The sequence below is a fragment of the Calonectris borealis genome, chromosome W (genome assembly GCF_964195595.1).
Source record: "Calonectris borealis chromosome W, bCalBor7.hap1.2, whole genome shotgun sequence".
Classification (NCBI taxonomy): domain Eukaryota; kingdom Metazoa; phylum Chordata; class Aves; order Procellariiformes; family Procellariidae; genus Calonectris; species Calonectris borealis.
This window is the reverse complement of record NC_134351.1, coordinates 40,505,349-40,577,437: the sequence shown is the minus strand read 5'-3', so window position 1 is coordinate 40,577,437 and position 72,089 is coordinate 40,505,349. Positions and strand designations below refer to the sequence as shown.

Below are 72,089 nucleotides of genomic sequence, written 5' to 3'. Positions count from 1 at the left end.
TTTTTGCCCTTTTTCCCTACCTGCCTACAAGGATACTCCTTGGTCTTCCATTTTAAAAAAACTTTTCCTCGGCAATAACTGGTTGTCCTGGTTCCGCCTGGGACAGAGTTAACTTTCTTCCCAGTAGCTTGCGGGGGGTGTGCTGTGTTTTGGGTTTAGTGTGAAAGGAGCATGATGGCCCATTGATGCTTTGGCTGTTGCTGGGTGGTGCTTGCACCGGGAGGGGGAGCACAGCCGGGGTGGTGGACCCAGCTGGCCAACGGGGTATTCTATACCATGTGACATCATGCTCAGTATAAAAACCAGGTGTGGGGGGGGCTCGCCCCCATTCGTGACACGCGGTCGGCGGTCGATGAGCAGTTGCATTGTGCATCGTCTGCTTTGTATATTCTGTTATTGTTGTTGTTCTCATTGTTATTATTACTGTTCCACTTTGTTTTATTTCAATTATTAAACTGTTTTTATCTCAGCCTGGGAGTTTTCCTACTTGTGCCCTCCCGATTCTCTCCCCCATCCCACCGGAGTTGGGGGGTGAGCGAGTGGCTGCGTGGGGTTTATTTGCTGGCTGTGGTTCAACCATGACACTGGTTTTCAAACTACTGCCTTCTTTCACCATCCTTCTCTCACCTCCAAGATTGAGGACTTTGCTGTTCTCTCTCTATACTTAATTTTCTTGTAATTAAATGGTGACCCCTTAAATCAGGTATCTGGCTTATGCTTTCTCTTTATTCCATCAAATTGTGCTTTTAAAGGCTGATGATGTTCTCTGTCTATCTGAATCCCCCATACCGCTGGAAGAGTAAATAGCGACAGTGACCATTCACTCACAGAGCAATTGGAATTGCTTGGTCGCCTGAGCACAACCAGAAGTATGATTCTACATACAGGAAAATGAAGATCAATTGAAAACAAGGAATGTACAAATACAACGAAGGGAGCAAAACTATCCCAAAGCAGTTCTGCCTCTTCCTATCTGTGACCATCATCGCATGCTCATCCTATCTCATGGCCAAGAGTAGCAGGATGATCAATCTGAAATTAATCTAACAGCATTCATATGATACTCCTGTCCATTGCAAGAAGGTCATCATCTACAGCTACCACTGCTCTTTCACTCACATGGCTCTGAAATGAGACCAATAGGAAATACTGAAGGCAGGTGGATTGCCTTCTTATCATCCTTTCTACAAGGAGTAGTTCAGCATCAGCTAGTAGTTAATAAAACCACCATTATACAGATATGTTTGCTTCAGCAGGTCAACAAAACCTCCCTGAAGAAATGTGATACCTTGTTCTACAGAGAGGCAACAATGATCTTCAGTGGAGAAAAGGATGTACAATCCAGCATCCAAGGGAGTGACTTCATTGAAACTCTAAGAAAACTCCTTGTCTTTGTCCCTGAAAGATTACATTCTTAGCCTGCGTAAGTAAAAACTATGGTTTACTCTGGAGCAATTTCATCCACAACATGCCTGCAGATCTGTATACAGCAAAGGCACTCAGTTCTGTATCCACAGGGTGGTCAGACATTTTTCCTGACCTCTTTCTTTACAGAGGCTTTATCTCCTTTTTCCCACCCATCTCTGAATGTTGCGAATGGCCTACAGTCACACATGCATTTGTTCTTGTCCATCTGGTGCTCTCTTTCCTTCCAATCCATTCATTCCAGGAATCCCCTAGAAGTTTGTTGTTTTTCTTTTCCCCAGCTATAATCTCTCAAACCTACCACTTAATTAAATAATTGTTCTTTACCATGTCTTGACCTATCTTGTAGACTGGAGCAGAAATGGAAAAATATAACGTTGTTTGGGTTTTGTTAGCACTGTGTAGGTATGTGGTATTCCACAGATTACTTATTACTGTTAAAGCCTAGTGCAGCTATGAGGCTGCTTGCTAGCTACTCAGCTTTCCTGATTACAGAAAATTTCCTCTCCTTGCCCCTGGAGGAGGCAAGTGCTGTGTATTTGCTTAGGCTTTTTAGTATGGGTGACAAAGTGAGTAATTTTAGGACATGGAATGTCTCCTTGCACGGGAAATGGAAGTTGGTAAGTCCAGAGAATACAAATATGCTTAGTTTTCGTAGGGGATGGAGGAGGCAGTGAGCCAAGTACGATAGGTTTGCTTACCCTGAAACAGTCCTGGATTCCCAGATTCCACCACATCTGTTTTAATCACTTGAAATCTGCTGTTTAATGCTGGTTTCACATTTGTGGTGTGGTAAGTCATGTTTGGCCGTGACGTGAGGAGTGACGCAGTGAGACTATTTGTGCTGTGCTGATGAATGCCATTAAAATAGCATCAAGATGATGAACTACTAACTCATTCAGCAAGAATCTCCCAGTTTGCAGAAGCTCTAAAGAGACAGAGGGAAAACAAACAAACAAACAAACAAAACAGCCAGAACAACTAGGAAGATGAGAATTACGGCCTGTCACAGGAGAAGAGTCAGAGATAGAATCATAGAATCATAGAATCATAGAATCATTAAGATTGGAAAAGACCTCTAAGATCATCGAGTCCAACCATCAACCCAACAGCACCATACCCACTACACCACGTTCCTAAGCGCCTCATCTACACGTCTTTTAAATACTTCCAGGGATGGTGACTCAACCACTTCCCTGGGCAGCCTGTTCCAAGGCCTGACCACTCTTTCAGTAAAGAAATTTCTCCTAATGTCCAGCCTAAACCTCCCTTGGCACAACTTGAGACCATTTCCTCTCGTCCTATCGCTAGTTACTTGGGAGAAGAGACCAACACCCACCTCGCTACAACCTCCTTTCAGGTAGTTGTAGAGCGCGATGAGGTCTCCCCTCAGCCTCCTCTTCTCCAGACTAAGCAACCCCAGTTCCCTCAGCCGCTCCTCATAGGACTTGTGCTCCAGGCCCTTCACCAGCATCATTGCCCTTCTCTGGACACGCTCCAACACCTCTGTCGTGGTTTAACCTGGCAGGCAGCCAAATACCACGCAGCCACTCACTCACTCCCCCCACCCCCAGCGGGACGGGGAGAGAATCGGAAGGGTGAGAGTGAGAAAAACTCATGGGTTGAGATAAAGACAGTTTAATAGAACAGAAAAAAAGGGAAAATAATAATGATAATGATAAAATATACAAAATGAGTGATGCACAATGCAATTGCTCACCACCCGCGCTGACCGATAACCAAGTAGCGATCCCTACTTCCTGGATCACGCCTACCATTCATATACTGAGCATGACGTCACATGGTATGGAATACCCCATTAGCCAGCTGGGCTGGCTGTCCTGATTATGTTCCCTCCCATCTTGTGTACCTAGCTCAGTCAGTAAGCATGGGAGCTCTCCTTGGACTAGGAGGACACTTAGCAACAACTGAAAACATCAGTGTGTTATCAACATTCTCCTCATACTAAATCCAAAACACAGCACTAGGAAGAAATTTAACCCTATCCCAGCCGAAAGCAGGACAACCTCCATGTCTTTCTTGTAGTGAGGGGCCCAAAACGGAACACAGTATTCGAGGTGCGACCTCACCAGTGCCGAGTACAGGGGAACGATCACCTCCCTGCTCCTTCTGGCCACACTATTTCTAATACAGGCCAGGATGCCATTGGCCTTGGCCACCTGGGCACACTGCCGGCTCATGTTCAGCCGGCTGTCAATCAGCACCCCCAGGTCCTTTTCCTCTGGGCAGCTTTCCAGCCACTCTTCCCCAAGCCTGTAGCATTGCATGGGGTTGTTGTGGCCCAAGTGCAGGACCCAGCACTTACCAACCCATCGATGCCTGGTGTCAGGTAAGGGATCTCTCAGCCTCGAGGGGTAACCTTGAGAGGCATCCTTACTCAAGGGGAGATCACAGACAGATCTGATCTAGTGGATAGTTTATTGAGTTCTAATCAGTAAATTTAGGTATGTAAAATATTTAATAAGTACAGATGGATTGGCAGTCAGTACTCTACTATTTACTACACTTAAAGTTAGCATGGGATACAAAGATTATCGCGTAAGCTTACTATACGTATCTTAAATGTTACGTGCATGCAAAAAATATCACTTACCAACCCATCGATGCCTGGTGTCAGGTAAGGGATCTCTCAGCCTCGAGGGGCAACCTTGAGAGGCATCCTTACTCAAGGGGAGATAGCCGCCACGCATCCAGCTGCTATGGAGGGAGAGCTCAACGGACCCTGATGGCTGCAGATATTTATAGCGTAAAGTGGTTGATTTGTAGTCAGATTTTCTGCTGTGTTAATGCAGTTTCAGCCACTTATCAGTCCAGTCTCCAGCCAAACCGGTGTTTTGGTTTTGGCGCTGGGTTCTCGCTGATAGCCTCACACAATAGGATTAACTTTGGTTAGGCCTACTTGCAGAGGATCTGCCTGGACCAAAGTTCAGTTAGTTCAAACAGGAGGAGTGCATCCATCACAAGGCCACAGCTAGCTGCATAAAAGCCAAAAATCCCAGAAACGATGATTTATAAATTCCCAGTAATACTGCTATCTGAGCTCCCCCTGGTGGTGCACGGTTGAGAATAAACAGCTCCAGAGATGAAAATGTGATCCCACAGGGAAAAAATAAGCAGATGATGTAGTGTCTCGTTGACATTTATCTTCTGGCATTGTGTCCCCAGCATTTCCTTAATTTTCATGTTGTCCGACTGGTTAAAGACTTCTGTTCATTTACAAGTATTCTGTCAATTTGTTTTAAACTCATTTTCTTCGGAATGGGAGATTAAGAGTCAAATGAAAAATAACAAGCCAGTATAACAATACAGAGGGAAGATACAGAGGGAACAGAAGTCAATCCAACTGATTTCCAATCCTCATGGCGCCAAGGTATGTTTTAACTTAACTGCAGATACATACCGAAGAACTTGTTTGGTTTGAAGACAAGGCTATTCACTATTTTGCACTTGTATTTAAAAGGAGTGGAGACTGGTGTAATCATGCAGTGATCACAGATCACAGCTGTATAGTTCAATATTTTTCAGGAAAATTTTAAAATTAATTTTATATATGCACAGAATATGCTTCATGTTTGCTCTTTCCCACAATTTTTTAATTTACTGTCTGTTATCAGTTGGGTTCGACATACAAGAAGTGTACACTACTAAGTCCATGGTGCTACAATTATGAATTGGTTTTACTTTTTTTTAAAGTATTATTCATCCCAGGTAGAGTGAGATTTCTTATTTCTCTATGGAAATGTCCTATACTTACAACATTTCTAGATCCACCAGACATTACTCCTGGTGACTTTGCCATAGTGAAGGCACCTGTCATCAGGAAGAGTTGAACTGGTGGTGCCAGACAAAACTTCAGCTCTTACGTTCTCCTACCCCAGGGACTGTGGGTGACCTCATCCATGGCAGCACTAGCCTGTGCAAAGAGAACAGCTTCAAGGAAGGGGGATATCTGTAACTATGGGGAGGCTTAACACATTGGAGCATCAAATCAATCCTACAGCAGGGCCTAGGCTCCTTGAAGAAAGATAGGACCATAGATAAGGCTCCCTGAAGTTGAGATGTCTATCTTCGGTACCTGTCTTGCCAAGTGACCAGATTTGGCCAGCAATAACAATAAAAGGTCACTTCAGAAGGTGAAAGGCAGCTCTGTCAGACTGCATCCCCAAGGGCTCCTGTCCTGTGTGAGGACATGTGAATGGAGGCATATCTCTAAATAATCACATAACTGAAGACATCCCTTACCCTCAACAGGCTGTGTCCTCAGTGCCAGGACTCTTGCCTCCTCCCCCTCTTTTTTTTTCTCCACGGGGAGTGTGGAAAACACAGTCCACCTCTACCACACCTTATGTAACTGAGTTTCCCACACCAGGGAAAAATTGTAGATGAGTATATTGTGGTGGTGCATTCATATCCCCCCTTTTCTTCCCTGGGCCACTTGTTGATCTGGGCCGCTTGTTGATCTCAGAAATTTCCATGAAACCTCGGCCTTGGTGTATTGAGTCTGGCAGTTGAGCACTCCTTGACTGTATCAGAAACTCTGCATAGCTGAGGATGGGAACATACTCCTACTGCCTGGCCCAGGTGTCCAGTAGAACAACACCGAAACCTTGAGAATTCTTTAGTAATTACCACCTGGGACTGTGGCCAGGATGGAAATTTACAGATGACTAAAGCCAACCATCTTGTGAACCTATAAACGGTGGTCCTAAGTGAGGCCCTTTGAGCTCTCCTGGACCGCAGCGGGCTGCACCCAGCATCTCCCTCTGAGTGGGACGCCTCTCAGAGCTTACGATCTTTCAGGCCTGCGATATTCGGAGGACCACTGGGTCCTGGGTGAGTCCCTTTCGAAGCTCAACCGTTTGCCCGTTGAGAGGGAATGCCTAGACATTCGATGTGAATATTTCTTCACTGAAATCGAGGGGAATTTTTAACAGGTATACCTTCTGTATATTTATATATATATATGCAGACGCGGAAGTCTCGGACACAACACAGCGACCAATGTGATCAAGTTAATGCCACTTTATTGCCCAAATAGCTCGGTTTATATACATTCTTCTACCCAGATACACACGCATCTAGTCCCCCCTATTGGTCTACAGTCAGCAAGCACACGAATCTTAATATACACAGATTGGTCAAAAGCAGGTGTCCACGCGAACACTTCCCCCGCCTGCATTCCGTTACCTAATCTGCTGATAGTTACATTCCTCAGGCTACCTCCCTATTCTGCTATCGCTTCAGAGACTCTAAAACTACAATTGCTCTTTAGCAACCCTTTGCCTTATACTGTTGTTAACAAATCCTCAGTGCTTGGAGTGTTCATAGGATGTCTGTTATTTAATAAAAATCCTTCCACAAATCCCCCTTTTTGTTTTTGAACAATCCAAGCACTAGAAAACATTTTTTCCATAGACTTCCCTAAAGATTGTTTAATACATGATATTATACATGGTACCGTTATGATCAATATAACAACTATTAACAAAATAAACAATCCTTGTTTTATTAAATCTCTTACCCATCCATTTACACCCCACGAATCAAATATCCCTTCCAACCAAGAATGATTTTTAGTTAATTTATACATGTTTTTCTGTAACTCCTGTAATTGAAGATGAATAGAATTAGAATGATCGGATAAATTCATACAACACATTCCTTCATCTGTAAGTACGTATAGCCTGTCTTATCGCCTGATATTGCTTGTGCAGACAATAATCACACCAAAGTCCTGTTAAAAGCGCCCTGCGATACCAAGTTTTTTCACAATCCGCGCAGGCACTCAGTACCCAAGGTTTGCATTCCTCGCATAAGTCACAAATGATCGCCGACCGATCCAGGCTGAACCACATCTTACTCCCGAGCAGTCACAGTCTGGTTTTGCTGGTCATATTCTTTCCACGGCTTGATCCACTTGCTCGGTACCCAACGAGGACCTTGATCTGTTAACACACAAGCATATCCTCTACCAGTCATTTTCAATTCTACTGGGCCTTTCCATTCCCCTGTACGCCAGTCTTTGTACTGCACTTGTACAGGCGGGGATGGCTGGATACTTGACTGTAAGGCTGTATGATGTATTACAATCGGTGGAGATTCTCTGTCCCCGGTTAACCTTAAATAATTTAACACATATAACGCTTTTGCAAGTCGTTCCGAAGGGGCATTCTTTCCCCCTTTTTGTTTTTGCAAAAGGGATTTTAGCGTAGCATGTGCACGTTCTACGATGGCCTGGCCAGTGGGAGAGTGTGAAATACCTGTCTTTCGGCGAATTCCCCAGGTCGTACAGAACTGCTCAAATTTGTAGGACACATAAGCAGGTCCATTATCCGTTTTTAATTCTTGGGGAACTCCAAGCGCAGAGATTGCCGCACACATGTGTTTTATCACATGTTTGGCCGATTCTCCCGTTTGCGCCGTTGCCCATAACGCATGAGAAAAGGTATCGATGCTAACGTGGACATATTTCAGTCGGCCAAATTCTGGTATATGAGTAACATCCATTTGCCATATTTGTAAGGCATGAAGGCCATGGGGATTGACCCCTAAGCCTAAGCCAAAGCCCTCCTTCCGGCAATCCGGACAAGACTGAACTATGCCTCGAGCATCGGTGACAGAAAGATTAAATTGCTTAGCCAATACTTTTGCCGATTGATATAAAAACTCATGTGAAATTCTTGTTTGTTTGAATAAGTTAACCCGGGGTTTTTTTTTTTTTTTTTTGTTTTGTTGTTTTTGGGGTTTTTTGGGGGGTTTTTTTGTTTTGTTTTTGTTTTTGTTTTTGTTTTTGTTTTTGTTTTTAGATTAAGGGTCATACCGCTGCTCCTACAGCAGCAGCCATAACTATAGCTTGTTCTTGAGCAAGCATGCACTCTGCAGCATCTAGCAGCTGAGCAGTACTACTTCCTCTTGGTAGCATGCTTAAAGCCTTCTTTGTTTTTTCATTAGCGTTGTCAAAAGCTAACAAATCCAAAAATTTCACTTTCATGTTATCATCTAAGTCAGGATGTGACGATAGAGCGGCATGCAAACGATCAATAAATTTAGAATACAATTCCGTGGTACCCTGCTGCACAGCAGTAAAAGCAGGTGAGGGGTTTTTTTTTGAAAGCAACATTTGGATTACTTGTTTAACATCGTAAGGCATAAGCAAATAGCCCGAAAAAATATGCTCTAATACCGCTTTCGCGTATGATGACTGCAACCCATATTGAGACACAGCTGTTTTAGCTTCTTTTAAGATCTTCCAATCTAACGGCCCCCAATCACGCCCTCCCTGTTGGTTAGTAAATACCGGATATGCATTAGGGAAAAATACTCCTTCTACTGCAGCATCCCTAATCACCCCTTTCCACCGAGAACCAACCCCGCAATCCCCCCCTTCCATTCCCCCCTGTTGTCCCAGAGGCGGGGCTGAGGGGAAAAACGGAGGTGGTGGAAGACTTCTTTCTTCTAGGCGCGCTTCCAGAGCTTCCAACCTCTTACACAACTCCTCAATCTGACGCTCCGGTGGGCTCACAGGATCACTCTTCTCCGGTCTGGAGGGCGGCGACGGTGGCAGCGGGGGATAGCGCTCCGTCTCTACGGTTGGATCCCTCTCATCGCTTCCCTCGTCTATGTCCAGCTGTGGTGGAGGTGGGGGTGGTGGCGGAAAGTCGCAGGGAGAACCCTCGGCCACCTTCTGGGGTTCCTTAGGATTTTTTAAGTTAAGTCCCTGAGTCAATTGCGGCCTCTGGGTCAAAGGTGGATTAATCGGTCGCATCCCAAAAGTAAAGCTCGTCGGGGACGGCCCCTCTGGATTAAGTGCCGCAAAAGCGGAGGCTGAAACAGCACGCTTGGCCTGCATAGTCTTTAAAGTTTCTGTTATCAACCTCCACAACGTGGAGAATTTTTGTGCCTCTTTGGAGCCTCTACTCACTTCATCCCACAATACCGTGCCTATGCGATCCCAGGTATCGGAAGCATAGAGCGCCGCAGTTGTGGGGATCAAACTCCTTTCCCGGGCCCACAGTAATAGGGCCTTCAAAACAGGCACATCATACTTCAGTTCTCTCATGGAGAGCATATGTTGGAGGAGCTTCACCGCTGCCTCTTCCTCTTTGGACAAAGCGGACCCCATGTCCTCCCCGGCCGCTCGCCTGATCAGGGCGAGATTCCCTTTATTTCAGCGCTAGCGTCTTTTCCGAGTGCCGGGGCAGCACTCACCTTTCGGCCGGCTTCCACACCCTCTCCTTGTCGGCTCGTCCCGTCGGTCCGGTATAAGGCCCAACGCCGATCTGAGGGTCCCTGTTCGGGCGCCACTTGCAGACGCGGAAGTCTCGGACACAACACAGCGATCAATGTGATCAAGTTAATGCCACTTTATTGCCCAAATAGCTCGGTTTATATACATTCTTCTACCCAGATACACACGCATCTAGTCCCCCCTATTGGTCTACAGTCAGCAAGCACACGAATCTTAATATACACAGATTGGTCAAAAGCAGGTGTCCACGCGAACGCTTCCTGCGCCTGCATTCCGTTACCTAATCTGCTGATAGTTACATTCCTCAGGCTACCTCCCTATTCTGCTATTGCTTCAGAGACTCTAAAACCATAATTGCTCTTTAGCAACCCTTTGCCTTATACTGTTGTTAACAAATCCTCAGTGCTTGGAGTGTTCATAGGATGTCTGTTATTTAATAAAAATCCTTCCACATATATATACATTTCTCTGTGTGTGTATACTAATAGTAAGCATAATCTGTAATTAAGTTGTGATTGTAGTAGACTTACTAACCTACTTTGCAAATATTGAATAGTTAATGATTAGGCGTTACTAAAGTTTGTTAATGATTAGTTAATACTCAAGTGTTGCTAAATTGTGAATGAAACCTAGACTGTCCCTGAAATATAAACCCTTAGATGATTTTCCTTTATATATATTTCACCCGTGTAATAAGTAATAGAGTGAACCTTGCCATCGAATTCTATTAGGTCGCACCTTTATAAATCTCTATTAAAATCACTTTCTGCTAATTTCTTTGACGGTGATTCTTTAAGCGGCCTCTAAACCACTCCTTCACGACAAATATTGCTGTTGATTCCTACGGAAAAGAAGTGTGTTCTCAGGGTTATGGCTTGAGAAGGGAAAATGGAAAAGATCTTATGTCCTGGATGAAAGGCATGGAGAACAATTACTGTCCTAAGTAATTAAAAAATCCAGGGTAAAATATCGCTCCAAAACTGTCTTCAACCTGGAAGGTGGAGATTTAAATTCTGGAATGTTTCAGACAGTCCACAAAGTCTTGTGACCTGACTATTGCTCAGAGTCCTGAATACAGCCATGATCCACTAAAAACGCATATTCCATTTTAACCAGTGATCTACTGAGGGAAAAATCAAAGTGAAGACCCCAGCAAATATGTCTAGTTTCCAATTATCTCTTACTTTTTCATTTTCTCCTTACATACGTGAGAGAAATAATTTTTACTTTGATCGTAAGATACGCAGCCAGAGGGGTCATTTAAAATCTTTGATGGAGCACGTATTTGAGAAATACAAGCAGAAAAAAAAATCTTCATTATAGTTAATTACAGTTAAAATGGATTTGGAAGAGAAACTGCTCATATTTTAAAGGCAGCCATGAAAAAAATGTAATGAGAATCAGACCCTGATTCACACTTTTACCCTGGTTTGCATTGATGTAACCTGCTGCCTTTGGAAGAGTTTCTCTCCCTTTATACTCCTCCGAGTGAGATGAGAATCAGGCCTGCAGCCTACCTGCCCACCCTTGCCATGATGATGATGATAACGATAATGAAAAAATTAATGGACCTGGAGTCAGTATTAAAAATTTCTTGTACCTAATACTAATTTTCCTCATGGCTGTGAAGCTCTCTTTTTGACAAGAAGGAAAACAAAACAGTTACCAGCTGTTCACATAATGACAAACACTAATAAGGGAAGATATGCATGTTAATGAACTGGGGGAGGGGAAGCAGAGGGGGCACTCATCAGTGTGCAGCTGTAAGTGCAAATCTTTCCTCAGAGTATTTTGGAAATCTGATGGCATGTCACGCTGGCAAATAGGCTTGAGACTGAAATCAGTACCAGATAAGGAAAACAGCACTTCCAGAGTCTGCTTCCAGCCCTGGCCAGGTGAAGATCTGCCTGTCTTTCACCATGCTGTTAACAGTATTAGGACAGGTATTTTCACCACATGTGACATCTTCTAAAAAATTATTATTGCAGTCACAAATGAACAGTCAAACTGAGATGACCTCATGGGTCCAGCAGAAAATAACAAGTGAAGAAAGAAAGAAACGTGTGGATCAGAGCTGGGGAGAGAACAACAATACCCTTTGTACTCTCTGGTCTGTACATCACAAAAACAAATTGAAGCTTAAAGGCTTGCCTGCATGCAGAGTTGTAGGGTCTTCTTTCGAAGTGTGATTTAAAACCTGATGTGGCTGTTTTAGTGCAAAAGCCAGTGAAAATCAGTCTTCCTTTAGTTTAAACCTAGCTTATTTTCATTAGGTTTAGGTCAGACAAGCACAGGCTTAAGCTGAAATATGCCATTCAGCCCAAAGTAAGGTCTGCATATAGGCTTACAGTGCTCTAACTAACCCACCTCAATTATGTGCAGACAGGACCTGCTCCCAGGTCTTGTAGAGGTGATGGACTTCAGGCTACCATATGCAAAACCACTTCTTGTAATTAACTTCTTCCCAATTTTCTGTAAACAGTCTGAAGGGGCGTTAGGTTCGTGGAGGACTTCAGCAACACGAGTCCTGGCAGCTTTATTAGAAGATAAATTTGTTCAATTTGTTCACCCTGAGCAATGTTAGGAGACTAATCATCAAAACTGAGCAATGTTAAAGGGTAGGTCTGGAGAAAGAGGCCTGCTTAAAAAGAAAATTTTGCTCCAGAGCTTTTGACCTGCTGGGGATTGCTTGGCCACATCCACAGGTGCCAATCCAGACATGGGCACCACAGATCTACAGATTATAGTTCTACATAGTCAGAGGTAAGATTGTCAATGTGAAGCAGAGTGGCTGGTGTAAAACAGAATAGGTGGTGTAAAACCGCATAGTTGGGGCTATGGTGATTTACATCAGTTAAAAATGCCTTCAGGGTTTTAGATGTGTAAATAGGTTTTTACAAAAGGGTTAACATTTCATGGAGGGATGCTCACTTACTAGGTTTTTATTTCTCAGTAACAGATGTGGCACTTAAATCAGTACTGCAAGTTGTTATATCAACCTCCGTGTCAGGCTCAGATTGAAGAGAGGCTGCTAGGGACACATTCTCTCCTGATTAATATGAAGATAGATATTTTTTTTTTAATGCAAAGAGAAGACTGAAGAGAAATGTTTACCATTCTAGCTCTGTTTCTGCAGGAAAAATGTATGCTGCACAGCAGTCAACACTACTCAGCAGGAAAAACTGAGACCAAGAACATGGAGAGATGTGAAATTGGAGAAGAAATGGAAAACATGATCAAGGGAGATAAACCAGAAAAATAATTTAGAAAAACTCAATTTCCTAGTAAGTTCTAGTTAGTCTCACAGAATGCACTGAAATGAAATGCAAAACAGGGAGTCTGACTCCATCAAGATGCAAAGGTTGCACAGTATGGAAGCCAGTGAAATCGTATGAATTCATTTAACTCTGAAAAGTCTTCAGAAAAGTAAAAACTTCTGTAGTTTTTGCAAACAGCTGTAATGGCAGAGCCTGAGCGAGGTACCAACAACAGGATGAAGTGGAGAGTTAAAAAAAAAAACCACAAGTGTTTTAAAATTTACAATAAAGGGTAGAGATGAATTGACCTTCAAGAGATGAATTGACCTGACACATACCTGACCCACAAGCTGATCCCTATCAGAGTGATCCAACAACATTGCTAGGTTGCTCCTGTACATGTTCCCTGCAGCATGAAACAGCAGAGAGGACAGGGCTGGAAGAAGCTCCAAGAGATCTATCCTGGCTGCCTTCTTGGAGGCAGGATCTGGTACAAGACAAGGACACCTAGGGGACAGCTGTCCAACTCACTGTCATAAACTTGCTCTCTGCCTGGAGATTTCATGATGTTGGCCCATGGAAGGGGAAAGATTTCCAAACTTGGTTGTCTTTTGCTGCATATTAGGCTCATTTATGCTTGCTCTTTCCCTCACAGATAAGGCAGATAATTGGTTACCATCCTCTTCAATACCATGCATCCAAAGTCTGTGTCCATGTCTACTCACTCTTCTTTTTTTCTTTTTAGGATAAACAAACCCAGTTCTTCAGCTTGACCTTCCAGCCATGTTTTCCAGTCCTCTAGTCATTCTTGCTATGGTCCTCCAGACTATTTCCAAATTCTGGCAGTACAGGGTAGGGGTGGAGATTCACAAAAAAAGAGGTTTCTGAAGGCCAAATGAATGATAAGGCTGTTTAGATGAAGCCATGAATAAGCAGGAAAACCATTGCCATTCATCTGGTGAAATCAGCCTTTGCAGAATTTCTAGCATTCCTCCTACATGCAGATGAAGGACTTTGGTTTTGAGGATGCATGAGGGCAGAGATGTGTAAGACACTCTTCCAACCTAAGGAAACCCAGGTCTCTTGTTCCCCTAACCATCAGCCAGACAAGCAGCTGCATTTCCAGCTGCCACTGCAATTATAAAGGGTGTTGAAGCCACCGGACTGGTGAAAACAGACTCTCTGCACTCCTGTATTGGGTTTGCGTGGCAAGGTTTTGGTAGTAGGGGGGGGTTACAGGGGTGGCTTCTGTGAGAAGCTGCTAGAAGCTTCCCCCATGTCATACAGAGCCAATGCCAGCCGGCTCCAAGACAGACCTGCCGCTGGCCAAGGCTGAGCCAATAAGCGACAGTGGTAGCACCTCTGTGATAACATATTTAAGAAGGGGGAAGAAAACTGCGTCGGAACAGTAGCGGGAGAGAGGAGTGAGAATATGTGAGAGAAAACAACTCTGCAGACACCAAGGTCAGTGAAGAAGGAGGGGGAGGAGGTGCTCCAGGCACCGGAGCAGAGATTCCCCTACAGCCCATGGTGAAGACCAGGGTGAAGCAGGCTGTCCCCCTGCAGCCCATGGAGGTCCACGGTGGAGCAGATAGCCACCTGCAGCCCGTGGAGGACCCCATTCCAGAGCAGGTGGAGGCGCCTGAAGGAGGCTGTGACCCCATGGGAAGCCTGCACTGGAGCAGGCTCCTGGCAGGACCTGTGACCCTGTGGAGAGAGAAGCCCATGCTGGAGCAGGTTTGCTGGCAGGACTTGTGACCCCGTGGGGGACCCACGCTTGAGCAGTCCATTACTGAAGGACTGCACCCTGTGGAAAGGACCCACGCTGGAGCAGTTCGTGAAGAACTGCAGCCCGTGGGAAGGACCCACGTTGGAGAAGTTCGTGGAGGACTGTCTCCTGTGGGAGGGACCCCACGCTGGAGCAGGGGAAGAGTGTGAGGAGTCCTCCCCCATGACGAGGAAGGAGCGGCAGAGACAACGTGTGATGAACTGACCGCAACCCCCATTCCCCGTCCCCCTGTACCACTCAGGGGGAGGAGGTAGAGAAAATCAGGAGTAAAGTTGAGCCCAGGAAGAAGGGAGGGGTTGGGGGAAGGGGTTTTAAGATTTAGGTTTTATTTCTCATTATCCTACTCTGATTTGATTGGCAATAAATTAAATTAATTTCCCCAAGTCGAGTCTGTTTTGCCTGTGATGGTAATTGCTGAGTGATCTCCCTGTCCTTAACTCGACCCATGAGCCTTTTGTTATATTTTCTCTCCCCTGTCCACCTGAGGATGGGGAGTGATAGAGTGGCTTGGTGGGCACCTGGCATCCAGCCAGGGTCAACCCACCACAACTCCTTCAGTCTGCCTCTGGCTCAGCTCCCCTTAACAGCCCATGTCAGGCCAGTGCAGAAATCTCTTCTGCGCCTGGGTGATGCTGTGCAGGTGCACTCCTCTGTGCCATTGCTCTGATTGCAATCCCCATTGATGCAGCCATGCTGGAGATAAAGTGGTCTCCAACTTTTGCACTCCTGGTAATACTGTTGCTGCCCTAGAAGAACGAGGCAATGGTTTGCCAGTGCACAGCTACTGCATGACCACTTCTGACAAGAAGCAACAGTGAAAAGTGTAGAGAAAATTTAGCCATCAGAAAGCGCAGGGAAAATTTATCCACATGGAGCTGCAATTCTCGAAGTTGGAATTTGCTCAAAATACTTCTACGTGTGCTGAAAAGCTTATGGAAACTTTAACAGCCAAAAGAAGTTAAGGTCTTGGATTTTCACCTTTTCTGGAAGACTGCAGCACAGTGAGACACTGGCCATGTACTGACCAGAACCTTCAAAGTCTGGCTTTGGACATCAAAGCACTAAAGTGTGGTGATTGACGTTAAATACATGAATAACCAACAGGACTTGAAAACAGCAGGTGACTGATGTGCTTAAATTTGAAATCATGAAAGAGTCATTTATTCAACTGTCGGCACCACTTAGTATCTGTCCTGGTTTCGGCTGGGATAGGGTTAAATTTCTTCCTAGTGCTGTGTTTTGGATTTAGTACGAGGAGAATGTTGATAACACACTGATGTTTTCAGTTGTTGCTAAGTGCCCTCCTAGTCCAAGGACAGCTCCCATGCCTACTGACTGAGCTAGGTACACAAGATGGGAGGGAACATAATCAGGCCAGCCAGCCCAGCTGGCCAATGGGGTATTCCATACCATGTGACGTCATACTCAGTATATGAATGGTAGGCGTGTTCCAGGAAGTACCGATCGCTACTTGGTTATCGGTCAGCGTGGGTGGTGAGCAATTGCATTGTGCATCACTCATTTTGTATATTTTATCATTATCATCATTATTTTCCCTTTTTCTGTTCTATTAAACTGTCTTTATCTCAACCCACGAGTTTTTCTCACTCTTACCCTTCTGATTCTCTCCCCGTCCCACTGCGGGTGGGGGGAGTGAGTGAGCAGCTGCGTGGTATTTGGCTGCCTGCCAGGTTAAACCACGACAGTCGTTTTTGGCGCCCAACGTGGGGCTCAAAGGGTTGAGATAACGACACATCTGACCCGAACGGGTTAAAACAAATTTGTTATAAGCATTCATTATATCAGTTTAGTACTCGCTGTTCACAATGTTGGTTTATTTGCTCTCAGAGTTGTTGGATCTGTTCTTGGAGTTGTGGAATGTAGCACCTTACTGGCTGTCTATACTGCTGATTATCAGTATTTATGTGGGGTTTGTCATCTCTGAGAAATGGATTAAGGTCATTGCTTTGCTATACTGTGTGACACTGGTTTATGTTATGATAAAATTATTGGTCATGAGCCTGTACTCAGCACTGCCATCATTCCTGTTCTTCGGGGGCTATCTTTTGGAAACTATTAATAATTACACCTTTTACCTCTTCACTTCGGAGGATGAATTTAGTGGGGAGACAGGATGGGACACTTTCTCCCACTTGTTCATCTTCCCTTCCATATTTCCAGAAACTCCTTCTTCTTGTATCGTCTTCATGAAGATGTCCACAATATTCCCTGAGAATTTTGAATATCCTTGGGATGTTCAAACAAGCATGTTCATATTGCTATGTCTCCTGAATGTGGTTCAGGCCTTGTTTAGAGTTAAACAACTATTCAGGAATACTGTCCAGAGATCAATCCCGGCAACAGACACGGTGACTACTCCAACTCCCGCAACAGGCACTGCAGCTACTCAAACTCCACCAACAGACACTGCAGTTACTCCACCCAGTGCGACAAGCACTGCAGCCACTCAAACCCCAGCAACAGTCACTACAATTACTCCAACCCCCGCGACAGGCACTGCAGCTACCCAAACCCTCGCGACAGGTACTACAGCTGAACCAGAGGACCAACCGTCGCTGGTATCTGTCGCCCCTGTACAGAAGAAGAAATCTTTGAAGCGGAAGTCAGGTCGTTTAGAAAAGGATAATGGAAAAGCAGGGCCATCACGAGGAAGGGAGGAGGAAGAACTCATAAACGAGATGGAAAACACCCGATCCCTATCTCTGAATGAGTTGCAAGATATGCAGAAAGATTTCAGCCATTGTCCAGGCGAGCATATTGTTACCTGGCTGATGGGATAATGGGGCCAGTAGCCTGGAATTAGAGGGTAGGGAAGCCAAACAGATGGGATCCCTTGCTAGGGAAGGGGGCATTGACAAAGCGATTGGACAAGGAATACAGGCCCTCAGCCTCTGGAGGCGACTGCTGTCAGGCATGAAGGAAAGGTATCCCTTCAAGGAAGATGTTATATATCGCCTAGGCAAATGGACCACTATGGAGAGAGGTATCCAGTACCTGAGAGAACTAGGCGTGCTGGAGGTGGTTTATAGTGACCTGGACAATGACCAAACACCCAAAGATCCAGATGAAGTCCAGTGCACGCGACCCATGTGGCGGAAGTTGGTACGGAGCACACCAGCATCGTATGCCAGTTCGTTGGCAGTACTGTGCTGGAAAGAGGAAGAAGCACCAACGGTGGATGACGTGGTTAGCAGACTCCAGGAATACGAAGAAAATATCTCCTCCTCCCTTGTCTCGGCTGTGGAGAAACTGTCCAGGGAGTTCCAGCAACTCAAAGAGGATATGTTCTATTCCCCACCTGTACGGACCAGTATCTCAGCCATTAGGAGTCAGCGTTTTTCTCCTCAAGAGAGAGGATATAGAAAGTACACACCACGGGGCACCCTGTGGTTTTACCTGCGTGACCATGGAGAGGACATGAGGCAGTGGGATGGAAAACCTACCTTGACCCTAGAGGCACGTGTACGTGAGTTGCAAGAAAAAACAATCACACAAGGGGGTTCTCCCAGGAAAAATGCTGCTCCAGTTTTCAGGAAAACCCTGTCTCACGACGGTCCAGTTTCCAGTGAACAGTTCCCCAGACAGAGTAGAAGGGCTGATCTTACTTAGGATTGTAATTGTGATGAAGAAATTCTTGACTCGCGTTTGCAAGAAGTGAGAGATGGATACTATGACCAGAACTAGAGGGGTCCTGCCTCCAGCCAGGTGGAGGAAAGGGACAACCGGGTTTACTGGACTGTGTGGATTCGATGGCCTGGCACATCAGAGCCACAGGAGTAGAAGGCTCTCGTAGACACCGGGGCACAGTGTACCCTGATGCCATCAAGCTATAAAGGGGCAGAACCCATCTGTATTTCTGGAGTGACAGGGGAATCCCAAGAGTTAACTGTATTGGAGGCCAAAGTGAGCCTAACCGGGAGTGAGTGGCAGAAGCACCCCATTGTGACTGGCCCAGAGGCTCCGTGCATCCTTGGCATAGACTACCTCAGGAGAGGGTATTTCAAGGACCCAAAAGGGTACCGGTGGGCTTTTGGTATAGCTGCCCTGGAGACGGAGGAAATTAAACAGCTGTCCACCTTGCCCGGTCTCTCGGAGGACCCTTCTGTTGTGGGGTTGTTGAAGGTCCAGGAACAACAAGTACCAATCGCCACCACAACAGTGCACCGGCGGCAATACCGCACCAACCGAGACTCCCTGATCCCCATCCATGAGCTGATTCGTCCACTGGAGAGCCAAGGAGTGATCAGCAAGACTCACTCACCCTTTAACAGTCCCATATGGCCAGTGCGAAAGTCCAATGGAGAGTGGAGACTAACAGTAGACTACCGTGGCCTGAACAATGTCACGCCACCACTGAGTGCTGCCGTGCCGGACATGCTAGAACTCCAATATGAACTGGAGTCAAAGGCAGCCAAGTGGTACGCCACAAATGATATCGCTAATGCGTTCTTCTCCATCCCTTTGGCGGCAGAGTGCAGGCCACAGTTTGCTTTCACTTGGAGGGGCGTCCAGTACACCTGGAACCGACTGCCCCAGGGGTGGAAACACAGCCCTACCATTTGCCATGGACTGATCCACACAGCACTGGAACAGGGTGAGGCTCCAGAACACCTGCAATACATTGATGACATCATTGTATGCGGCAACACAGCAGAAGAAGTTTTTGAGAAAGGGGAGAGAATAGTCCAAATACTTCTGAAGGACGGCTTTGCCATAAAACAAAGTAAGGTCAAGGGACGTGCACAGGAGATCCAGTTTTTAGGAATAAAAGGGCAAGATGGATGTCGTCAGATCCCAATGGATGTGATCAACAAAGAACAGCCATGTCCCCACCAACTAGCAAAAAGGAAACACAAGCTTTCTTAGGCGTGGTGGGCTTTTGGAGAATGCATATTCCATATTACAGCCTGATTGTAAGCCCTCTCGACCAAGTGACCTGGAAGAAGAACGACTTCAAATGGGGCCCTGAGCAACAACAAGCCTTTGAACAAATTAAACGGGAGATAGTTCAGGCAGTAGCCCTTGGGCCAGTCCGGGCAGGACAAGATGTGAAGAATGTGCTCTACACTGCAGCCGGGGAGAACGGCCCTACCTGGAGCGTCTGGTAGAAAGCACCAGGGGAGACTCGAGGTCGACCCCTGGGGTTCTGGAGTCAGGGATACAGAGGATCCGAGGCCCGCTACACTCCAACTGAGAAGGAGATATTGGTAGCACATGAAGGGATTCGAGCTGCTTCGGAAGTGGTTGGTACTGAAGCACAGCTCCTCCTGGCACCCCGACTGTCGGTGCTGGGCTGGATGTTCAAAGGGAGGGTCCCCTCTACACATCATGCAACCGATGCTACGTGGAGTAAGTGGGTCGCACTGATCACACAACGGGCCCGAATAGGAAACCCCAGTCGCCCAGGAATCTTGGAGGTGATCACGAACTGGCCAGAAGGCAAAGATTTAGGCATATCCACAGAGGAGGAGGTGACGCGTGCTGAAGAGGCCCCACTGTAAAATAAACTACCAGAAAATGAGAAGCAATATGCCCTGTTCACTGATGGGTCCTGTCGTCCTGTGGGAAAGCATCGGAGGTGGAAAGCTGCTGTATGGAGTCCTATATGACAATTCGCAGAAACTGCTGAAGAAGGTGAATCGAGCCAGTTTGCAGAGGTGAAAGCCATCCAGCTGGCCTTGGACATTGCCGAACGAGAAAAATGGCCAGTACTTTATACTGACTCATGGATGGTGGCAAATGCCCCGTGGGGGTGGTTGCAGCAGTGGAAGCAGAACAACTGGCAGCGCAGAGGTAAACCCATCTGGGCCGCCCCATTGTGGCAAGATATTGCTGCCCGAGTAGGGAACCTGACTGTAAAAGTATGTCACGTAGATGCTCACGTACCCAAGAGTCGGGCCACTGAAGAATATCAAAACAACCAGCAGGTGGACCAGGCTGCTAAGATTGAAGTGGCTCAGGTGGATCTGGACTGGCAACATAAGGGTGAATTATTTATAGCTCGGTGGGCCCATGACGCGTCAGGCCATCAAGGAAGAGATGCAACATATAGATGGGCTCGTGATCGAGGGGTGGACTTGACCATGGACGCTATTGCACAGGTTATCCATGAATGTGAAACATGCGCTGCAATCAAGCAAGCCAAGCGAGTAAAGCCTCTTTGGTATGGAGGACGATGGTTGAAGTATAAATATGGGGAGGCCTGGCAGATTGATTATATCACACTCCCACAAACCCAACAAGGCAAGCGCTATGTGCTCACCATGGTGGAAGCAACCACCGGCTGGCTGGAAACATATCCTGTGCCCCATGCCACTGCCCGGAACACCATCCTGGGCCTTGAAAAGCAAGTCCTATGGCGACATGGCACCCCAGAAAGAATTGAGTCAGACAACGGGACTCATTTCCGAAACACCCTCATAGACACCTGGGACAAAGAGCATGGCATTGAGTGGGTCTATCACATCCCCTACCATGCACCAGCCTCCGGGAAAATCGAACAATACAACGGACTGCTAAAGACTACGCTGAGAGCAATGGGTGGTGGGACATTCAAGCATTGGGATACACATTTATCAAAAGCCACCTGGTTAGTCAATACCAGGGGATCTGCCAATCGAGTTGGCCCTGTCCAATCAAAACCCTTACGTACTGTAGATGGAGATAAAGTCCCTGTCGTGCACATAAGAAATATGCTGGGGAAGACAGTCTGGGTTACTCCTGCCTCTGGCAAGGGAAAACCCATCCGTGGGATTGCTTTTGCTCAAGGACCTGGGTGCACTTGGTGGGTAATGCGAAAGGATGGGGAAGTCCGTTGTGTACCTCATGGGGATTTGATTTTGGGTAAAAATAGCCAATGAACAGGACTGTATGATGTCAGTTGTTATATGATATTGCATATCATTATTTCTATGGTTGCTATCAATGGTATATCAGTAAAAATCACCCGGATTAATGAAGAATGAACTAAGTCCGATGAAATCGAGCAAAGTGCAACGATGATAGAACCGAATGAGCGCAGCAATACTGAAATGAGAACTGGCTTCAGGATGCAACAGCCCAACACCACACACCATCTCTCCTGCCCTGAAAGACTGTTATGACAGATGGAGCCCAAAGTCGTGAACTAAATAAACTCAGTGGACATTTTAGAGGGATAGTCCATAGACTGAGGGAATGATATCTGTGTGTGCATATATATATGTGTATATATAAAAAGAAAGATAGTGGTGATTAATTGAAATGTATCGGAAAAAATCATTCTATGATTCTAATTGAAATGTATCGGAAAAAAAAACGTGAAACCTAAGCACGACGTAAATGGTATAGAATAAGGGGTGGATACTGTCCTGGTTTTGGCTGGGATAGGGTTAAATTTCTTCCTAGTGCTGTGTTTTGGATTTAGTATGAGGAGAATGTTGATAACACACTGATGTTTTCAGTTGTTGCTAAGTGCCCTCCTAGTCCAAGGAGAGCTCCCGTGCCTACTGACTGAGCTAGGTACACAAGATGGGAGGGAACATAATCAGGACAGCCGGCCCAGCTGGCTAATGGGGTATTCCATACCATGTGATGTCATGCTCAGTATATGAATGGTAGGTGTGTTCCAGGAAGTACCAATCGCTACTTGGTTATCAGTCAGCGTGGGTGGTGAGCAATTGCATTGTGCATCACTCATTTTGTATATTCTATCATTATCATTATTTTCCCTTTTCTATTCTATTAAACTGCCTTTATCTCAACCCACGAGTTTTTTTTCACTCTTACCCTTCCGATTCTCTCCCCGTCCCACACCGTCTGTATCCATGTCTGCATAACAAAAACTTCTTCCTTTCAAAGCAAAACAAAGAAAAACTAAGGTGAACTAAATGACATAACTCATTAGTTAAAATCCCCCAAGAAAAGACAGTCTTTACCTAAATCAGTTGTGGCAGCTATTAATAATCCTGCCAGCTGTTACAGGAGGCCTCTTCAAGTGTACTGAGATCTCAAAACTTAAAGGTCTCCTGACAACGCATCCACTGAAGCATTTTAAAAATCAGCCTTACACTCAGTTAAACCTTCTTAATCTTTATTTGTAACGACTAAAGTGATTTATCTAGGCTTCAACAGTTCATTAGTTTTAATGGTGAATACTGGGAATTGGAATATTACCATAGTCAGGTGTTAGCAGTGTCTAGGGGAAAGGAAATACTTTCCTGAATGCAGGTCATAGGACAGTGAGGAAACAGGTGAGGCTCACATCACATTTTGTAGACAGTTATTAAAACATTTTTGCAATGTTCCACCGTCCCTCAAATAACTCCAAATATATAGCCTTGGAAGAAACCAGGTTTTTGCAGAAGGTCTGAGGAAGAACAAGCAGCAGCTACCCAAAGTGAGAATGATTACAAGCTTAAAACCACATTCAGTTTTCACTCAATTCTGGCTGTGGCAAAATTCAACGTAAATGGGCATTTGATCAAGTAAGGTGCCGATTTCAACCATCAGCCCAGTGGCAGGATCTCTACAGGGTGCCACATGTACAGACATGTGGGAAAGCAGATAAAGCTGAAACTCACGGTCATCTTTCACATATATTTCTCTGTCAAGTCAAAACATACATGGAATATCTCAATCCATAATAGACCCCAAACATTGCAAATTCACCAGAAGAGCTATCCTTCTTCAAATACCTCCAAAATTTGACATTAAAGATATGTACTGGATAAAGCTATTTTAAAGAACTTGTGATTTTCCTTCTGATGTGTACTGTGAGCAATTTCCAAGTCGAGTCTTTGTTGTATAAAGACAGATGTCTAAAATGAAGCATTTATATGGTAAAATGAAAAATAGAACAACAGTCTCCAAAAAATCATACTTTTCAAAAACATCACAACTACACTCTCCTTGTGAAGTGCTTTAAACAAGCTCTAAAAAGCCGGACAGGGGCCTCGATCACCCAATTATCTTGTGCTCAACCAGAACAAACACAAGAAGCCCATCTCTAGTGCTTCCTGGCTATTATTTCCACATCACACAGACCTCCTCAGTAGAAAACTTAACAACTGCTCATGATCAAATAACCCACCCAGCCAGAAGCTCTGCTTTCCCACAGCAATCACGACCAAAAAAACTCCAACCTCTTGGTTGACACGGATCAGAAAATCTCTCAAAAAAAATTCCAAACAGAAAACATACCTCAGAAACACCTCAGCAGTGTTTTCCTTGCCACTGCCTTTGCGGAGGATCAGCACACCTATGTCACACAAAGCAATCGTCTACGAATAGAGAGTCCTATTCGGACCTGCCTCTGAGAAAAAGTTCGGGAACACCAGGACTTTGTGCAACGTCAAGCAACGGAGAATTGCTCTTTATAAAGCATGTGACAATGTTTCAAAAAGCCGAAACGGCCCAGCGCTGTGCCACTTACTTGTGCATTGTATTCTTTTTTTTTTTTTTTAACCTATTGTTTCTTTGTTATGCTGCGCAGAGGAACGCTGGACTTGCCAAGCTGGAGGAGGGTGGTTGGCCTATGGCACCTGCCACCGTGGTGGCACAAACTGCTTCAGGCAAAGTTTGGTGGAGTTTCGTTCTAGCCTTTCCAATCCGTAGGCTGGCATTTACACTAAAGAATAACCACTTGCGTACTTTTCAAAACTCCTATTTAATATTTACCATTCAAACTCATCATGTGCTTGCTGTTCTTCTCACAGCTTAACCTCTTCTGGGTCATGAATCCCGACCTCAAGGATAACTGGTAGAAGCGAGTTCCTCTGGTGAAGGGTAGGCTGGACAGCAGATTGTTTCTTTCTGTTAAGTCTTGAATTGGCCACTCTTCTTAGGCTCTTTGTTGGTTTTCTTGCTATCGTTAGTTCAAGACTTCTTTCTGCCTGCCTAGATATGTCTGTGGCCTCCATCCCTGTAGTATCCAACTGCCAATCAGTTCTTCACCACACCTTCTGTGGTAATCACAGTATCACAGAGTGGTTGAGTTTGGAAGGGACCTCTGGAGGTCATCTTGTCCAACCCCCTGCTTAAGCTGAGTCACCTAAAGCCAGTTGTCCAGGACCGTGTCTAGACAGTTTTTGAATATCTCTAAGGAGGGTGTGAAAACAAGTATTATTATTCCCACTGTGCAGATAAAGAATCAAACAGGAAGATCAGAGGTTTGCCAAGGAAGTTAAGGAACTGCAACTATAATGTTGATTCACACTAAGCCTTACTCAACATCGCTGGGCACTTTAGAGACTATTCCTGCCCTGTGGTGTTACAGGCTGAATAAAGAAGATAAAAGGCTGAAAAAAACCAAATCCAGTGACGAGTGTGATGGTGGTAACTCAAGTAAGTGTCACAGTTTTATTTAATCAGCAGTTTGTTTTATTTTTTTTTTTCGGTGGATAGAAAGTAGCTAAATGAAAAAAACTGATGATTTAAAAGAAAAAAAAGAGCTGGGGGGGGGAGAAGAAAGTGAAGGACTGCAGAGGGAAAAGGTTGAAGATGAACAGATTTTAGTGCAAGACTCAAGTTGCTACAATTTCTAGTCTGATCACCTGTGTAGACTTTTTAGTCTCACATAACCCAACAGTTGAGGTTTGGCCAAAGCATACTGTCTGCAGTAGCAACCAGGCTTGACCTAAGCATATTAAGACAAGGCAAGTCCACCATCATCCTTGGTTAGAAAAGGGAGGAAACACGGAGGGTGAGCAGGGGGAGGGTGAGGAATAGGGGCTGTAAGACATTTACAACAGAAGGGCAGGGAACAGCACATTGAGTCAGTTCTTCACGAGATGAGGCGCTCTGCTGGCCCACGAATTGGCTGAGGCTACTTCTGTGCTGGCTCCTCCCTGGCATTTCTTTCCCAGGATGACTCCTGAGACTCCACCCATTCTTTCTTAGGATCATTTCTGATCCTAAATGTTGAAAAAAGTCATTTAGATGTATTTTTAAAGTAGTATCTATGGATCTCGTTTTCTTTTGTGGCTGTTTGGCCTCCGGTCATGTTGTCCTCCTGTGATGGATTCCCTACTCATTATGCTCCTCCCAAGCTGCAGGGTAGCACATCAGCTGCCAACTCAGGGTAACATCCCAATTCTTTGCCTTTCCCGGAGCTCCTGAGCACACGGCAAAACTGGGCAGCCCACGCGCGGCCCCGGCGGGAGGCAGGCAGGGAAGGGGAGGTGGAGAGGAAGGAGTTTTAAGACCGAACGCGAGGCGCGGAGTCCAGGCCGCGGTAGCGCCGGGCTGGGCGGGCCGCGCTTCAACCTAATCCGCCCCGCGAGGTGCCGCAGCGGTGAGAGCGCCGCGCCGCGGCCACTGGTGGGACGGGACGGGACGAGACGAGACGAGACGGCGGCGGACCCGGCGGGGAGGTAAAGTCCACGCGTCGCGGGCCGGGCCGGCGCCGGGGCCGGGGCCGCGGCCGCGCGGCTCCCAGGGACCCGAGGGGGAGGCTGAGGCGGGCGGCTGGCTCGGCGCGGGGGGGAAGCGGCGGGAGGTGCTGCCAGGCCCGGCCCACTGCCCGGCATCCCTGGCACAGAGCCGCTTGTGCGCGCAGGAAGGGCTCCGCCGGTGGGACAGCCAGGCAGGCCCTAACGCTCATCCCCTCGCGCCCCGGCCTTAACCAAGGAGCTTGAGGAGCAGCAGCATAGACAGCGTGTGCCCTGTTTGTAGTACTGAAATAACACTAAGACACTTCAGCACAAACGGATACTAACGGATGGTGCCCTGCTACACTGTAGGGTTGTACCAAGATTAATGCTAGCTGTGTGACAGAAACCGGTATGCAGGCATGTTCATCAACAGAGAGGTATTGCCAGATTAAAATAAGATGCAGATGAAAAACATTTATAAGGCAGCAACCAGATGAGAAAAAAAATCCACATTCTTTGGTCACAAAGATATGCAGCACTTATAAAAAGTCCATATAAAACAAAATCTGTTGGTATGCACATGTTCTCTTAAATGCATCTTGTTCATAGCAGGATGCTATTTTTGACATGTCTTCCTGCTGCTATGGATTTGTTATCTAATGGCTGAAAGCCCATGTCATGTACATTTGATACAGCCAGTTGCAGCAGCAAAGGGTCCATTGTTCCTAGAACAGAAACTTGCTGTGGTTTAACCCGGCAGGCAGCCAAACACCACACAGCTGCTCGCTCACTCCCCTCACTCCAGTGGGATGGGAGAGAGAATCGGGAATAAAAAAAAAAGTAAAATTCATGGACTGAGATAAAGACAGTTTAACAGAATAGAAAAGGAAGGGAAAATAATAATAATAATGATGGTAGAATATACAAAATGAGTGATGCACAATGCAATTGCTCACCACCTGCCAACCGATACCCAAGCAGCAATTGCTACTTCCTGGACCACGTCTCCTATTTATATACTGAGCATGATGTCATATGGTATGGAATACCCCGTTGGCCAGTTGGGCTAGCTGTCCTGGCTATGCTCCCTCCCAGCTTCTTGTGCACCTGGCAGAGCATGGGAAGCTGAAAAGTCCTTGACTAGTGTAAGCACTACTTAGCAACAACTAAAAACATCAGTGTGTTATCAACATTCTTCTCATACTAAATCCAAAACACAGCACTATACCAGCTACTAGGAAGAAAATTAACTCTATCCCAGCCGAAACCAGGACAAAACTCCCGTTTCATCTATGGTATGTTTTATAAAAATATTTCATATGTATACAATTGTTCAGAGCCCCTGTTGGCATAGGTGTTTAGTCCAGTGGCTTTCACACAATGATGAATGTGCTCTGTGTTTTTACTTGCCTGCTAGGTTGTTCAGCAATGAAGATATGAACGTACCTACTCTTCTTAGTTTATCTTAAATTTCAGAAATATGTTTGGTAAGTTGGTGCTTTGCAAAATTCACTATTAGGAGTACAGAAAATAATTTGTTTATATAAACTGATTAATGTAATGTTATTCTTAACAGTTAAATATATAACAGATTATATATATTCATTAGCAATATTTATACATACACAGTAAACTGCTAAAACTTTTGACTGTGGATGTATACAGAAGCCATTTTGCCTAAGTGATGAATATTAAGTAGCATATGTTGGAAAAGACAACAGGATGTTTGGAGGACTGAGAAGGTAAGACAGTTAAAACTTTATGCTGTATCTTACTGGTTATAGCCTCCAAAATTATAATAGTGCAACAGCAACTCATGTTCCCTTCCTGACATGAGGGAAAGTAGTATTGCATTTGCACATAAGGCTTGCACACCATTGGTGGCTTTCACCTAATTCATTTGTACTTAAAACTTTCTAAGGGGTCACTAAGGTAGGGGATGAAAAGCCGTATTTAGCTCAATACAAGTGTTCCTACTCAATAAAGGCACACAACTGCTTGAAAGAGGAAGCTGCAGTACTGGAAGCAGAGTCAGTGCTTGACTGCATGAGACCATGCCTCTCACAGAAGGGGAATGATGTCTTATTTCAAAAAACTTTATGAAATGCAAACTCAGCAAACTCAGTTAAATCCTTTCAAGTTTCTTCTTTGCATGACAACAATAAACCAGTGATTGACTATTCTTAGAGCTGTTACTTGAATAATTGGGGAGAGGGAAAGCTAAGGTTCCTACTAAGGCATGTACAAGATGGCTTGCTGTCCCTTCATTTTAAGATTTGTAGTTTGATTTACTATCAAAGACCATAGAGGTCAACTTTAAAAAAAAAAAAAGCAAACACTTTCTTTTAGCATACAGGTTCCACCCCCCCTCCTATTAGCAGAAGTGCCTTTTTAGATATCCGGTGAACTAAAACTTACTATGTAACTGTTTCACACAGAACAATTTTTTTTTCACAGGTAGAAATAGGTAGCCTCTGAAAATGTTAAGTTGCCAATACAAAGGAATGCATCAGCAAAGTAAGCCAATAATTCATAACTATCGCTAAAACAGTGAAAAGAGAACTGCTTACAAAGGCAAACGGTGAGCTGATTTTAATTAAATTAAGCAATACTGCTGCAGGCATTGCTCATAGCCGTATCTCCAACTGTATACTGCTGAAGTAAGGCATGCTTCAGGTTGTTAAAAAAAAAAAAAGCTGTGTGCTTTAATGATTTAAATAACATAGATTGAATATTTTGCTTTATATTGTATGCATCTAAAGATATATTAAGATAAATAGCTAGCAACTTGTCCTGGTTTTACTCAACATTGCTTGACGGTTGCCTGCATGATCCAATAGGATGGTGAGACTACTAAGTTTCCCTTACTTGGACAAGTATCAGAACTTTAACTTGACTAAAACGGGATTAAGTTTTTCTCATTTTAGAAGAGCACTTATATCCAGCATATGCACAAGACAGTATCAAGAAGCACACTGCTTAAATTGACAATGATTTATTGTGTTTAGGAACATTCAATAAATACCAATCTTTTAGCTTCAGTTTGGCAATCCTTTCCCACCAAAAATCTGTTGGTTGGGTTTTTTTTCCCCCTGGCATAAACTCCATTGCCAGCAAGGGATGTATCAGAAGAAGTTAATAAATAATACACACAGATAGCAGTTTTCTAAACATACCTCCTCTTTTAAAGGCACGATACAGATTTACTAAACAAGTCTCGAGCAAGTTCTTCACAGAAGAAAATTTTGGTACAAGCTGTCCTCTGAACATTGTTTTCTTCACCAATGCTGGTAGTTTATTTCATGGAATACAGTATTTAAACAGTACTGATGGATCATTTAAAACCAAGTTTTTTTCCCCTTAAGGTAAGCTATGTGACTAGTACTGAACTGTATGAATTTAAGAGTGGTGTACCTCTTGCTGAGCATTTCATGGCAATCGTGAATAAACATACAACAGAGGAAAAGGCGATATGATAATCTGTTAGTAGGGTTTGGGGGATTTTCTTTTTCTTTTTTGTTTGTTTCCGCTTGCTTTTAAACCACTGTTCAAAAGGTAAAGGTATCATATTTAAAAGATGTTTTGTTTGACTTTCCATGAAGTATTGTGTTAAAAACACAATTGAAGAAAGTTCCTGCTCGTGATGAGAACCACTCTCAAGTACTTAAATTTGAATATCCCTCTAAATTCCATTCATTTCTTATTAAAAATGTGTTTTAATAAAAGCATGAAGACTACAGAAAACCAATTAACATAATAGAGTTAATCTTGCATAATTTTTTCCACAACTGTATTTTACATATCACCAAACTTGTGCTTTAGCAAAAGAAAAAGGAATAAAAATAAATTCTCTCTCAACTATTTATACACAAGAATTACCCTGCTGTGGGACCAGATACTTTACTCTACAGTCCCTCTAACCCAAGGCATAATCTTAGGTGTATCCTTTTGTGATTTAGGTTCCTGGAAGTTTTCAGCAAACCTTTCTCTTGCTTTATCCCAGTTCTTTTTATTCTTGCTCTGGATGATCTGAACATCTTCAATTGAGGCTGGTCTACTTGTACCCAAACCTGCATGCATCTTATGTAACTGAAGGTGGATCTGTCAAATACATTAAATATTGTTGTAACTGCAAGTTAGGTATTCTAAATACTTCAAATCATATTTTATAATACTAATTCCCCCCTCCCCAAGCATTTTGTTTAAGGTTCTAATATACTTAGATCATACATGGGCATCTAAAGTACTGTTAAAACAATGTGTCAAATCACCACCTCTAGAACTACGATCTAGAGTGCTGATGTCACCTGCCACTAACATCACTGTGAAGTACTCCTCACCAAATGAATAGCGTATGAGCCCTGTGCTGGGTAGTTTGACAACACAAAGCATGGTGTGGCTCTGAGCAGCACTATTGCCAAAAGACAACACCACAATGGTGACAAAAATGGGGCTAAGATGACTGCCACAGAGGCCTAGAACTTGGTGGCTACAGTGACTTCAGCCAGCTTTTCCTCTCTCATGGTGCATCATCTAGTTTGAATGTTGTGCTACATCAGCCTCACAGAAAGTGAAGGATTCCACCATAAGCCCATCTTGAATTCACACCACTTAAAATTATTTAAATCTTCCTCCAAACTTTGTATTCAAATATGAGATTATTAATTCAATAGCTAGAAGATGTCTGTCCTCCCTTGCTTAGTTTCCCAACAACCACAAACATTACTGGCATTTTCCACTGAAGGGACGAAATCATTGAAAAATTTCAAAATACTTCATTAATCAAGTCAAAAGTGATTTGAGATTAGTCCTACTGAGATTATTCCTTCCTACCCAGGATTTTGAAATGTTTCAAGTGAATAGTGGCTTACAATTAGACATTTTTGACTGCAAACACATTTTTATTTCTTTTTGCTCCAAGTAAAAACCAGACAGACCTACCGGATCCTTCATACCACCACCATCCTTGCCCAGGCCTTCCCCTTTTTTCCATCCCATCTTCTCCAACATTTTATGTCCTTTGTTGCTGTTGCTGATTTCACTTTAAAGAAAGTTTAAGATAACTGATAAGTAAGAGTTAATACAAAGAGTATGCTCTCTACTCAAATATTGAAGGACAGAAATGTGCAGGTATATGCTGCTCTAGAAACCAGGACTCAACTACCATGCTGTTCCTACTTCCATCAAGAGCTATCCAGAAGACCCTAGTGCCACCTTTTGCAAGTTCTTCCATTAATATCTTCGGTTACCAAAGCTATGCCAAGCCTCCAGTCAATACCAACTTTCTTAAAACTCCCTCTGAACTACTTGCTTACTTTAGGAGTTAAAAGATACGGCATAGGTGGGTGCAAATCAACTGCACTAGGGAAAAGGCATTATCACTACCTCACCACCAAATCATCCTAACGCACATATTTCATTGTCTCACACTTCCTTTTACTAACTTACAAGCACCTACAAGTTCATGTTTCTTAAAAACAAACAACCCACCCCCCCCAAAACAACAAAACAAAAAAAAACCCCAAAACCTCCCAAAAACCCAAACAAACAAGCAACTACAGAAGCAGAGGAATAATTAAAGAGGAAGATTAAAATAAGTGTCATTTAAGATGTATATAAATGCATGTCCTATGATAGGCTGGATATTGACAGTGAAAGAAACTGCAGGTAAAAAATTCGCATATGTGCTATTGCTGGGACTGGATAGAAAAATAGAAACAGGCACTTGAAAAATAGACACTATTGAAGGTGTCAATATTGCTGCTGGGGAATTCCCTGATTGTTTGAGTTGGTAAGAAAGTGATCAAAGCATCCTTACTGCCAAGTTGAATTCTGTATGGAATGTGAGGAATTAATAAAAATAGCATATGAACTGGGAAGTGAGAATAACTTGAGTATTTTCTAGCTCTCCTAACACATTATATACAGGCAATTCACAATCTAACAAACTGTATCCTAGTAACTAATTGATACTTACTGAATCATCATTCTTTAAGATTCACTAGAGAAGGACACAGGATTTCCTCTCCCCCCCTAAACAAACTTACATATAGACAGAAGCTGGAGTATCATCTCTCTGGAAGGTTCCTTCACTTCCAATGGTCTCTCTGCGCTTTCCTGCTCTATCTTTGTACTTTGGATTCTTCACTGCTTTATTGTCTTCATACTCTGTGTTCTTTGCAAACAGATTAAATTCCATCAAGGCAAAGAAAGCTGGCTTTAAATTCTTTATTTTCAATAACTTCACTGCTTCCCTCCAAAAGTAAAGCACAGCTTCAGCCTATTTCATTAATTCTAAATCTTATAACAAAAAACTATAGTTCTCATTCAGTAGTTTGTTATTGCCACCATCACATAATAATGCAATATTGCCAAATTAATTAATTTCACAGAGGCTGTAAATAAATTAACAGATTCTCTTGAATCTTCTCTTGGTATGAAGAATCAATCTCTCCATATTAAGCAGAAAACCACATGGACATGCCACTGACTTTTTTTTTAAGCGTATAGCCTGTTCTTCAGCAACTATTTCTTCAGAATAGATGACACAACTAAGCACTTGTATAGATTCTGTACCAATGTTATTTCATTAGCGGAAGAATTTGAGAGAAACGATGGCATTCTGTTTTCTATATGAATATTTATTACAAGTGCTAGATGCAACCCCATCATTAAAATCATCTCTAAAACAGAAGTAACTTGAATACCTATATACAATATAGCCTGTACATTCATGTTGGCATTTTTCTATGGCAAAGCAGACTTAAAATAAAAACTTAAAAATTTTCCCTCTTCCTTCCATCATTTTTTCAGTTGCTCATTATTTTTCCCTTTCCAAATAAAACATAGCACTGCAATTTAGTGCCAACTTAATTTGCAGAAATAAAAATAGCTATGTCTTAAGAAATCTTAACCTCAAAAGGATGAGGAATCTTGTACACATTGGAACTGATCATTTTTTCCTAAAATTTTAACAGAACTTCCATGCCCTGTTATCATCATCTCTCTCTGTAGAGGTTTGTAAAAAACAATTACTTAGTGTACAAAAGACAAACCTGAGTAAAACCACCAGGCTCAAGTTTGAGTGCATTTGAAAACTTTCCTTATTCACTGAAGTCTATGGCTTAAAACAGGAATCACAGAATAGACACAGACTTCAAACACTTACTCAATTTCTACTGTAAACTCACCTGTAAACCATATTTTACCCGTATTTGTTTTAATGCTTTTCTTCTGACTAACTCTCTCTCTTCTTTGCTAAGTGCTGGGCAAACTAAAAGGAACAATACAGGATTGAATTTCTAATTAATAATGTAACAATGTTTTGAAACATAAGACAACTGTGAGAAATTTTTTTCTAACATTATTACACAGACACACATACCAAGAAGAAAATACATCATCATGTATTATAGAACTATTCCCTGTTGACAAGAAAATTGTAAGAAAACTATCTGAAATAATTATGTTTATAAAGTAAAGAGCTATAATAAAAAACATATCCAGTGATAACATGACTAACCAGAAGTTTCCTTTTTCCTATCCAGGCGAAGATGTGCTCTGACTTGTCCTGGTTCACATCCATCACAAGTATCACTGCCAGGATGTATATGAAAAGAAAGTACAGTTTCACCAATCTTCACTTCATCTCCATGCTCCAAGATGTAGGGATCACATTTTGTTTTAGGCTACAGCAAAAGAAAGTTTTGGCAGCCATGTTTATTAGTTACTAATGAAGGGCACCAACAACTTTATTTCATGAATACTGCTCATAATTTAGTGATTCAGTTTGGTCTCACAAATGCAGGCAAATATTTAACTACAGTGGGTATTTCACTCTAGCAACTGTAACCATAGCAGATTTTTCCTAATATAAACCAAACATGAAGTATTACAAGTGGCCCTAAAAACAGAAGGGAACCGAGGAAGAGACTAACGTATGAAAGAAACCATACAATGACATTGTTAGTGATTTGCCATAACATATTTTAAATGACCACGACTACCATTTTCTGCAACATACACAGCATTATAACAACAAGTACTCACCTGGAGAATCTGATTTCCATTAACAACTGTTCCATTCTGACTGCCTTGATCCACAAGAACATAATTTTGCAAATCGTGGTCAAAATATACTTCTGCATGGAACTGATAAATAGAAGCCTAAGTGAAATGTTCTCATTAAACAAATACTTCACAATTTATATGCTATTTTACAGTAAGATTTCAGAATGTATTTTGGGGCCTTTTAACTGAGTGGCTCTGGTACTCTAAGAGAGTATTCCATGCCTTATGATTTAATCTATTTGAAATGTAAATGAATGGGCCACAACAACATGAGCTAAAGTATTCTAATATAACTATTTTGACTATAAACTGATTCAGTACTGAAAAGGTATATACCTCCAATGTGGCAAGTATGCTTTACTTAAAGGACTGCAAGATACAGTAATAAAGCATTTTTAACTGTTCTTATAAATAAAAGGCTTTTTTCTTGTAAGGTATGTTATAGCACTCTCAATTTTTCTCTTTCTGGAGTGCATCAAAAAAGATGCTGAAAGAAATGCAATTAAAAAAAAATCTGATCTCATTCTACAGTTTCAGGTTACTTGGTCTTTCATATCTGAAATAGCTGACTAAATGCTGTGTTTTAGTAAATTTCATGTAATTCACTTTCACCTGCATCTTAATGCCCAGGACACAATTACTATCCATCATTTGCTGTTCCTTTTATCTCCTTTCTGATATTGAGACTAACAATCTATTTTTTTTTGTCACAATTCTATAGGTATTGCTCCTAAGCCCAGACAGAACACAGAAAACACAACTCCAGGCCAAACTCAAACACATACACTAGCTCCAAAAAACGGCCACTAAGCAAACCAAAATATCAACTTCTGCAGCCTACTATGACTCCCAGTAAAAAAACCAGAAGTCTCAAAAAATGACAGTTTCAAATTTGACAAGCAAAGATGCCTTTTGCTATAGTAGAAGAAAAAAACCCAACAGTCAATCTGGGAAGAAAGTGCTAATTTAAAACCAAATCCCTTATCTTTGAGCGAGAGCAGTTGCTACATTCATTAATTAAAAAAAATATTTTGTAGATTGGCTAGCATAAATTTACAACAGGAATACTCCCATAATGGTGGAAAGATTGACTAGCTCATTCAATAGATAATTTAATTTCTACCTCTGTTTTATTGAATAGGATGAACCAAAACTACTTCTTAAGATGCTAAATCTGCAGGGTGTAACTTTGTTTCTTTAAATCTCACTTTACATTTAAAGGAAAGCAAATGCCAAAGTGGTCCACAACTATCAACTATGAATAGTGAGGAAAACAAATCAGTAGTAACTTTTTGTTTCTACAGATATGTAATTTATCTTCCTGCCTTAGACTCCTCATCTGCAGAGTGAAATAACTTCTTATGCAGACAGTCAATTATTTTAATGAAAGGTATTTCAAAGCAACTCAGGCACCCACGAATAATTATATAATAAATATTGTTATCCGTACAAGAAGCAATGGAGAAAATGGTAACACTACAGAAAAATAAAACCCCTTTGGCTGCTTTATACACCCAATTTCAAATACATGCCTGAAAAAGTCATTAACAGCAGGGAAAGATTTTCTCTGGAAATTGTGCAGTATAAAATATGGTAAATGGCTGATCAATCAGAACTATCATCTGGAACAGACATAGTAAAGCATATTTCAGATACTTGCATTTGTAGATGTTTTTATCAATTTTTTTTTTGTTTGGATGACATGTCTTTGTCAATTTACATTTTTTTTAATTAATAGTACTGTATTTATGGTCCATGTTAAAATAGTTAGCAAAACAGAGCACATAATTTATCTTTAATCCCTCTTAACCAGAAAAAAAAATTCCATTACAATCTGTCACACAAAAATTCTGTTAAATTTTCAAACTCCCTGTATATCACTTACATATTTAGACCATTGAAGAAAAACAAAACAAAACCTGTTGCTCTAAGCTCAACTACAAGGATTGGATTACTTTATAACAAAGTTCTAGCTAGTTGACATCAATATTTTATAATATGATCAATACCTAACACAATAATATATTTTCCTCAAGTTCAATAACTAAGAAATTCAAGATTCAAAGTATAACTTTTTACTGCGCATTACACTGTGGATTACTAAGAATCCAATTCAAAAAAAAAAATTAGCTTTTCCAGACTTTGAAATCACAATGCTGTTTGCATTAAATTCCTATTCGGTAAAATATCGTATCTTTTCCTTTCTCTAACTTCAAAGAAGTGACTAAAACCACATCTAATTCAAAAAGTTGTTTTGTTTTTTTTAAAATTAACATAAGATTTGGCAAAATTTAAAGCAATAAAATCTAAAGCCTCATCCATACGCTGATCTACATTTCAGCAGACAGAAACAAGAGTTACCTTACTGACTCCAACTTCAGGAATCTGAAGTGTGTGCCCAGCATCTTTTTCTCTGGAAAGGCAAGTTGATATATAAATCACAACAAAGCAGAAATAGTTCTAACAATGTCTTACAAAAGGTGTATTTTAGCTGAACCTTAATACTGTGTTTCTCTTCTGAGCTATTATGAAGCTTCACAGATGTAAAAGTACTGTGTTGCAATATATGTACAAGGTGAAGACTTACTTCACGTCCCTTCTTCCATCTATAAACCATAATCTAAACAGTAGGCAATGAACATAATATAAAAAATTAAAGGTACGGCTTTATCAATAAACCTGATATTTCTATCTGAACTTTTAATGTCATAGAAGGCCTGTAATTAATACTCTGAACTCTGCATCCTTGTATTGGATTTGCATGGCAAGGTTTTGGTAGCAGGGGGGCTACAGGGGTGGCTTCTGTGAGAAGATGCCAGAAGCTTCCCCTATGTCCGACGGAGCCAGTGCCAGCCAGATCCAAGATGAACCCGCCGCAGGCCAAGGCGGAGCCAATCAGCGATGGTGGTAGCGCCTCTGTGATAACATATTTAAGAAGGGGGAAAAACTGCTGCGCAACAGAAGAGAGGAGTGAGAATATGCGAGAGAAACAACTCTGCAGACACCAAGGTCAGTAAAGAAGGAGGGGGAGGAGGTGCTCCAGGCACCAGAGCAGAGATTCCCCTGCAGACCGTGGTGAAGACCATGGTGAAGCAGGCTGTCCCCCTGCAGCCCATGGAGGTCCACGGTGGAGCAGATATCCACCTGCAGCCCGTGGAGGACCCCACGCCAGAGCACGTAGAGGCGCCCAAAGGAGGCTGTGACCCCATGGGAAGCCTGTGCTGGAGCAGGCTCCTGGCAAGACCTGTGGACCCAGTGGAGAGAGGAGCCCATGCTGGAGCAGGTTTGCTGGCAGGACTTGTGACCCCGTGGGGGACCCACTGTCGTGGTTTAACCCCAGCCAGCAAAGATAAACCCCACGCAGCCGCTAGATCACCCCCCCAACTCCGGTGGGATGGGGGAGAGAATCGGGAGGACACAAGTAGGAAAGCTCCCAGGTTGAGATAAAAACAGATTAATAATTGAAATAAAACTAAGTAGAACAGTAATAATAACAATAACAACAACAATAACAGAATACACAAAGCAGACGATGCACAATGCAACTGGTCGGTGAGCACCGACCAGTTGCATTGTGCATCGTCTGCTTTGTGTGATGCACAATGCAACTGCTCACCGACCGAGTGTCACGAACGGGGGGGCGAGCCCCCCCCCCCAACCTGGTTTTTATACTGAGCATGATGTCACATGGTATAGAATACCCCATTGGCCAGCTGGGTCCACCACCCCGGCTGTGCTCCCCCTCCCCAGTGCAAGCATCACCCAGCAACAGCCAAAGCATCAATGGGCCATCAATGCTCCTTTCACACTAAACCCAAAACACAGCACACCCCCCACAAGCTACTGGGAAGAAAGTTAACTCTGTCCCAGCCGGAACCAGGACAGTATCCACCCCTTATTCTATACCATCTACATCATGCCCAGGTCTCACATTTTTCCATACATTCCAATTAGTCACCACTACTTCTCCTGCCTTTTGATATATATGCACACACAGAGATATCATTCCCTTACTCCATGGGCCATCCCTCTAAAATGTCCATTGAGTTCATTTAGTCTATGACTTAGGGTTCCATCTGTTGTAACAGTCTTTCAGGGCAGGAGAGATGGTGTGTGGTGCTGGACTCTTGCATGCGGAGGCCAGTTCTGGGTGCTCGTCCGGTTCTATCATTGTTGCACCTTGCTCACTTTCATGCTACATTAATCTGGGTGATTCTTACTATAATACTGTTAATATGGCATATAGTTAACCATAGAAGTGATGACATACAGTACTATGTAATAACTAATATCATACAATTCAGTTCATTGGCTATTATCACCAACAATAAAATCCCCTTGAGGTACACACTGGACTTCCCCATCCTTTCGCATTACCCACCAAGTGCACCCAGGTCCCTGAGCAAAAGCAATCCCACGGATGGGTTTTCCCTTGCCAGAGGCAGGAGTAACCCAGACTGTCTTCCCCAGCATATTTCTTATGTGCACGACAGGGACTTTATCTCCATCTACAGTACGTAAGGGTTTTGACTGGTCAGGGCCAGCTCGATTGGCAGATCCCCTGGTATTGACTAACCAGGTGGCTTTTGCTAAATGTGTATCCCAAAGCTTGAATGTCCCACCACCCATTGCCATCAGTGTTGTCTTTAGCAGCCCATTGTATCGTTCAATTTTTCCAGAGGCTGGTGCATGGTAGGGGATGTGATAGACCCACTCAATGCCATGCTCTTTGGCCCAGGTGTCTATGAGGGTGTTTCGGAAGTGAGTCCCGTTGTCTGACTCAATTCTTTCTGGGGTGCCATGTCACCACAGGACTTGCTTTTCAAGGCCCAGGATGGTGTTCCGGGCAGTGGCATGGGGCACAGGGTATGTTTCCAGCCATCCTGTGGTTGCTTCCACCGTGGTGAGCACATGACGCTTACCTTGTCGGGTTTGTGGGAGTGTGATATAATCAATCTGCCAGGCCTCCCCATATTTATATTTCAGCCATCGTCCTCCATACCAAAGAGGCTTTACTCGCTTGGCTTGTTTGATCGCAGCGCATGTTGAACATTCATGGATAACCTGGGCAATAGTGTCCGTGGTTAAGTTCACCCCTTGATCACGAGCCCATCTAGATGTTGCATCTCTTCCATGATGGCCTGAAGTGTCATGGGCCCACCAAGCTATAAATAATTCACCCTTATGTTGCCAGTCCAGATCTACCTGAGCCACTTCAATCTTAGCAGCCTGGTCCACCTGCTGGTTGTTTTGGTGTTCTTCAGTGGCCCGACTCTTGGGTACGTGGGCATCTATGTGACGTACTTTTACAGCCAGGTTCTCTACCTGGGCAGCAATATCTTGCCACAATGTGGCAGCCCAGATGGGTTTACCTCTGCGCTGCCAGTTGTTCTGCTTCCACTGCTGCAACCACCCCCACAGGCCATTTGCCACCATCCATGAGTCAGTATAGAGATAAAGTACTGGCCATTTTTCTCGTTCGGCAATGTCCAAGGCCAGCTGGATGGCTTTCACCTCAGCAAACTGGCACAATTCACCTTCTCCTTCAGCAGTTTCTGCAACTTGGCATATAAGACTCCATACCGCAGTGTTCCATCTCCGATGTTTTCCCACAAGGCGACAGGACCCATCAGTGAACAGGGCATATTGCTTCTCATTTTCTGGCAGTTTATTATACAGTGGGGCCTCTTCAGCACGCGTCACCTCCTCCTCTGGGGATATTCCAAAATCTTTGCCTTCTGGCCAGTTCGTGATCACCTCCAAGATTCCTGGGCGACTGGGGTTTCCTATTCGGGCCCGTTGTGTGATCAGTGCGACCCACTTACTCCATGTAGCATCGGTTGCATGATATGTAGAGGGGACCCTCCCCTTGAACATCCAGCCCAGCACCGGCAGTCGGGGTGCCAGGAGGAGCTGTGCTTCAGTACCAACCACTTCCAAAGCAGCTCGAATCCCTTCATGTGCTACCAATATCTCCTTCTCAGTTGGAGTGTAGCGGGCCTCGGATCCTCTGTATCCCCGACTCCAGAACCCTAAGGGTCGACCTCGAGTCTCCTCTGGTGCTTTCTGCCAGAGGCTCCAGGTAGGGCCATTCTCCCCAGCTGCGGTGTAGAGCACATTCTTCACATCTTGTCCTGCCCGGACTGGCCCAAGGGCTACTGCCTGAACTATCTCCCGTTTAATTTGTTCAAAGGCTTGTTGTTGCTCAGGGCCCCATTTGAAGTCGTTCTTCTTCCTGGTCACGTGATAAAGAGGGCTTACGATCTGACTGTAATTTGGAATATGCATTCTCCAAAAACCCACAACGCCTAAGAAAGCTTGTGTTTCCTTTTTGCTACTTGCTGGGGACATGGCTGTTATTTTGTTGATCACATCCGTTGGGATCTGACGACGTCCATCTTGCCATTTTATTCCTAAAAAGTGGATCTCCTGTGCAGGTCCCTTGACCTTACTTCGTTTTATGGCAAAGCCGGCCTTCAGAAGGATTTGGACTATTCTCTCCCCTTTCTCAAAAACTTCCTCTGCTGTGTTGCCCCATACAATGATGTCATCAATGTATTGCAGGTGTTCCGGAGCCTCACCCTGTTCCAGTGCGGTGTGGATCAGTCCATGGCAAATGGTAGGGCTGTGTTTCCACCCCTGGGGCAGTCGGTTCCAGGTGTACTGGACGCCCCTCCAAGTGAAAGCAAACTGTGGCCTGCACTCTGCCGCCAAAGGGATGGAGAAAAACGCATTAGTGATATCAATTGTAGCGTACCACTTGGCTGCCTTTGACTCCAGTTTGTATTGAAGTTCTAGCATGTCCGGCACGGCAGCACTCAGTGGCGGCGTGACTTCGTTCAGGCCACGGTAGTCTACTGTTAGTCTCCACTCTCCATTGGACTTTCGCACTGGCCATATGGGACTGTTAAAGGGTGAGCGAGTCTTGCTGATCACTCCTTGGCTCTCCAGTCGACGAATCAGCTCATGGATGGGGATCAGAGAGTCTCGGTTGGTGTGGTATTGCCGCCGGTGCACTGTTGTGGTAGCGATTGGTACCTGTTGTTCTTCGACCCTGAGCAACCCCACAACAGAAGGGTCCTCCGAGAGACCAGGCAAGGTGGACAGCTGTTTAATTTCCTCTGTCTCCAGGGCAGCTATACCAAAAGCCCACCGGTACCCTTTTGGGTCCTTGAAATACCCTCTCCTGAGGTAGTCTATGCCAAGGATGCACGGAGCCTCTGGGCCAGTCACAATGGGGTGCTTCTGCCACTCCTTCCCGGTCAGGCTCACTTTGGCCTCCAATACAGTTAACTCTTGGGATCCCCCTGTCACTCCAGAAATACAGATGGGTTCTGCCCCTTTATAGCTTGATGGCATCAGGGTACACTGTGCCCCGGTGTCTACAAGAGCCTTCTACTCCTGTGGGTCTGATGTGCCAGGCCATCAAATCCACACAGTCCAGTAAACCCGGTTGTCCCTTTCCTCCACCTGGCTGGAGGCAGGGCCCCTCTAGTCCTGGTCATCATATTCGCTATCCAGTTCTTTTAAGTATGAATCAGAAGTCCCTTTTTTAAGATCGGAAGTGGAATCAGCCCTTCTACTCTGTCTGGGGAACTGGTCACTGGAGACTGGAGCAGCAGTTTTCCTGGAAGAACCCCCTTTTGTGGTTGTTTTTCCTTGCAACTCATGTACCCGTGCCTGTAGGACTGAGGTAGGTTTTCCATCCCACTTCCTCATGTCCTCTCCGTGGTCACGCAGGTAAAACCACAGGGTACCCCGGGGTGTGTACCCACGATGTCTCCTCTCTTGAGCAGAGGGACGCTTGCTCCTAATGGCTGAGACGCTGGCCCGTGCAGGTGGGGAGTAGGACATATCCTCTTTGAGTTGCTGGACCTCCTGAGACAGTTTCTCCACAGCAGAGGCACAGGCCCGTAGGGAGGAAGAGAGACTTTCTTCATATTGCTGGAGTTGGACAGCCAGTTCATCCACCGCTTGTTCCTCTCCGTCTTTCCAGGTCATTATTGCCAATGAGTTTGCATGTGACGCTGGTGCACTCCGTACAAATTTCTGCCACATGGGTCGGGTGCATTTGACTTCATCTGGGTCTTTGGATAACTGCTCCTTGTCCAGGTCATCATAAATCACCTCCAGCACGGCTAATTCCCTCAGGTACTGGATACCTCTCTCCATGGTGGGCCACTTGCCTGGGTGGCATATAACATCTTCCCTGAAGGGATACCTTTCCTTCACACCTGACAGGAGTCGCCTCCAGAGGCTGAGGACTTGTGCCCCTTGTCCAATCGCTTTGTCAATGCCCCCTTCCCTAGAAAGGGATCCCAGCTGCTTGGCTTCCCTACCCTCTAATTTCAGGCTACTGGCCCCGTTATCCCAGCATCATCGGAGCAGCCAGGTGACAATGTGCTCGCCTGGACAACAGCTGAAGTCTTTTCACATATCTCACAGCTCACCCAGAGATAGGGATCGGGTGGTCACCATCTCATTTACGGGTTCTGCCTCCTCCTCCTCCTGTTCTCGTGATGGCCCTGGTTCATCTTCATCCCTTACTAAACGAGCTGATTTTCTTGTGCATTTTCTTTTTTGTATAGGGGCGACTGATTCCGGCATGGGTTGATTCTCTGTTGCAGGGGGCAGAGTAGCTGCCGTGCCTGCCCTGGGGGGTGGGGGAGCCACTGTGCTTGCCGTGGGGGGTGGAGTAGCCACAGGGCCTGTTGCTTTGTCATCAGCTGCAGAGATGTTTCCTTCCCCTTGGGGGTTCTGATTGGTGTTGAACAGGGCTCGGTAGGCGTGGGCCAGGCCCCAGCACATTGTAGTGATTTGCGTCTCCCTAGAATGGCCAGGGTGACAGCATACTTCTTCCAAATATTCTACTAATTTTTCAGGGTTCTGCACTTGTTCAGGGGTAAAGTTCCAGAACACTGGGGGTGCCCACCGTCCTAGGCATCTGCCCATGCTATCCCACTCGCCCTGCCACTCATAACTATCCAGCCTTGGGGCAGATCTCTGGATGACATTCTTAAATTGCTTACTAACCTTGGATAAAACCACAACAATATTCCCAAGGAGTACCAATAGATGTACCTTAACTACCCAGGGGTGTTCAAGGTACTGGCAAGTAATTTTAACAAAGGAGATGACATCATAGAGGAAGGTAGCGAGGGTGCCATTCTCTATTTCCTCCATAAAAAATCTCTCAGAGGAAAAGGTATAATTGCTAATGGTCTCCATGAGGTGGTACCCGAAATACAGAAACGGCTTCATTACGAATCCCAAATACCAAATAACCCCCAATGCCAGTGTTTTAGTAACAAATCTCCCAGGCAAAACATCATTAATCACGGCAGAGCACAGCAGACTACAAAACCCAACTCCAATCTTTAACAGGTACAGTAAAAACAGGAGCATGTTGCAGAACAAATTAATATGTTAACAGATATAAATTCCTTAATATGCTCTAAATAATCTGTTGTTATCTCAACCCTTCGCTGCCCCACGTAGGGCGCCAAGAAGGACTGTCATGGTTTAACCCCAGCCAGCAAAAATAAACGCCACGCAGCTGCTAGATCACCCCCCACCCTCCGGTGGGATGGGGGAGAGAATCGGAAGGGCACAAGTAGGAAAGCTCCCGGGTTGAGATAAAAACAGTTTAATAATTGAGATAAAACAAAGTAGAACAGTAATAATAACAATGAGAACAACAACAATAACAGAATATAGAAAGCAGGCAATGCGCAATGCAACTGCTCACTGACCGCGTGTCACGAACAGGGGGCGAGCCCCCCCCACACCTGGTTTTTATACTGAGCATGATGTCACATGGTATAGAATACCCCATTGGCCAGCTGGGTCCACCACCCCAGGTGTGCTCCCCCCTCCCGGTGCAAGCATCACCCAGCAACAGCCAAAGCATCCATGGGCCATCAATGCTCCTTTCACACTAAACCCAAAACACAGCACACCCCCCAAGCTACTGGGAATAAAGTTAACTCTGTCCCAGCCGGAACCAGGACACCCACGCTGGAGCAGTCTGTTCCTGAAGGACTGCCCCCTGTGGAAAGGACCCATGCTGGAGCAGTTCATGAAGAACTGCAGCCTGTGGGAAGGACCCACTTTGGAGAAGTTCGTGGAGGATTGTTTCCCGTGGGAGGGACCCCACGCTGGAGCAGGGGAAGAGTGTGAGGAGGAAGGAGCGGCAGAGACAAGCTGTGATGAACTGACCGCAACCCCCATTCCCCATCCCCCTGTGCCACTATGGGGGGAGGAGGTAGAGAAATTGGGAGTGAACCTGAGCCCGGGAAGAAGGGAGGGGTGGGGGGAAGGGGTTTTAAGATTTGTTTTTATTTCTCATTACCCTATTCTGACTTTTGATTGGCAATAAATTAAATTAATTGCCCCAAGTCAAGTCTGTTTTGCCCATGACGGGAATTGCTGGGTGATCTCCCTGTCCTTATCTCGACCCACGAGCCTTTCATCATAGTTTCTCTCCCCTGTCCAGTTGAGGAGGGGAGTGATAGAGCGGCTTTGGTGGGCACCTGGCATCCAGCCAAGGTCAACCCACCACAATACTTCAAGCTTTTCAGTGCATCTTGGCATCAGTCTTCAACGCTGAAGTAGAATTCTTGGTAGCATTAGGCAGGTAATACATGAAATGAAAGAGTAATCTATATAGATTTTTTTTTTTGTCAAAATCACTGCAGGAGGAAGAAGGGATTTGTGTATTAGTTTCTTATACTAGGGGATGAAGAAGCAATGCAGCTAGTACAGGACTATATGCAAATTGCAAGGAGACTTGTCATAAGTTAAACTTCACATAATGCACCTAGAAAACTCCACCTGTAAGAGCAAATTAAAAGACATTTATCAGCATTACTTAAAAGCAGCTGAAAAGGGGTGAGGTTTTCAGTAAACACTGAAGAAAGCATTAATTCATCATTAAATTCTTCATGCATTCATCATCTACAATGAACAAATCAGATTTTTTTTTTATTTATTTTTTAAACATCAGAACTGAAAGAATGCACACAGGCTAGCACAAAACCCAACTTATCATTTCAAAATGATGGATCAACCCTACTGGAATTTGAATGTGTGAGGAAGTCCAGGACATGCTTTCTTGGGATCCTGAATTTCTTAAGCGTATTCTTCCATTTCTGAAAAAGTTACCTTAGTGGCCCAGAAAAAAAATTTACTTACTTTCTAGAAAACAACAGTTTTCAAAGAATGACTTGCAGCTATGCTGCCATTAGGACTTAGACACGAGATCAAGTTATCACTAACAAATTTTCATGACTGCTGAGCTACATCAACTGCGTGTGCTGTCATCACAGCAAAAATGATGTTATGTGACATGACTTAAATGTCTTATTATGGGCTAATCTAACTCACAACTGCTGCACACTAGGAGGACAAGCATGACAGTAGGGACAAACAATCTTGAGCGGCTTCCACAGCTTTCAAAGCCAGGTACAGTTTCACATATATATAAAAATTCCATTCAGTTTTACCTTCCAATTGTAGCAGGTTTCACAGCTGTGATAATATAAAGTGATCCAGTCGGTAGAACTGGTGATCTTATTACAATTACTCTGATACAAGGAGGCCAGATTTTTTCTTCACCTATAATTACAGAAAAAATAAATATTGTTACTACCAACAAGTTACAATTTTACCCCTATAGTCCATAGCTTTCAAACAACTGATATACATTCAGCCATTATCTAGCTGAATCCTACGCAACTTTCAGAAAAAGAAATATATAAGCACATCTGAGAGAAAACTTTGATGAGAGTACTGTTTCAAAGGCTTTCTGACTGCACACTAAAGTATTAAGAATGTTTTCCTAATTCTGATTATTTACATGTGCACAACTGTTTAGTTACAGCAATAAAATAAACAAACTCACAGAATTTTCTAGCATACTATAAATTTATGGACCATTAGTCATAACTGATTAGTGACTGGCTGAATACAGTTTTACTTTGAGAAAAGGCAGCACCTTTTTGTTCCCCACATCACAAACCTAATGCATATAAAACTTTATATTTGACAATTTCTGTCAAATGTATTTTTACTAATTTTTAACTCTTATTAGCACTATGCACCAATACAAATTAGAAGAAATAATAGATGAGCCTACAGATGCATATGCTCTTTTGCCTCGGTATCTGTTAAGTAATTCTATCCCAACAGCTATATGAATTCTATTCTTGGATATACATTTGCAGAAACAGTCTCCAATGATCTCAGCTAGGAATACACAGGGCAAGATGGGAAGACGCTAGCTCAAAAGGTACTAGGAGGAAAGAAACTGTCTCCAGTTTTTATTACTCCAGCATTATTGCAGAGTTGATTATTAGAAAATAGTAAGAGAAGGAAATTTAATCTGAAAGCCTGATAGTAGCAAGCACATATTGAATGGCATTAATCAATCAGAATCTGAGTAGTTGAGCAAGTAAAGTAATGAAAGTAGAAGAAACAAACTGACTGTTTAACTGTGAGCAGGGCAGAGGTTGAAGTACAGACTCCTATAGGTTATATTTCATTCTGTGATTTGGAATATCCTTTGCATATGCATAGTTCCAATTGATTGCATTAAGCTTTTCAGGTTTGGTTTTTTTTTTTTTCCTTGGGGTTTTTGGGGGTTTGTTTTGTGGGTGTTGTTTTTTTTTTTTTTTTTGTGCAAGAGACCATTCAATTCTTGAGTAGGTCTTAAGGACCTAAGAGAATACTTTCTTTGGTACAAAAGAGCATACAGGTTTCCTCTCTATACCCATTTCTTACATATTGCCACTGGAATACACACAAAATAGGATTTCAAATAGTACCAAGTACTCCACATTCATCCTTTTCACCACAGTGGATTCATCTTACATTGAATTATACATGATTGTTTATGAACAGCGTCAGAAATATTATACATTAATTGAAGAGAGTTAATACACAGAATTACTGTGAGGTCTGTACTAGAATCTCTATTTAGCAATAGACTTTTTTTCTCCTGTCACTATCCTAATCTAAACAAATCTTATTCTACCACCGAGGTTTCTACACAAGCACAGGAAGTTATACCCCTAAACAGCTTTTACAAAAACACCACTACTTACTTCAGACTACTGTGCAAGAGAAGAGAAGGAAACAAATACTGGTAACATATAGCACTTTTTAATTCAAAGTATCTCAAGTTAGATGCTTTTATTTATTTATTTTTAATTATACAAACTGTTTTCTTGTAGTTTGTTCTTAACGGGCTCCTGGAAAAATACAGTAATATCGTACATAAAAGCCACAATACTTCACCTTCGTTTTCTGAGTCTTCTGAATCAGCACTTTCTTCACTTGTTACTTCATCCTCACTGCTGTAGGCTTCACATTCAGAATCTGTAATTTCACCTTCTTCTGGCTCACTTTCTGTGTCTACTGTGTCTATACATGCTGCAGTATGTGGTGTACTTTTGCGTGAATGTGAATTTATATTGCCTGTACAAATTGATTCTTTGGCTGTTAGACTGTTTCGTGTTTTTGTGTCCATTTTAGTCTTCTTTCTTACATTTGGAGACTCCTCTTCTTCAGTAGAACTTACTTGCTCAGTAGTGGAAAAGCAATTCAGACTGTTAGATGATTTCTGCTCTTCTGTGTCCAAATCCTGGAGAGGAGTTATAGAAATCAGACTTGAGGAATGTTACGTTCTTTACAGACTGAGTTATTCTAAAGTCTGCTACCAGCCTGGAATTAAATCCTTCACTAGGACTATTAAGAAATGGTTAAATTTCCAGAAAGTTTTGCACGTGCAGTCAACAGAACATTTCAGTAGAAACATTTTCACATCCTATTAGACATGACTGAGACCATCTTCTATTTGAGAAAGCGTGACTGCGCTCCTCTTCTAACCTTCACTTACTCCTTCCTCTTTTCTCGCACAGAACTTAAGATCCTTGTCCTCACTTTCAAACTTGTACAACACCATCTTGAATATTTTCCAGTTTTGCTTTTATGACACTTACTTCTTTCCCTCTCTTACTCAATTCTTGTAACTTGTTTAAAAGTTCTTTAATTGATCTTCATCATATCTTACTCCTGCTTTTGTCTTCTCATTTTTTTCCACAATGGTCCCAAATATCTGGAATGCCCACCCATGCTTGCCTAACGACCTGCTCTTCATCCTTCCAAAATTGCAACTTTAACAAAGCCTTTCATATCAAGATACTGTAGAGAACTTTTAAGTTTAATTTATGCTATGTGGAACAATTCTACTGAGAATCCATTTTCTACTGCAACAAATTTCTCCACTGCATGCCAGACAAATTAGATCATTGCAGGTTCTTCCATCGCCACTTGATTTCATGAGCAGAAAAAAAAGACCATCAACATTTTTTGAACTGAGAAACCTAAAGTTTCACATCAATTTTGGCAGAGTATCTAGAAAATTTAATTCTCAATCTATTAACCCTGATGACCATCTTAAAAAAAAAAAAAGGAATGAACACAAATGGCTTTAAAAGATAAATAAAAAAATATCTCAGATTTTATTATAAAATTATTTGCCATCTTAGATTCAGAATGAATGTGTTCAATTGCCCTGAACTGTACAAAATATTGCAACACAGCAGTTCAAATAAAAAACATGCTTGACTTTTTTCAGTAAGTTTTCATATAGAGCATTTTACATTTCAAGATACAGGAATTAATGTGAATGTTAACACCATGGAAATTAAAGCACTTTCACTTTTCAAAATTGTAAAAACTCATCAGTGGCACAGCTGTAAGACAAACACAAGAATTCCTCTCAGCCCAGTAGTCAAGCTATTGGATAGGACTTTACAGTGTACTTCTGAAACACTTTCAATAAGACAGCAAATTCTCAGGAATAATGAGCAAATTTTAAAAGACCTCATGCTTTAACTGAAGGACTATTGGTTTGTTTAGGGTTTCTCTACAATGCACTAGTCCTCCTCCCCGAATCCTTTAAGTATTGTAACTAGGAAGGAACAGGATCACAAGGCCACTGCCTATGTTGTTTATTTTAAATAAGAGATGTAATAATCTAACCAAAAGTAAGACTACACAGTTCATACATGTCAGACACATAATTCAATTAGAAGCCTTTTTGGCAAATCTAGTTATAACTTTTACCAGTGATCTTTTCCAGTATATTTATCTTTGTCTATATTTATATTTGGCATGGATATTAGATCGATACCAGTCATACCAAGGTGCTCTGCAATCCTAAATGTATTTCTAACCCGTAATACTGTGAGCTACCAAAGTTTTGCTAATCTAGTCTGAAAACAGAGAAACTAAATGCTCTGCTCAAATCACAACTGAGGCAAAGCAACAGATGACTCTGACACATTGATGCCCAAGTATAATGCTCCAACCACTCAGCTCTTTCTCCACAGTGAATCCAGTGATACTCATTTTTGGCATCACTTCAGATATTCTAAATTAGAAAATAAAAAGGTGTTTCAAAGCCTGCCTACTAAAGAGTAGACTCTTTGTTCTGGGTTGAAAACAGGAATTTTAAAAAACACTCTTATAGACAGATCAAAGATTCTGTACATACATTCTGTCAATATGACCATTAAGCCTGTTCTCAGCAGTTTCTGTATTTTTTCCACTATTACTACAATCAACTCCTAATAAAGCAAATAAACTAAATAGTTCTGTTATTAAGTACCGATATAAACGTAACCTTCATGTACTCCTTCTGCCTAAACTGTAATCTTGCATACAAACAAGTCAAAATGACTCAGTACATATGTGGAAGTGAAAAAACCCCCCCACAAGTCAGTCTGAGAGGTAATGGCCCTATTTACATATTTAATTAGGACAAAGTGCTTACTGAAGTTGTTACAGAAAGCATAGCTATTTGTATTCAAACTAACATGAATAATGTCAGATTTCATTTTCTACCATTCTGGGTCCACTATTTCTCCTATTGAGATCAACTGGAATCAAGTTAGGCGAAACACATATGATAAATTAGCTGAATATCTGCATAATGTAGCTCCTGTTTAAACACTTTAATCAACAAGATGCAGATTCCTTGAACCTTAGCCTTGATGCCACAAACAGCAGTCTGCTTTGTTATGCTGAAATCAAGCATGGAAATTTATTTCTGGCAAAGATTTACAATAACAGACTCCTTTGCAAGTTCAGGACCTTGGAAGCAAAGGGTTTTTTTAGGGGGGTGTGGAGGTGTCCTGGTTTCGGCTGGGATAGAGTTAAATTTCTTCCTAGTGCTGTGTTTTGGATTTAGTATGAGAAGAATGTTGATAACACACTGATGTTTTCAGTTGTTGCTAAGTACCCTGCTAGTCAAGGACTTTTCAGCTTCCCATGCTCTGCCAGGTGCACAAGAAGCTGGGAGGGAGCATAGCCAGGACAGCTAGCCCAACTGGCCAATGGGGTATTCCATACCATATGACATCATGCTCAGTATATAAATAGGAGGCATGGTCCAGGAAGTAGCAATCGCTGCTTGGGTATCGGTCGGCGGGTGGTGAGCAATTGCATTGTGCATCAATCATTTTGTATACTCTACCATTATTATTTTCCCTTCCTTTTCTGTTCTATTAAACTGTCTTTATCTCAATCCACGAATTTTACTTTTTTTTTTCCCCGATTCTCTCCCCCATCCCACTGTGGGGTAGGGGGGAGTGAGCGAGCGGCTGTGTGGTGTTTGGCTGCCTGCCGGGTTAAACCACAACGGGAGGGAAGAAGTTACTAACTTTAAACTTTTAATTAAGCTCCTGGAATGTTCTAGCTATAAATAAGTTTACAAATCCTTGTACAAAATTGTGGATTTAAAAATTGCTTTCATAAAGAATATGAATTTTGAGCCCTTTATGATTTCACGGATCTGTATTAAAATGCACATCTTGATGATGTCTAAACATTAAGCCTGGGGATGCTGAATGTATTTATAAAGCATTTGAGTGGGTCTTTACTTGTGCTGAAAAAATCCTTTTCCATTATATATGATGACTAGTACTAACACAGAACATACATAGCATGTATGAAAGTGTAACTACGCAAACAGCACCAATACCTTGCCTCCATATAGCCACTGCTTAAAAAAAGGAACCCACAGTAAGCAGAATATTCAGTAAATATCATCCTGAATGACCTAACAAACACTAACAATGCACTTCATTTCTCAATGGCAGGATATTTAACTCTTCATCCCAAACTCGTGACACATCACACAAAATATGCAAGGATGTACTCATTATAACCATGTCTGTTACACCATGATACTAGGCACATGCTTTTCTTTGTATGTTACTTTGCCTAATATATCTTAACAGTCAGTAGACCTAAAGTCATATGTTGGATAGGGACTGCCTCTATGTGATTCAGCTTTGAAAAAACTTTGTATCTACTAGGTATCATCACGTGATCTCTGCCTTTTCTCTCACTAAGCATGAGTAAAGTTGAGAGGTGGGATGAATCTGATCCATATTAAACTATTTCTTAACTACAGGGTTGAGTAGGTTCATATTTAGAATAGAATAGAATATTTCTGCACCCCTGACAAAGACAGCCAAAGGCGCAAGTGAAATGGTTCAGGATCAGCATGTTATTTTTATGTATCCCATGAGGAGTGATCTTTCAAGAATTACAAATCATGTTCGTATGACAGAAACTGATGGTTTTGCTTTATAAAGATGGGTCACAAACTACTCATTACAAAGACCTTCTGAAGTGCAGACTGGCCTACTTACAATATACATGAATAAATGTAAAAATACATGTATAATATACATAAATGTATATACATGTATAAATACATAAATGTATAAATACAAAAGTAATTGAAATGTTTTTAATAAAAAAAAATCAAAATATTTTAAGCATTTAACTATACTTTTTGCTTTACTGTGACAGAGCAAGACATTTTCTTTCAAAACTTCTCATTTTTCTGTATTATGCCTGATCGACATGCATGTTCATGCAACTCTTCAGCAACTACAAATTAGAACTTAAAAGTTATTGTGAGCATAACTAGTTTAGTTTTAATAAATGCACTAATTAAACTGTATTGTTTTCTAAATCAATTTACTTTATACAAAACATATGTATAAGCAACTTTTCAGAAATGCGTAGTCTGTTGCTTCTTGGTTTGCTGGAAGGTCAGTAGGTGACTTAATGGAATCATGGGTACTTACCCTAATCTAAAGGGCTGAATGTTAAATCTTTAGCACCAACTCTCTCAATTTGAAATATTAATCTGAAATTTAGTATTTTACTAAAGAAACAAACATTTTCAAACAGTTTAAGATAGCTCTTTCACACAGATGACTAAGCTTTCACTTGCTAGCACCATTTCACAAGTACTCCAGTTACTGTCTTCCACCCTACACAATACTCGAATTTCCAATGCAAAAATCTAATTAAAAGCCATAAAAAGAGTAAAGCTCTTCCTATATCATAAAGAAGCCATTTTATACACTGGCAGATGGTTCTGAAATACAGGAAGTATAAATTTGTCTTATCTAAAGAACGCATAGTTTGTTTAGTCACGACACCCTACATTAATACAGTGATGCTAAACATGCCTTTTTCAAAATATTTTAGAATGCCATCAAAGTTTTCTTCAGATGTTTTACTTATACAGTATTTCAAATATATTTCAAACTTACTTTGTAGATTAACTGATTTTGATCAAATAGCTGCAAAAAATTTATTATTTCCTTTAGGAAAATAGGTATCTAAACATCAACTACTATTTTTCCTTTAATAAAAATATCAAGGTTAATAAAAATATCAAGGTTAAAGGTAAACATCCACAGACTGATGTGTTTGGTGTCTCAACTCTACCTTCACCAGAAGCTGCCAATCCAAAAGAAGAAATCTTCAGATTAGCCATGGTTTCTGTCAACTGATGTACCTAAAGATGGGACGAATATCAGCAAAAAGTAAACTACATGTGATAAAAAAATAAAAATCACTGCTTCAAGAGTTCTATGGGAAATACTACTACAAAAGCCTTGTCTTTCCTACAGAAGTAGCTAGGATGTGTCTATAATGGAAAAGAATATGGCAGAAGTGAATTTTGAGCACCACGTTGAAATATGTAGCAAAATTTAGATGCAGGCTCTGACATATGACTTTTTTTTTCCCCAGAAATTATTTTTACAGTTTATTCTTAAACTACTGTCTAATAAATTTTATTTCAAACAGCCCCAATCCAGCAAGTAGAACTACACGATCACTACTGCACACAGTCTACTCCCCACCCTGTATGGAAACGCTCTGGATCTTGATATTGGCCCAGGGATCACATTATCATTTATGCCACCTTTTGGGGTGGTGGTTTTTTTTTTTGTTGTTGGTTTTGGGTTTGTTTGTTTGTTTGTTTTTGGGGTGGTGGTGGGTTTTTTGTTTGTTTTGGGTTTGTTTTTTTTTTAAACTTTTCCAAATTTACTTATTTAAAGGTTTTTCTCTTGCAGGAGATAATTATGATATTTCTTGCCCCACTTTTTTTGGCCTACCACTACAAGAAGAAATCAGAACTGAACTGATGCCTGAAAGTGCCAAAGTATTCCACCGATCCTCCTTAAGCGAGCTGCACATAGGCTAATACTTCATCCTGGCAAATAAAAATCCTGATCGTCTATTAAAAGCAAGCATGTGGGCAGCATGCTTAGTTTCACAAATCAAAAGAAAACTATTTGTAATATAGAAGTTTGGTGACTGAAAAGAAAGAATCTCTTTAAAGAAAGTTGTTATATAAATCAGGAACATTCCTTAGACGATACTAAGCGCGCAAGTTTCCCTCCATTGTTTTTTTGCAATTAGAAGTACATTCATTTTAGCAGAAGCTCACTAGTATTTTCTTGTTTGGTAATTCAGCTTGTTAGAAATACAATAATATATTAACAGATTAATTTTATTCTTTAGATTCTCAGATTTATATTGCCTTTTGAAGAACACTGCAATATTTGTGGAGAATACACTTGCTATTTGTGTAGTGTTAAGCATCCCAAAGTACTAATTCTAAATAGATACTATATGTAAGATAGTTGAGCACATCAAATTCTTCACAATGGCTACAAACTCAATTGCAACTAAAAAAAAAAAAAAAACCCAGTGACCAGAAACAGAAAATTAACAGATTGGCTCAGTTACGGTCTTTTTTAGATTACAAAAAAAAAAAAAAAAAAAAAAAGAGATTAAATTTGGTTTAAATAGGAGTAAGTCATTTAAAAAATCGCACGCAATTTTTGTAAGAACTGAATAGCTACAACACAGCTATTAAGTTTCCTTATTTCTTGTATTTGACAACTTATAAGTAATACTGAATAGCTATCAATACTTGTTTACATTTAATCCTTTAATTGAAAAAGAAAGAAAACAAGTTTAACGGGTGCCCATATACTTGAGGTCCTATATCTACCGCTCAATATCTTCCCCCGCTTCACATGCATATTCTTATAAATAAGAATAATAATCTTCATCCAGGAATAATAACGTTCGGGGGGGGGTGTGACATATTCCCAGAATTAGACCCTGGTATTGCTTTATTTACCACTGTTAGTGGTCCGCAGACCAGACAAAAAAAAACCCAAACCATTCTCCTACTTGTACTGGCTGTAGAAAAAGAAAGTAGAGTAAAACCTACTTTGGTCAAGAAATTAGATAATGTTTGGAGGCATTTTTCAGGCTAGCAGCACAATTTAATAAGTAACCCATTGGGAAAAGCAATAATGAAATACTAATCTTCAAAATAATTGTAGCAACTTTAATAATTTAATCAGTATTTAGGGATAGTTTTTATTTTAACTTTTTTTTTTTTTGGTCAAGAGTGGAAGAGGGAATAGAAGGAAAAGGAAGAAGGCTGGACATTAGCATGCAGGAAAGCATTTCAATAGACAACACTTCAACTACGAAGTTTACTTAAAACCAGACATTTTTGGTTTTGTTTTAGGATGTATATAATACAATAACTAGCATGAACTAATTAGTACCTTTAACAAAACCAGACAAAACTGGACAACAATAATACTGCCAAGAAATACCATGCATCTGTGAACTGGATTGTGCAGCTAATGAACTTTTTTTTCAGTTTTACAACAGAAAAATCTATAATCTTTTATTCTAATGTAAAATTTTTTTTTAAACTAATGAACGAATTTCTTATATGATAAGAACCACACAACAAAAATAAGGTATTTTAACTCAGCTATGCAAGATCTGACAGTAAGGTGCTTTGTTTTTTTCTAAATCTAACAGTGCATTTACACAAAAGTGCACTGACAAAAAGGCTTTCTATTCTTTTTGAAGTTTAAAGTGGAAAGTAATTGTTTTAAGTTTCACTTTGTATTCTCCCTTCTTTGTTTTAAAACGTCATACTATGACACTACCCTTCTCTTACTGTTCACAGATGCAAAGATCTGTGCATTATAGAATCTGTTTTAAATGTTTTTCCTGTTATCTTGTTGGTTGAACAAATTAATTCACAAATAAAGCAAAGTACTCAGTTCACTATCAATAAAACACATAATAAAAAGTGGATGTTTACCTCCTACCTTGTGACTGTGCAAGCTTCACACAAAAGATTTGTTAACAAGACCATCTACATAAAAAATATTTTATCAATATAAAATAAGTTAAAGACAAGTAGCTATTTGCAGTATAATCAGATGACAGAAGCAGATGGCGATGGGATCACAAAAAGTAGTCAACATTATTTGCTAGCTCAGAGCTATATATGCCACAGAACTTTTACAAATACACTTGTAGATTTAGATCAATATGTAACAGTTCACAACAGAACTAAATTTAAGAGATATATTAATTGCACTATATGATAAAGGCTCATTCCTACAAGTTTTCCATGTTGCTTTCCTGACACATGATGAATAAAATTCAGTATTAACAACGCCTTTTGAGAGTGGCAGAATGCTAATTCAGTAGTTGCACACAGCATGCCCAGAACTTGGATGCTGGTAAACTCCTAGCCTCAACTGCATTAGCTCCCCTCTCTTAAGTCTAAAGGATCGTTATACTTGGTGTTGCTAAGTATCCACCTCAAGTTTTCAAAATGGAATGGTTCACATGATGTTTTCTCAAAGAGTAGAAATTCCCATATTAGCCACAATTTATGCATAAAATCCGTAATCAATCAACTACCCCTATCCATCTAACCTACCTTCACTGGTTCTTAATGTAAACAGTTTCCATTTTTAAATCTTTCAGAAGACCTCACTCCTGATACAAAATTTTTCAACTCTGTATCGATGCTATGTAACTATTAGGTAAGAGTACTTGTACACTAACACAATTATTTCAAATTTCAACCAGTCAGCTTGGCTGAGGCCTATGTAATGAAATTACGCAACAGTTAAAGCAATAGCTTTAAAAAATGCAAACTAGAGGAGCACTGCAAACTAAAGGAATCAATACATTCAATTAAATCTTAAGTAATAAAATAAATTTGCAGAATAGGACCATACGAATTTGATTCAACATCAATAATAGTGTTCATTAAGAAAATGCTTCTTGAGGTTTAATAGAACTTCCAGTGTTTAGGAGCAAGTAACGCTTTTCAAGGCACTCACTATGTACTATACGGTATGCTTTCTTAGCAATCAGAAAAAAACAGAAAGGAAGTTATGTTTTTTATAACTTAAAATACAAGTTAATTACAATGGGCATTTATTAAGATGTACAGCTTATTCACACACTGTGGACAACAAAAATATATTGACCAAATAAAATATCAATAGGAGAGCGTAATATGCAAAGACTTAGAACTTCACAGACATTTCATCAATCCCAAATGATGGTAGAGATACAGTAAAATGTCAATGGAATGAACTTTGGAATACAGAGTCACAGAGAAGGGGTGGTGTGTGTGTGTGAGTTTTCAAAACCTTCCTTCATTTTTAGATTAATCATGTGAATAAAAAAAAAAATAAGATAAACCAAAAAAAAACAAATCAACAAAACCCAAAACCAAGACACTGAGGTAACACTGATTTTCTGATGTAAATCCAGTCCACACAGTAGCCTAAATTCATTCCAGTGTGCTTGCTAATCAGAGAGCTTCACTGACACTCAAATTTAGAGATCTATATAGTTCTATTGTAATAAAAAGAAACTGAAAAAGTGAGGGAATCCAAGTTTAAGGTTTCATCCTTAATCACTCAATGGAAAAGTTATTTTAACACTAACTACATCTTAGCAACCTGCTGTATATAGTTTAAAGATGTTTGAATCGTTCAGAAAATAAGCATACATCCTCTAAATAAAAAACAAACCCTACAACCCATAAGTTGCATCATGAAAAAAAACAGGTATTGCATTTCTTATCTATCAGTTCTAAAGTTACCTTATACTCATTTGCAGTCATCCACTCTGGTTCTCTTCTCTTCTTTTTCCCTTTTTTATCCTTGGTGTGCTGAGTACCAGAGGCCTGATAAGACTGCAGATCCACTCGTGAATGAAACTGGTATCGGCCACTTTCCACATCACAGTAGTAATAAATTCCAGTTGCTGGATCATAATACAGTTGATTTTCCTTTATAAGAAACATAAAGAACAATGTTATCATTACTTCGATAAATACATTGTTCAAAAAACACACCCAGTTAAAGAACCACATACTAAGTTTTAAAAAAAAAATACTCAAATGTACTAAAGAACTGTGGTGGGTTGATGCTGGCTGGCTGCCAGACCCCCACCCAGCTGCTCTCTCACTCCCCCTCCTCAACAGGACAGAGGGAGAAAATAAGATGAAAAGCTTGTAGGTCAAAATAAAGACAGGGAGATCACTTACCAATTACCATCATGGGCAAAGCAGATTCAACTTGGTGAAAATTAATTTAAATCATTACCAGTTGGAAGGTGAGAAACAAAGACAAAAACTAAAACACCTCTCCCTACCCTTTTTCCCAAGCTCAATTTCACTCCTTCATTCTCAACTCCTCTACCTCTCTTCCCCCTGCCTGAGTGGTGCAGGGGGAATGGAGGGGGGTTGCAGTCAGTTCATAACAGTTCCTCTCTGCTGCTCCTTCCTCCTCACACTTTTCCCCTGCCCCAGCATGGGTCCTTCCTATGGGATGCAGTCCTTGAAGAACTGCTCCAGCATGGGTCCTCTCCACGGGCTGCAGTCCTTCGGGCTAAATCTGCTCTGGCGCGGGTCCTCCATGGGCCACAGCTCCTGCCAGGAGAACCTGCTCCAGCGTGGGCTCTCCACAGGCCACAGCTACTTAATGAGCTGTTCTGGTGTGGGGTCTGCTCCAGTGCATCTGCTCTGGTGTGGGACCCTCCACAGACTGCAGAGTGGATATCTGCTCCAGCATGGTCCTCTTCCTCACACTGTGGGGAATTGCCTGCTCTGGTGCTTGGAGCACCTCCTCCCCGTCCTTCTTTGACCCTGGTGTTCACAGGGTTGTTTCTCACACTCCCTCCCACCACACACACTCCGCTGTGCAGCATTTTGCCCCTTCTTAAACATGCTTTCAGAGAGGCGCAACCAGCTTCTCTGATGGGCTCAGCTGTGTACTGCAGTGGAGCTGGCAGGAACCGGCTATGTCTAGGCAGCCTCTGACCTCTTTTCACAGAGGCCACCCCTGCAGCCCCCTGCCCCACTACTAAAACCTTACCATGTAAACGCAATACAAGAACATTTCCTGTAATTCAGAACGCTTACTGAACAAGAAAATATACTTTATTCTTTTGTGTAATTGTATCATAAACTGTAATCTATAGCCCTAAACAAACATTTACATATCTAACTATATCCACAAACTATTTCAAAAGCAATGGTATCATTTAAGACTTCAAAGATTAAGCCCAGAAGCATCCCTGAAAACAAAACAGGAAGTTTTGTGCACCACATGCACTTTTTTTTTTAAAATTGAGTTGAATATAATGCTGCAAACAAAACCTCTGTTTTCAGCACAGTAGTTCCACTGGGATTTGTGACAGTCTCTCTCTCTCTCTCTGTATGTACGTATACACACACCTCATAGGACAAAAAGAACCCCACCAACAGATCTCTTATGAAAAACATATAGCAGAAATTAACCATTATGGAATTTTGATCCACTGTCTGACATCTTTTTTTAAAGAAGCATTTTCTTTCCTGTTGTCCTGGTTTCGGCTGGGATAGAGTTAAAATTTCTTCCTAGTGCTGTGTTTTGGATTTAGTATGAGAAGAATGTTGATAACACACTGATGTTTTCAGTTGTTGCTAAGTACCTTGTCAAGGACAACTATCCTCTGCTAGACTGGGAGGGAGCACAGCCAGGACAGCTGGCCCAGCTGGCCAACGGGGTATTCCATACCATGTGACGTCATGCTCAGTATATGAATGGTAGGCGTGATCCAGGAAGTAGAAATCGTTACTTGGTTATCGGTCAGCGCAGGTGGTGAGCAATTGCATTGTGCATCACTCATTTTGTATATTCTATCATTATTATTATTATTTTCCCTTTTTTTCTGTTCTATTAAACTGTCTTTATCTCAACCCACGAGTTTTTCTCACTCTTACCCTTCCAATTCTCTCCCCGCCCCACCAGGGGGAGGGAGTGAGCAAGCAGCTGCGTGGGGTTTGGCTGCCTGCCAGGTTAAACCACGACAGTCCTTTTTGGCGCCCAACGTGGGGCACGAAAGGTTCAGATAACGACAGATCTGACCAAAGCGTGTTAAGGCAAAATTGGTTACAAGCATTCATTATATTGATTGGTCACAAAGTTGATTTATTGGCTGTCAAAGTTGCGGGGCTGGCTCTCAATGTTGAGCTATGTAATACCTTGCTTGCAGTATATGTTCCCTGTTGTGCTGTTTATCGCTATTCAGAATCGGGCCAAGTTTATCATTTTGTGGCTATTTTATGATGTGATAAAATCACTGGTTGTAAGTCTAATCTGATATCTGTATTCAGCACTGCCGTCACCTCTATACCTCGGGAACCACCTCTTAGAAACTATTAGTAATTACACTCTTTTCTCCTCGGAGAATGAATTTAAGGGGGAGACAGAATGGGACACTGAGTCAGAAACTCCTTTTTCTTCTATCCTCTTCATGGAGACATCCACAATATTCCCTGAGAATTCTGAATATCCTTGGGATGTTCAAACAAGCATGTTCATATTGCTATGTCTCCTGAATGTGGTTCAGGTCTTGTTTAGGGTTAAAAAACTATTCAGGAATACTGTCCAGAGATCAACCCCGGCAACAGTCACTGCAGTTACTCCAACCCCTGCGACAGGCACTGCAGCTACCCAAGCCCCAGCAACAGGTACTATAGCTGAACCAGAGGACCAACCCTTGCTGGAATCCGTCGCCCCTCTACAGAAGAGGAAATCTTGGAAGCGAAAGTCAGGTCGTTTAGAATGATGGAAAAGCAGGGCCATCATGAGGAGGGGAGGAGGAAGAGGAAGAACTCATAAACGAGACGGAAACCACCCGATCCCTATCCCTGGGTGAGTTGCGAGATATGCGGAAAGATTTCAGCCGTCATCCAGGCGAGCATATTGTTACCTGGCTGCTCCGATGCTGGGATAATGGGGCCAGTAGCCTGGAATTAGAGGGGAAGGAAGCCAAACAGCTGGGATCCCTTGCTAGGGAAGGGGGCACTGACAAAACAATTGGAAAAGGGACACAGGTCCTCAGCCTCTGGAGGCGACTGCTGTCAGGCATGAAGGAAAGGTATCCCTTCAAGGAAAATTTTATATATCGCCCAGGCAAATGGACCACTATGGAGAGAGGTATCCAGTACCTGAGAGAATTCGGAGTGATGGAGATGGTTTATAGTGACCTGGACAATGACCAAACGCCCAAAGATCCAGATGAAGTCCAGTGCACGCGACCCATGTGGCGGAAGTTGGTACGGAGCACACCAGGGTCGTATGCCAGTTCATTGGCAGTACTGTGCTGGAAAGAGGAAGAAGCACCAACGGTGGATGACGTGGTTAGCAGACTCCAGGAATACGAAGAAACTGTCTCCTCCTCCCTTGTCTCGGCTGTGGAGAAACTGTCCCGGGAGGTCCAGCAACTCAAAGAGGATATGTCCTATTCCCCACCTGTACAGACCAGTATCTCAGCCATTAGGAGTCAGCGTTCTTCTGCTCAAGAGAGAGGATATAGAAGGTACACACCACGGGGCACCCTGTGGTTTTACCTGCGTGACCATGGAAAGGACATGAGGCAGTGGGATGGAAAACCTACCTTGACCCTAGAGGCACGTGTGCGTGAGTTGCAAGGAAAAACAATCACACAAGGGGGTTCTCCCAGGAAAAATGCTGCTCCAGTTTTCAGGAAAACCCTGTCTCACGACGGTCCAGTTTCCAGTGAACAGTTCCCCAGACAGAGTAGAAGGGCTGATCTTACTTTGGATTGTAATTGTGATGAAGAAATTCTTGACTCGCGTTTGCAAGAAGTGAGAGATGGATACTATGACCAGAACTAGAGGGGCCCTGCCTCCAGCCAGGTGGAGGAAAGGGACAACCGGGTTTACTGGACTGTGTGGATTCGATGGCCTGGCACATCAGAGCCACAGGAGTAGAAGGCTCTCGTAGACACCGGTGCACAGTGTACCCTGATGCCATCAAGCTATGAAGGGGCAGAACCCATCTGTATTTCTGGAGTGACAGGGGGATCCCAAGAGTTAACTGTATTGGAGGCCGAAGTGAGCCTAACTGGGAAGGAGTGGCAGAAGCACCCCATTGTGACTGGCCCAGAGGCTCTGTGCATCCTTGGCATAGACTGCCTGAGGAGAGTATTTCAAGGACCCAAAAAGGTACCGGTGGGCTTTTCGTATAGCTGCCCTGGAGACGGAGGAAATTAAACAGCTGTCCACCTTGCCCGGTCTCTCGGAGGACCCTTCTGTTGTGGGGTTGCTGAGGGTCGAAGAACAGCAGGTACCAATCGCCACCACAACAGTGCACCGGCGGCAATACCGCACCAACCGAGACTCCCTGCTTCCCATCCATAAGCTGATTTGTCGACTGGAGAGCCAAGGAGTGATCAGCAAGACTCGCTCACCCTTTAACAGTCCCATATGGCCAGTGCGAAAGTCCAATGGAGAGTGGAGACTAACAGTAGACTACCGTGGCCTGAACGAAGTCACGCCGCCACTGAGTGCTGCCGTGCTGGACATGCAAGAACTCCAATACGAACTGGAGTCAAAGGCAGCCAAGTGGTACGCCACAAATGATATAGCTAATGCATTCTTCTCAATCCCTTTGGCGGCAGAGTGCAGGCCACAGTTTGCTTTCACTTGGAGGGGCGTCCAGTACACCTGGAACCGACTGCCCCAGGGGTGGAAACACAGCCCTACCATTTGCCATGGACTGATCCACACCGCACTGGAACAGGGTGAGGCTCCAGAACACCTGCAATACATTGATGACATCATAGTATGGGGCAACACAGCAGAAGAAGTTTTTGAGAAAGGGGAGAGAATAGTCCAAATCCTTCTGAAGGCCGGCTTTGCCATAAAACAAAATAAGGTCAAGGGACCTGCACATGAGATCCAGTTTTTAGGAATAAAATGGCAAGATGGACGCCACCAGATCCCAATGGATGTGATCAACAAAATAACAGCCATGTCCCCATCAACTAGCAAAAAGGGAAACACAAGCCTTCTTGGGCACTGTGGGCCTTTGGAGAATGCAGTCAGATCGTAAGCCCCCTCTATCAAGTGACCAGGAAGAAGAATGACTTCAAATGGGGCCCCGAGCAACAACAAGCGTTTTAACAAATTAAACAGGAGATAGTTCATGCAGTAGCCCTTGGGCCAGTCCGGGCAGGACAAGATGTGAAGAATGTGCTTTACACCACAGCCGGGGAGAATGGCCCTACCTGGAGCCTCTGGCAGAAAGCACCAGGGGAGACTCGAGGTCGACCCTTAGGGTTCTGGAGTCGGGGATACAGAGGATCCGAGGCCCGCTACACTCCAACTGAGAAAGAGATATTGGCAGCATATGAAGGGGTTCGAGCTGCTTTGGAAGTGGTTGGTACTGAAGCACAGCTCCTCCTGGCACCCCGACTGCCGGTGCTGGGCTGGATGTTCAAAGGGAGGGTCCCCTCTACACATCATGCAACCGATGCTACGTGGAGTAAGTGGGTCGCACTGATCACACAACGGGCCCGAATAGGAAACCCCAGTCGCCCAGGAATCTTGGAGGTGATCACGAACTGGCCAGAAGGCAAAGATTTTGGAATATCCCCAGAGGAGGAGGGGACGCGTGCTGAAGAGGCCCCACTGTATAACAAACTACCAGAAAAAGAGAAGCAATATGCCCTGTTCACTGATGGGTCCTGTCGCCTTGTGGGAAAGCATCGGAGGTGGAAAGCTGCTGTATGGAGTCCTATATGACAATTCGCAGAAACTGCTGAAGAAGGTGAATCGAGCCAGTTTGCAGAGGTGGAAGCCATCCAGCTGGCAGAGAACAAGAAAAATGGCCAATACTTTATCTCTATACTGACTCATGGATGGTGGCAAATGCCCTGTGGGGGTGGTTGCAGCAGTGGAAGCAGAACAACTGGCAGCACAGAGGTAAACCCATCTGGGCTGCCGCATTGTGGCAAGATATTGCTGCCCGGGTAGAGAACCTGGCTGTAAAAGTACGTCACGTAGATGCCCACGTACCCAAGAGTCGGGCCACTGAAGAACACCAAAACAACCAGCAGGTGGACCAGGCTGCTAAGATTGAAGTGGCTCAGGTGGATCCGGACTGGCAACATAAGGGTGAATTATTTATAGCTCGGTGGACCCATGACGCCTCAGGCCATCAAGGAAGAGATGCAACATATAGATGGGCTCGTGATCGAGGGGTGGACTTGACCATGGACGCTATTGCACAGGTTATCCATGAATGTGAAATGTGCGCTGCAATCAAGCAAGCCAAGTGAGTAAAGCCTCTTTGGTATGGGGGACGATGGCTGAAATATAAATATGGGGAGGCCTGGCAGACTGATTATATCACACTCCCACAAACCCGACAAGGCAAGCGTCATGTGCTCACCACGGTGGAAGCAACCACCGGATGCCGAGAAACATACCCTGTGCCCCATGCCACAACCAGGAACACCATCCTGGGCTTTGAAAAGCAAGTCCTATGGCGACATGGCACCCCAGAAAGAACTGAGTCAGACAACGGGACTCATTTCCAAAACACCCTCATAGACCCCTGGGCCAAAGAGCACGGCATTGAGTGGGTCTATCACATCCCCTACCATGCACCAGCCTCCGGGAAAATCGAACAATACAATGGATTGCTAAAGACTACATTGAGAGCAATGGGTGGTGGGACATTCAAGCATTGGGATACACGTTTAGCAAAAGCCACCTGGTTAGTCAATACCAGGGGATCTGTCACTCGAGCTGGCCCTGCCCAATCAAAACCTTTACGTACTGTAGAGGGGGATAAAGTCCCTGTCGTGCACATAAGAAATATGCTGGGGAAGACAGTCTGGGTTACTCCTGCCTCTGGCAAGGGAAAACCCATCCGTGGGATTGCTTTTGCTCAAGGAACTGGGTGCACTTGGTGGGTAATGCAAAAGGATGGGCAAGTCCGTTGTGTACCTCAAGGGGATTTGATTTTGGGTGAAAATAGCCAATGAACTGAATTGTATGATGTTAATTGTTATATGATATGGTAATATCATCATTATTTCTATGGTTGCTATAGCAGTAAAATCACCCAGATTAATGAAGAACGAACTACCTCCGATGAAACCGAGCAAAGTGCAACGATGATAGAACCAGACAAGCGCAGCAATACTGAAATGAGAACTGGCTTCAGGATGCAACAGTCCAACACCACACACCATCTCTCCTGCCCTGAAAGACTGTTATGACAGATGGAGCCCAAAGTCGTGGACTAAATTAACTCAATGGACATTTTAGAGGGATAGTCCATAGACTAAGGGAATGATATCTGTGTTTGTGTATATATATGTATATATATGTAAAGACAAGAAAGGTGGTGGTGATTAATTGGAATGTATTGAAAAATGTGAGACTTAGGCATGACATAAATGGTATAGAATAAGGGGTGGATACTGTCCTGGTTTCGGCTGGGATAGGGTTAAATTTTTTCCTAGTGCTGTGTTTTGGATTTAGTATGAAGAGAATGTTGATAACACACTGATGTTTTCAGTTGTTGCTAAGTGCCCTCCTAGTCCAAGGACAGCTCCCATGCCTACTGACTGAGCTAGGTACACAAGATGGGAGGGAACATAATCAGGACAGCCAGCCCAGCTGGCTAATGGGGTATTCCATACCATGTGACGTCATACTCAGTATATGAATGGTAGGCGTGATCCAGGAAGTACCGATCGCTACTTGGTTATCGGTCAGCGTGGGTGGTGAGCAATTGCATTGTGCATCACTCACATCACTCATTTTGTATATTTTATCATTATCATTATTATTTTCCCTTTTCTGTTCTATTAAACTGTCTTTATCTCAACCCACAAGTTTTTCTCACTCCTACCCTTCCGATTCTCTCCCTGCCCCACCGGGGGGGTGGGAGTGAGCGAGCAGCTGCATGGTATTTGGCTACGACACCTGTAACATCAAACTAGTTGGTAGCAGTACTCATCTAAATTACCTATTTCTTTTATTTTCTCTCAACACACTTTTCACTGTGGAGAAGCCACTGACTTAGGTTCAGCAATCTGTTTTGTTCCGAACAACTCATCTTTTACCTTAAGCTTTTAAGTTTGAAAGAGTTACAGAGCAGCTTTAGAGTATAAAATTTCTATAATGCCAAGCAAGTTAAAGATCCAGGAGATACCAAAAAGAACTGTATGAAAATCTAAATTTATTTCTCAGCCTGATATTTTTAGTTTGACTGAAATAATTCAATATCTAATTAACAAACTTCCATTACTATTAGTCTTCATTAAGCTGCTTTTCAAATCAAAGTCAGCTTGGATCTTAGTTCTCTGCTCACATCAACTTTTACTACTTAAACTTTTGCAATAGAAAAAAAATGCCAAGTGTTTTGAAAATTATGCTTACCGAATTATAGTAGAATCCAGTGCTATGGTCATAATACAATCCTGTATTTTCATCGTAAATAAATCCAGTTTGTGAAACAGCAGCTTCTGCAGCAGCTCTCAAGCTCTCTGCCAAAGAACCCTCTGGTACTGAAGTATCTTCTGCTTCCTGAGACAAGAAAGTAAGAAATTAAATTTTCTTCTAAAAAGAACCTCCTTCGTTCTTTGGCATTTTACAATGCCCTATTTTAAATAAAACAAATTAGTTCTCTATGGACTTGGATTATTTCAAGAACTATTAGACAAGGCAGCAAAAATCTAGCTGTAATTTACTGATAAACTCCCACTGATTTCAGCAGGACCAAGATTTCATCCTGTGCCTTTCATTTTCCCCAACCTTTATTCAAAAGTGGCTCACATCAAAAATACACAGTTAATGTCTTTCAGTACATTCCTAAAATAGATTTCTGCTCTCCATTCCACTTCAGTTGCTAGATGCTAAGGCACAAAACCAGTTAAGCGTGTGAGATGATCTAAGAGAAGGCTGGATAGCAGGGAAAAAAAAAAAACCACAACAAAATAAACAAATAAAAAAACCCCAACAACTTTCTTCTCCTTATATGTTATATCAATGGAGGGGAAAGAAGGAGGGAAAAAAAAAATATACATGACCATATTAAACATTCCGTTGATAAAAAAATGCCATGCTTTCAGTGCTTCCAGCCTATGTTGGACATAAGTTTTAGAATGTGCATGCTTTTGTTTTTAAAAAACAAACAAACAAACAAACAACAAAACTAGGACTATGTTACACTCAGAACATACTACAAAAAGAACTAGTTTCAAAGCACAAGGATGTTTGTCTGCTATCGTCAGCACCAGACCATCACAAAAAATCGTTTCATACAATGACATCAAGACCAAAAGCACATCTTTTAAATGAAATGAAATAGTAACAGATTATTGACTTCAAAATTGGTAAAACCCCAAACAGTTCTATAACCTGTGAATTCTGGATGAAATTTTCCTCTTCTACACCTTCAGTGCTATCCATCCTTAAAGGAATATTAGCACCTGTCTGCAATTCCTCTGTGGAATTATGCTCAGTGCCTTCAGTCCCATGATTGTGCTGCACTGGTAGTTCAGATGCACAATCTTGATTATCAGTGTGATTGTAATAATTTTCATAATAGTAATAATCTGCAGGGGAAAAAAAAGTTGAAGTTGCATAAATTAGCCAAACAATATTTTACACAATGCAGTTTAAGGATCCTAAATCTTAAACTGGAAATTTATACATAGAAGTAGTCTAACAAGAATCAATTATTAGGTAGTGCCTCCACTTTGAATTTATTCTACTCCTACTGAACAAATTATGTCTTGTTTTAATGTACTTGAAAAATTGGTAAAACATGCATGTGTGTAATATATGAGATTACTATGTATCAGATTACTATGGCATGAATTCTGCTACAGTCCATGCTACATTTTATTCTGTTCTAAAAGGAATGGCTTGAAATATAGGAAATGGTCCAAAAGACAATGTCAGGTTACTGAGTTTAATGCAGCTAAGGATACGGACTTGAAATGTATTTTATATTAAAAAAGATTCAGAATGAAATACCAGTTAACATCACTGTTCTAGATGCCTGTTTAAGCAATCACCACGCTCTCTACCTGCTTGTGACCATGCAGCATAGTCCTCTGTCTGTACTTCTACACTAGACTTATCTTTCTCCTTCCTATTATGGATTTCCTTAGTGAGCTCTTCAACCTGAAAGAAAAACAGCACGTTACAGAACACAAAGCTGCATTTTAGCAGTCTATGTCAGAAAAGAATACCATCCTATTTTACATTCTATAATTCAGACAAAACATAATTGCATTGTAACTATTTGTGCCAGTTTTGGCTGGGATAGAGTTAATTTTCTTCATAGAAGCTAGTATGAGGCTATGTTTTGGATTCGTGCTGAAAACAGTGTTGATAGTACAGGGATGTTTTCGTTATTGCTGAGCAGTGCTTACACAGAGTTGTCCTGGTTGGCAGGCAGCCAAACACCACACAGCCGCTCGCTCACTGCCCCCGCCACCAGTGGGACGGGGAGAGAATCGGAAAGGTAAGAGTAAGAAAAACTCGTGGGTTGAGATAAAGACAGTTTAATAGAACAGAAAAGGAAGGGAAAATAATAATAATAAAAACAATAATAATAATAACGATAGAATATACAAAATGAGTGAGGCACAATGCAATTGCTCACCACCCGCGCTGACCGATAACCAAGTAGTGATCGCTACTTCCTGGATCATGCCTACCATTCATATACTGAGCATGACGTCACATGGTTTGGAATACCCCGTTGGCCAGCTGGGCCAGCTGTCCTGGCTATGCTCCCTCCCAGCCTCTCGTGCGTTTGGTAGAGCATGGAAGCTGTCCTTGACTAGCAGGGTACTTAGCAACAACTGAACACATCAGTGTGTTATCAACATTCTTCTCATACTAAATCCAAAACACAGCACTAGGAAGAAATTGAACTCTATCCCAGCCGAAACCAGAACAAGAATCAAGGCCTTTTCTGCTTCTCACACCACCCCACCAGTGAGTAGGCTGGGGGTGCACAAGAAGTTGGGAGGGGACACAGCCGGGACAGCTGACCCCAACTGACCAAAGGGATATTTCCTACAATATGACATCATGCTCAGCATATAAGGCTGGGGGAAGAAGGAGGAAGGGGGGGACGTTCAGAGTGATGATGTTTTGTCTTCCCAAGTAACCATTACGCGTGATGGAGCCCTGCTTTCCTGGAGATGACTGAACACCTGCCTGCTGATGGGAAGTAGGGAATGAATTCCTTGTTTTGCTTTGCTTGCGTGTGTGGCTTTTGCTTTACCTATTAAACTGTCTTTATCTCAACCCACGAGTTTTCTCACTTTTACCCTTCTGCTTCTCTCCCCCATCCCACCGTGGGGGAGTGAGCAAGCAGCTGTGTGGTGCTTAGTTGCTGGCTGGGGTTAAACCACGACACTATTTCAATCGATCTTTATTTTGCAGGAGACAATTTTCTACGTGAATGGTTGTCATAATGAAAAACATAATTTCTGCTCATGAAGGGTATAACAATAAAGGCAAGCACTTGGGAGGAAAAAGAAAAACTTAACCAAGGTTATTTTTAAAATACCCAACCTGAAAAGTTGAATTTCAAACAATAACCACTGTTCCGTGGTGACAAACTGTGGCATTTACAAAACTTCCCTATTTTGCCATAAGCATCTGTGGGACAGTTCTTCTACTCTTCCTTTACCTCACTTCTTTTATTAAGCTTCTTTCCTTCTGCTAAACGTCATTTTTCCTTATGACTGCGAAAGCAACTTTGTGGCTGAGAAGACGTTATCATTCTCCCCACCACCACCTGTCGAGCCAAGCTGCTAGAACCAAACGTTAAACGTTAACTCCGGAAAGCAAACTAGAACCAGCAGCAGTAGCACTTTCTCCGGTCCCTGAAGTCCCGCAGGCCAGGAGAGCCTGGCGGGCTCCGGGAGGCACGGGATCCACGAGCTCAGCCCAGGGTGGAGGGGGCACAGCGGGGGGGACTCGGCAAGCTCTAGGTGGGAGGGGCCGAGGGGTACCCGATCGGGGGGCGACGACACCGCGGATGCCTGACAAGGCTGGGGCCGGGTGCCGCCCGGCCCGGAGAAGAGAAAGGGGCGGGGGAGCCGGCTCCCGCGTCGAGGACTTACCTGTTTCCTCAGCGCCTGGCTGCTCTCCCGCGCCTCGCGATAGCGGCGCTCGGTGCGGCGCAGCCGGCGCTGCGCCCGCTCCAGCTGCCCGCGGGAGGCACCCAGGTCCGCCTCCAGCGCCGCCACCCGCTCCCGCAGAGCCCGCTGCTCGCCGCCAGGCGGGGAGGCCATGCCCGCCCGCTCCTCAGCGCCCGCTCGCCGGTCGTCACCCGGCACATGGGACAAAGCGGCGGCTGCGGCCCCGCCCGCCGGCCCCAGTCATAGCGCCCCGGCCGTGCGCGAGGGCAGCAACAGCAGCGACGCGGTTGCGCACCTCGCGCACAGGAACTTCACCCAGGGGCACCGCTGCGGGAAAAGCTTCCCCGCGGCACGCGACGGCCTACCCGCGGGGCGGGAACGCGGCGCAACCCGGAAGGGACCGGAAGGAGCAGGAAGTGACAACCATGGGGGGGGTGTGCGCATGCACCTGGCCCTAGCTTGCAGTTGCCAGGCGACGCGCTGGGGCGGGTCAGGGCCCACGTCCGATAAAACCAGCTGTGGGCGAAAAACTCTTGAAGAGTCGTAAATTGTTAGTTGGGGTGTGGGTTGTGGTAGAGAAGCAGAGTTGGAGAGAAGCTGGGGGATGCCTGGAAACTGCTAAAGAGAACCAGGGTGTTAAGCTCAGGGCCTGTACAGGGCAGTCTCGGGGCTGGAAGTGCTTGAAACCTGTTTATGGCCTCAACCTAGCGTCTGCACTTGGTACTGCCAGGGAGAGCTTCTTGCTGTTGGGCTACTAAAAGGTTTTACCTGTGTCGTGATTTAACCCCAGCCAGCAAATAAACCCCACGCAGCCGCTCGCTCACCCCCACGCGGTGGGATGGGGAAGAGAATCGGGAGGGCACTAGTAGGAAAACTCCCAGGTTGAGATAAAAACAGATTAATAATTGAAATAAAACTAAGTAGAACAGTAATAATAACAATGATAACAACAACAAAAACAGAATATACAAAGCAGAAGATGCACAATGCGACTGCTCACCACCCGCTGACCGTGTGTCACGAACGGGGGGGCGAGCCCCCCCCCACACCTGGTTTTTATACTGAGCATGATGTCACATGGTATAGAATACCCCATTGGCCAGCTGGGTCCACCACCCCAGGTGTGCTCCCCCCACCCAGCCCCAGTGCAAGCACCACCCAGCAACAGCCAAAGCATCAATGGGCCATCAACGCTCCTTTCACACTAAACCCAAAACACAGTACACCCCCCACAAGCTACTGGGAAGAAAGTTAACCCTGTCCCAGCCGGAACCAGGACAATATCCACCCCTTATTCTATACCATCTACATCATGCCCAGGTCTCACATTTTCCCATGCATTCCAATTAGTCACCGCTACTTTTCCTGCCTTTTGATATATACCCACGCAGAGATATCGTTCCCTTAGTCCATGGGCCATCCCTCTAAAATGTCCGTTGAGTTCATTTAGTCCATGACTTGGGGTTCCATCTGTCATAACAGTCTTGCAGGGCAGGAGAGATGGTGTGTGGTGTTGGACTCTTGCATGCGGAGGCCAGTTCTGGGCGCTCGTCCAATTCTATCATCGTTGCACCTTGCTCAGTTTCATCGGAGTTCATCCTACATTAATCTGGGTGATTCTTACTGTAATACTGTTAATATGGCATATGGTAACCATAGAAGTGATGACATATAGTATTATATAGTAACTAACATCATACAATTCAGTTCATTGCCTATTTTCACCCAAAATCAAATCCCCTTGAGGTACACACCGGACCTCCCCATCCTTTTGCATTACCCACCACGTGCACACAGATCCTTGAGCAAAAGCAATCCCACAGATGGGTTTTCCCTTGCCCGAGGCAGGAGTAACCCAGACTGTCTTCCCCAGCATATTTCTCATATGCACGACAGGGACTTTATCTCCATCTACAGTACGTAAGGGTTTGGATAGGGCAGGGCCAGCTCGAGTGACAGATCCCCTGGTGTTGACTAACCAGGTGGCTTTTGCTAAATGTGTGTCCCAATGCTTGAATGTCCCACCACCCATTGCTCTCAGTGTAGTCTTTCGCAGTCTGTTGTATCGTTCGATTTTCCCAGAGGCTGGTGCATGGTAGGGGATGTGATAGACCCACTCAATGCCATGCTCTTTGGCCCAGGTGTCTATGAGGGTGTTTTGGAAATGAGTCCCGTTGTCTGACTCAATTCTT

The 72,089-nt window shown here is 43.0% G+C and overlaps 1 protein-coding gene and 1 non-coding gene across 3 annotated transcripts; one reads left to right on the top strand and one right to left on the bottom strand.

Annotated features, from left to right (window-relative positions):
* Positions 1-27,839: 27,839 nt before the first annotated feature.
* Positions 27,840-27,969, top strand: LOC142075147 (small nucleolar RNA SNORA47). The gene has a single exon (XR_012670806.1). It is a non-coding gene; the product is annotated as a small nucleolar RNA SNORA47 (small nucleolar RNA).
* Positions 27,970-29,091: 1,122 nt separating this feature from the next.
* On the bottom strand, positions 29,092-70,277 carry LOC142074699 (angiogenic factor with G patch and FHA domains 1-like). Of its 2 annotated transcripts, XM_075135495.1 has the most exons (14): positions 69,880-70,277; positions 67,822-67,918; positions 67,148-67,344; positions 66,167-66,313; positions 57,518-57,706; positions 47,479-47,824; positions 45,687-45,798; positions 36,544-36,595; positions 34,162-34,263; positions 33,635-33,800; positions 33,303-33,385; positions 32,160-32,287; positions 31,054-31,153; positions 29,092-30,213 (listed from the first exon to the last, which is right to left on the bottom strand). In XM_075135495.1, the coding sequence occupies exons 1-14, from the start codon at positions 70,048-70,050 to the stop codon at positions 30,013-30,015; spliced, it is 2,091 nt and encodes a 696-aa protein (XP_074991596.1). In that variant the 5' UTR covers positions 70,051-70,277; the 3' UTR covers positions 29,092-30,012. The 2 variants fall into 2 exon arrangements, with proteins under 2 accessions (XP_074991596.1, XP_074991597.1); XM_075135496.1 differs by lacking the exon at positions 34,162-34,263.
* Positions 70,278-72,089: the final 1,812 nt, after the last annotated feature.

What these genes read in the sequence shown, in the direction of transcription:
- LOC142074699 (XM_075135495.1), bottom strand. Translation starts at nt 70,050, where the DNA reads ATGGCCTCCCCGCCTGGCGGCGAGCAGCGGGCTCTGCGGGAGCGGGTG. An exon ending in TAGGAAAAAGGAAACTTCTG is followed by an intron (nt 33,386 to 33,634) that starts GTTAGTCATGTT and finishes TGTTCCTTTTAG; the next exon opens with TTTGCCCAGCACTTAGCAAA. An exon ending in GGGTAAAATATGGTTTACAG is followed by an intron (nt 32,288 to 33,302) that starts GTGAGTTTACAG and finishes CTGTTTGCAAAG; the next exon opens with AACACAGAGTATGAAGACAA.